This window comes from Solanum verrucosum, unplaced genomic scaffold (genome assembly GCF_900185275.1).
Source record: "Solanum verrucosum unplaced genomic scaffold, falcon-dt-bn FXZP01000235.1, whole genome shotgun sequence".
NCBI lineage: Eukaryota > Viridiplantae > Streptophyta > Magnoliopsida > Solanales > Solanaceae > Solanum > Solanum verrucosum.
Genome location: NW_026019948.1, coordinates 377,753 through 437,849, shown reverse-complemented (window position 1 = coordinate 437,849; position 60,097 = coordinate 377,753). Strand labels below are relative to the sequence as shown.

Below are 60,097 nucleotides of genomic sequence, written 5' to 3'. Positions count from 1 at the left end.
CAAGTAAAGAACCCAACTTGTTGGTCGATCCCACGAGAAAAATGGTTTAGACTTTACTTTAACTAACAATTATATTCAATTAGTCAAATTATTTTCAGAAACAGGTAATAAAAGGGGGGTTGTGTTTGTGAGAATCAAATAGTAAGAACTTAATAAGTAATCAATAATCAACTTTGGTTGTTATCAAGATAAGAGAAATAACTAGGGTATATGTGTTCCCCACAATCTCATAACGCCGTTCTCCTAGTAATAGCAATCATTTTCTAATGTATTACATGCAAAGTGATAAGTTAGGTATCTCTAAATTCTTGGTCTGGCATCTAGAGAATTTCACCCCGCACCTTGGTCCGGCTACGTGTGTATAATTTACTAACCCTTACCTTTACCTCATATTAGACATCATAATCGATGTTTGGCTTAGTTATTACTTCGCACCAATCGACACTAGCCTATTAGATAGTATTACACTAAATCTATGTTGATAATTCTTATCTTGTTAATTACTTCCTTGGTCCGGCAAGTAGTAACAAGGCGAGTTCTAACGTTGGCCACTGTTAAAAAAACTTTTAAACGAAAGAATTATCAATGCATGCAAAATACTAGTCAAGAATTGCTTATTTACTATTCATACTTTGTTAATCGATCATGGTTCCCACAACCCTAGTTGTGGATTTAGTTACTCATGTTGGCAAGAACACAATTCATAATTGTAGATGAAGAAATCATGAACTTACGTAGAGAGAATAATAAACCCAGAAATTTAACTTGAATTGCAAAGCCAAAATCTTCAAAACGAACTTGGGAAATCAATAATTGCTAAAGTTGCAAATTAATCTCCAAAGTTACAAAGCAAAAATAGAATAATAGTGTCTAACCCCCAAAAACGAGATTTACATGTCCTATTTATAGAAAACAAATTCTAAATAAAAAGGGAAACAAATTAAGGAAAGTTTTGTTCAGGTACGCGTCTTCAATTCACGAGACCGACTTACGGACCGTCGATGGATCTACGGTTCGTAAGTCCCTTCCGTCACTCGAGACTTAGAAAATATTTAAGCATCTAAAAATTAGCTTCTCTGAAGCAAACGACGGACCAGCAGTACGAACTGTAGATCGACCTACGATCCGCCAATCCCCTTCGTAGCTCCATACTTAGAATCTTCAAAACTCAGGTACTTGAACCCTCGAAGTATCACTTTACGGATCAACAGTACGGTCCGTAGATCAGTCTACGGACCGTCAATGGGCATCGTGGTTCCACACTTGGTTAGATTTCCCTGATTTGTCCTCAATACCATGCCTGCTGATCTACGGTCATAACCTACGGACCGTGAATAGACCTACGGTTCGTAGATCACCTCCGTGGATGCCCTTTTTCTGCAATTCCTTCAGCTGTCTCTAAACTTCCGCGCCTGAACACCTTTCCTGCAAAACATGATAAAAACACATAAAAACCAATAGAAAAAATCCCTAGACACACACAACTTGTATGTGAAATGTATTAGAAATACCGTAAAATCACGATATATCAACACCCTCAACTTAAATTCGTTGTTTGTCCTCAAGCGACGCACTACAACTCTAAACGACACTTGTATAGAAGCAAGCATTTCTAAACTCAAGCAATCACATGGCTCTCTACCTCCTCATTGTTCGGGTGCACATTCGTTCTCTTAGACTCGACCAGCCAACTCATGTGGATCACATCATGACACAGACCAACCAACTGACACACAACAGACACCTTCTCACTGTCACCCAGGTACCAACTTTCCGACGATGTAACTAGTGCCCTTACTTCAAACGAAATCCTCTTTTCGCAAAAATTTAATTTCATTCATGGTACAAGGATTTATTCAACACTTACGCTCAGAAGTAATTTCAAATACAGTTAGTGTTTACTGCCATAAGCTTGCCCTTATTTTCACTGCTTAGACTCTCCAAACTAGACTCTAGGATCACTATAGGACTTTATTGGCTTGTAACGTAGGCTCAGGGTCAGGTGTGGTACATTTGGGTACTGCTTAGTGACTTTCTGCCCTCCTTGTCATTACACTAGGCTTTTAACCTCTTTTTGCCCTATTTTTGTCATATTATTGCTTTACCTTCTTTCCCTTGATTTTCTTCAACCACGGATGTGACTTTAGACTTTGTAGCTCATTTTCCTTTTATTTTATTGTTCCTTTCGCTTTTAACAGGTCACATCCTTTCCTCACGTTTCCCCTTCTTCTTTCTTTTATTTATTTATTTTTATTATTATTTTTCCACTCTTTTCATATCCATTTTTCTTTCAGTTTCCTGTTTCATAGCCACCCTCAACTTATGGATTTTCCGTTAGTTGAGGTGCACAATACCCGATGTCGGGTCAGGGCCAAGATTGAAGTTACTTTTTACATTAGCCACCCTCAACTTAGGCTTTTGGCCTAAGTCAAAGTGCACATGTCCAAGGCGGGACCGGGGCCAATATAATAGATTATGGGAAAGTGAGTTCGGGGTTTTAGAAAGAAATGGTTTATTTTTTTAGGCTCAAAGTTGAATCAAAGGAAACAGTTATTTCATTTGGTTGAATCCTTCTAGGCAATTTGTGGATTTTTCAGAACAACGGCCTATGATCACTTCCTATCCTCTAGATTGAATTGTCTAAGGAGGACTAACCGGGCAAGTTCTAGTTTTGCACAAAAACCGTTTGAACAGTTAATGATTCTCATAGTAAATAGGGTGAAGAATTTTCTCGCGCCTTTGACCCAATACTACACCAAGCGCCACTTCACTCGCGTCGCACATTACCTCAAACGGTTGTCCCCAATCCGGTGAAATAATGATAGGTGCTGTAACCAACTTTTCCTTCAACTCTCCAAATGCTCTAAGACAAACATCATCAAAATAGAACTTATTCTCCTTCTCGAGCAGTTTGCACAAGGGATGTGCAACTTTTGAGAAATCTTTGATGAATCTCTTATAAAAACCTGGATGCCCAAGAAAACTTCTAACATCTTTTACAGAGATGGGTGATGGAAGCTTTTCTATTACCTCAACTTTAGCTTTATCAACCTCAATACCTTTCTCTGAAATTCAATGACCCAACACTATACCTTCTTTTACCATGAAATGACATTTCTCCCAGTTCAGCACCAAGTTGCAGTGTTCACATCTTTTGAGCACCTCGGCCAGATGTTCTAAACAATGATCAAACGAATCACCTACCACTGAAAAATCATCCATAAACACTTCAATAGTGTCCTCCACCATATCAGAAAATATCGACATCATACATCTCTAGAAGGTCGCTGGAGCATTGCACAATCTGAATGACATCCGTTTGAAAGCAAAAGTACCATATGGGCAAGTGAAGGTGGTCTTCTCTTGGTCTTCTGGAGCTATATAAATTTGATTGTAGCCCGAATACCCATCAAGAAAACAATACCAACCCTTGCCTGCAAGTCTATCCAACATCTGGTTTATGAATGACATAGGAAAGTGGTTTTTTTCTGTCCACGCATTCAACTTCCGGTAATCCATGCAAACTCTCCATCCAGTGACAGGCCTCATTGGAACAATCTCATTTCTTTCATTTGGAACCACAGTCATACCACCCTTTTTAGTTACACACTGCACATGACATACCCAATTACTATCTGAGATGGGATAAATAACTCCCGCATCCAGCCACTTGATGATTTCCTTTTTGACTACCTCTTGCATAAGTGGATTTAATCTTCTCTGGTGCTCTACACTAGGCTTATGATCTGGCATGAGTTGGATTTTGTGAGAACAGATACCGGGAGGGATCCTAATAATATCTGCAATAGTCCACCCAATCGCTCGCTTGAACCTCTTTAATACAGCCACCAAACACTCTATTTGCCTTGCATTCAAATCTGCTGCAATGATGACCGGCAAAGTATTCTCTTCGCCTAAATACACATACCTCAAGTGCGGTGGTAGAGCTTTAACCTCCAATTTCGGTGCCTCCACAATAGATGGTCTTGTAGGTGGTGACTCGCGATTCTTCATGTCTAGCTCATACTTCTTTGGTTTGGACCGGTATTTACGGTTATCAAGTGCGGTTATCAACTCATCATACTCTTCAATACCATCACTACCAAAATTCATCATGACTGCTGGTAGTGCCTCAACACCTAATCGCTCTTCAATTTGCACTTCTGACCCACTCTCCACTCTGTAAGTTATCGCAGATACTGTTTGAAGCTCACCATTCTGCTTCATGGATCTACAGATATTGAAAGTTGTTTCTTCATTGTTCAGTCTGAACTTTATCTGTCCCTTTTCCATATCAACCAACGCACGCCTTGTGGCATGAAATGGTCTCCCAAGGATGATGGGAACCTCAAAATCAACCTCACAGTCAAGAATCACAAAATCCGCCGGAAAGATGAAAGATTCTACTTTCACTAGCACATCATGGAGCACACCTATGGGCCTCTTTACAGTCCGATCAGCCATTAGTAATCGCATTGCAGTGGGCTTTGGGTCTCCCAGACCCAACTTTTTGTAAATAGACAAAGACATGAGATTGATGCTAGCACCAAGATCACACAATGCCTTAGCAAAGTGTAACAACCCTATAGTACATGGGATCGTGAACGCACCAGGGTCTTCCTTCTTCTGCACCAGAGATCTTATAGCAATAGCACTACAATGCTGCAATATATCATCATCTTCGAAACTCACAGACCTTTTCTTTGTCACCATATCTTTCATGAATTTTGCATATCCAGGCATTTTCTCCAAGGCTTCTATCAAAGGGACATTGATGGAAAGCTACTTCAACATAGTGATAAACCTGCGATATTTACCATCTTCAGTCTTCTTCACTAACCTCTGTGGGAAAGGTGGTGGAGGTCTAGGTATGGGAACCACTTTCTGAGATATCTCCACTTCTTGTTCTGTCACAATCTCCGACTCCTCTCTAACTTCCACCACATCATCTTCTTTTCTAATCTCGGTATCCACCACAGACGGCATAGGTGGATCTATGGTTCGCTTACCCCCTCGAGTAGTAATTGCCATACAATGACCATCATTTTTTGGATTCTGAATGGTGTTGCTAGGAAGAATGCCAGGTTGACGCGGGTTCACTGTAGTAGACAACTGCGTCATCTGCTGCTCTAGATGCTTTATTGACACTGCGTGGGCATCAACCTTTTGACCAATACCAGATAAGTCGTTTCTCATCTCCTTCACATTCTCATCAATCGCATCAAACCTTCTCATCATCTTCTGCAGCATATCTTCGATACACGTCATATTACCTCCAGCTTCCCTAGCACCAAATTCCCGATTTTGAGGGGGAACATAGGGTCCAACCCGATCGTTTCTGTTGCCATAGTTGTTCCTGTTGTAGTTTTTGTCGCGATTGAAGTTCCCATCTCGGACATAGTGACCCTCGCGGTTGTAGTTTCCATAGTTCCGACCTTGGTTCCCTTGACCTTGGCGCCAATTCTCCGTGTTGGATCCTTGGGCATTTGGTCGGAAACCCCCCGTCTGATCGTTCACCGCATAAGTGTCCTCTTCATAGTAACACTCTTCAACTGGTGGTGGAGGTCGAGTTAAGTAGTTTACAACATTTACCTTTTCTGCTCCTCCACTCACATGCTTCAATACCAATCCCAACTTTGTCCTCATCTGAGCCATCTCCTCACGAATATCATCTGCAGAGTTAACAGTTGCATTATGAACAACAAATGTCTTTCTCCCAGTATCTGACTTCCTAGTTTTCCACGCTTTATTATTCCGAGAGATCCTCTCCAATTTTTCAGTAATCTATGCATATGTACAATCACCATATGAACCTCCAGCAATAGTGTCAAGTACTGCTTTATTGTTATCATCCTGTCCTCGATAGAAATATTCCTTCAGTGACTCATCGTCAATACGGTGGTTTGGGACACTTCTTACGAAAGCAGTGAATCTGTCCCACGAGCTACTCACAGACTCTCCAGGTAATGCCACAAAATTGTTGATCCTATCTTTGTGATTGAGCTTCTTAGACACTGGATAGTACTTTGCCTTAAACACCTCTGCTAGTTGGTCCCATGTGAAAATTGAGTTATAAGGAAGCTTAGTGAACCATACTGCAGCATCACCTGTAAGTGACAGAGGGAACACTCGTAATCCAATGACATTCATATCCAAGTCTGGTCTACCTACACAACTTTTGCAAACCACCCTTAGCTTGGCCAAGTGAGCATGTGGATCCTCCGATGGCAATCCTGAAAATAAGCCTCTTGCTGTAAGCATCTGCATCTGTGATGATCCGGAAGGTCATTTTTGGAAATTTTGAACTATTCGTTTAACTTAAGTTAATTAATCGATAGTTAGTGGGTTAAAGTGATCATTTATTAAAGACTCTATACCACTTTACCATGGGTTAAAATAAATTAATTTATTAGGGTTGAAAACTTTCAGATCATAATTTAAGAAAAGAAAAAAAAAAGAGTTGGGACTTACCTGCGCAAGCGGCGGCCGGAGTAGAAACGACTACCTCACGTTCAGGTAATAATTAACAATGACTCAATGTTCCTTGTCTCTTCCTACTCTAGTACAAAATAATGTTAATCTCCATAATAGATGTGTTGAATAGATCACTGTTGTCTATAATATATAAATATATATATGCTTGTATGCCTTACCTTTACATATTATATTCAAAGGCAATAGATTCTGTTAATTACTTAAATCAAGATATGGAAGTATAGTGTGCAGGTATATTAATTAACCGACAAAGAAAGTAAGCATATTGTTTACTGTTTTCAAATGGTATGGCAAAATAATTGTTAAGTAAATAAATTGAGGTTATGGTCAGTGGCCAGTAAGTGAGAATAGAGGTTATGGGTTTAGTTGGGTTTCACGATTTTCTTATAGATTATCAGGTTATAATTCAAGTTTTAACATATTGAGATAGGTAATTAAATATTAAATATATGGTATTATATGAATATCATTAGATTTATGATATTGGAGAAATTGAAACTTAATCATAGGTTTGAAACTTGGAAAATATGAAAGTTGGCATGTTAATTGACAGTTGACATCAAGTTTAAGAACTTGATTATAAATTCGGATGAGTTTTTGGGTCTAGGCTAAATCTATAGTGACATGAGTGTTGTTAGTTTCGGAATCTTATTGTGACTATGTACTTGAATAGATTGCATTGATTTGGAAGCTCAACGAAAGGGGAAGGCTCAAGTTCCGAAGTGAATTCTTGATTGATTAAGGCAAGTGGATTTCTAAACCCTTGTTAAGCGTATGGAATTCATGTACCTACTTGTGGTGTATGTTTGGGAGTAATGTGATCAATTGTGTTGTTGTGAATTGTGCAATGTTATGAAAATGGTCATCTCCTAATTATTTGTGTGAACATGTCATTTGCATTGTTCTGAGACATGGTTGTGACAAGTGTTATGTGCATTGAGAAAGAATAAGAAATTAAAGAGGATGTACCATTTCGAGGGACGTATCGCGCGCCGCGATGGATGCATGGACAGATATGTCCCCCATGGGTCCCGGACTGAGAGACAGCGGGTGTGTATCATTAGGTCAGACATGCATCACTATACTTGACATTGCATCTCATTGCATTGCATTATTTTTATTATTAATGAACTTGATCTTGTGTGTTGCTGATCTTGTGAGTGCCTTTTTGTGAAACTTGTTATCGATGAATATTGAGTTGTTATTGAGAATATATAATCTGTTAGAGTGCTGTTGTTGAGCTGTATGATTTGTAAACTGTGAATTGTTAGGTTGGGCTGGTTTTATGTAGGTTGTAGCTATGGAGGTTAGGATGGGGTGTAAGGAGTACCCGTATTCTGTACCCTTAGCTTGTGTTTAGAGGTTTGCTTGTTGAGTACCGTGTGGTTTGGTACTCACCCCTTGCTTCTACAATCTTTTGTAGGTTACGAGCCCGGATCTTCGTGATACCTTCCATTCTCTTCGTTTCCGAGGCTTTCTGTGGAGATCTGAGAGGTAGTTGTTTGTCATCTCAGCGACCCTTCTTACTCCTGTTTATGATTTTGTTTTTACTTAAAAGACAACATCATTGAGACTTGCGTATTTTATTTCAATTCTAGTATTTACATTAGAGGCTTGTGCACGTGATAACCAGGTTTTGGGTATTGAATAATCAAACTCAACTTTGGTTGTTATCAAGATAAGAGAAATAACTAGGGTATATGTGTTCCCCATAATCTCATAACGCCGTACTCCTAGTAATAGCAATCATTTTCTAGTGTATTACATGCAAAGTGATAAGTTAAGTATCTCTAAATCCTTAGTCCGGTATCTAGAGAATTTCACCCCGCACCTTGGTCCGGCTACGTGTGTATAATTTACTAACCCTTACCTTTACCTCATATTAGACATCATAATCGATGTTTGGCTTAGTTATTGCTTCGCACCAATCGACACTAGCCTATTAGATAGTATCACACTAAATCTATGTTGATAATTCTTTTCTTGTTAATTACCTCCTTGGTCCGACAAGTAGTAACAAGGCGAGTTCTAACGTTGGCCACCGTTAAAAAGACTTTTAAATGAAAGAATTATCAATGCATGCAAAATACTAGTCAAGAATTGCTTATTTACTATTCATACTTTGTTAATCGATCATGGTTCCCACAACCCTAATTGTGGATTTAGTTACTCATGTTGGCAAGAACACAATTCATAATTGTAGATGAAGAAATCATGAACTTACGTAAAGAGAATAATAAACCCAGAAATTTAACTTGAATTGCAAAGCCAAAATCTTCAAAACGAACTTGGGAAATCAATAATTGCTAAAGTTGCAAATTAATCTCCAAAGTTACAAAGCAAAAATAGAATAATAGTGTCTAACCCCCAAAAACGAGGTTTACATGTCCTATTTATAGAAAACAAATCCTAAATAAAAAGGGAAACAAATTAAGGAAAGTTTTGTTCAGGTACGCGTCTTCAATTCACGAGACCGACTTACGGACCGTCGATGGATCTACGGTTCGTAAGTCCCTTCCGTCACTCGGGACTTAGAAAATATTTAAGCATCCAAAAATCAGCTTCTCTGAAGCAAACGACGGACCAGCAGTACGAACCGTAGATCGACCTACGGTCCGTCAATCCCCTTCGTAGCTCCATACTTAGAATCTTCAAAAATCAGGTATTGGAACCCTCGCAGTATCAGTCTACGGATCAACAGTACGGTCCGTAGATCAGTCTACGGACCGTCAATGGGCACCGTGGTTCCACACTTGGTCAGATTTCCCTGATTTGTCCTCAATACCATGCCTGCTGATCTACGGTCATAACCTATGGACCGTGAATGGACCTACGGTTCGTAGATCACCTCCGTGGATGCCCTTTTTCTGCAATTCCTTCAGCTGTCTCTAAACTTCCGCGCCGGAACACCTTTCCTGCAAAACATGATAAAAACACATAAAAACCAATATAAAAAGGCCCTAGACACACACAACTTGTAAGTGAAATGTATTAGAAATACCGTAAACTCACGGTATATCAATATTCATCATCATCGTCAGAAGAAGAAGAGCCAAAGTGAAGAAATTTGTTCTTATTTGTTACAAATCCTCAACTGTTTTTATTTTATTTTATAGGCTAAATAATTATAAATAGTTATGAAAAATGAATAGTTTTTATCTTTTCATCTTCCATTTCCATTTACTTAAATCTATATTAGTGTAATGGATGTTATAAAGGGCATAATTAATTAGGTATGACATAAATACTTTTAGTTTTTTTTTTACAATACAAATAAAAAATACAAAATAAAGATAAAATGTCAAAAAAAGAAGAAAAAAATGAATAGAAATATTGGCCATAGAGAGGTGCCACATCATATTGTCTATATATATATATATATATATATATATATATAGGTTCATGCCCTTAGATGTTATTTTATTACTTTAGATGGCATCGACATTTTTGTAAATCTGATATCTACTTTGGAACATTTTATAATGTGGCATAGGCTGACAATTGAGATCATAAATTTAAAAATAATAAAATTTAATTTATTATAATACTAATATCAATATCATATATATATATATATAAAATGTATTATAAATTGTAATAATTAACCGCTTTATTTTTTTTAAATCATATAACTAATTTGATTTACACTCCAAAATTCATAGGTGTCACATAATTTAGACATTAATTCTTTATTACTTAATATATGTAATTATATCAATGACACATAAATTGAAATTAAAAAAATATATATTTTATTTGAAAATGACGTAATAGTACTATAAGGTATAATAATTAACAACTTAACATATTTTAAAATTTTAGTTGACTCTCTAAATTCCATATGTGTCATGTAATTGAGACAGGGAGAAACATATATTGGTTTAAAATAAATAAAATATTATAAATTATAATAATTAACAACTTAAAATTTATAAAAAAAATCCTTTAAAAATTTTTAGTTGGCTCTCCAAATTCAATCGGTATCACAATAATTAAAACATAGAAATTAACATAGATTGGACTCGTGCTGACATTTATTTTTTCATTTTTACAATTTTTTATTTTATACTTTATATAAATAAATTTTTTATGTAAAAAGTATTATAAATCATAATATAATATAGCTTAAAATATTTGAAAACATATAAAAAGTTTTTGTTAACTTTTAAATTTTCATCTATACCACATAAACTGGGAGAAATATAGATATATAGATATTTTAAGTTGCTAATTATTGTGAGTTATAGTACATTTTATATAATTTTCATATATATTACTCGCTTTGTCTTGATTTATGTGATACAAATGAAATTTCAAAAGTCAATGAATTTTTTATAAGTTTCTTTTTATATTAACTTGTTAATTATTATGATTTATAATATATTTACGTAAAACATACTCTAAATAAAAATAATTAGCAACTTAAAATATATAAAAACATACTGAAAAATTGATTAACTTCAAATTTCATATGTACCACATAAATTGAAACAGAAACAGTAACATATATTGGGCCCCGTGCTAGCACGGGGTCCCATATCTAGTTACTACAAATAAGAAAGTGGAGTTGGTTAGGATTTAGGAAATTTGTCGATATATAATTTGTCGCCAAATAGTCTATAACTAACTTTAAAAAAATGTAATTAAATGATTTTTTTTAATTATTTATCAATAGAAGTTGTTAACGGTGATAATTAATTAACATTGTTGGTGTAAAACCGTGTAAACACTATTTGATTATCAAAATTGTTGTAGCATAAATATGATAAATTATGGTATATATATATTACCTTAAAAGCATGAACTCCTAACTTGAATGTTAAATTACTATAATATCCCTAACTTAGGTTGTGACTTCTTCGATGAGTTGTGGCTTTTTTCAAAGGGTTGTGATTTTTCGATGAGTTGTGACTTTTCCAAAGAGTTGTGACTTTTCCAAATAGTTGTGACTTTTTTAATTAGTTGTGACTTTTTCAAAGGGTTGTGACTTCTTGGAAAGGTCATGACTTTTCACATAAGACACAAAAAACATTTGCTCATACTACCCTTTGTTGACTATAAATAGAGGGGTTTCCTCTCATTTTTCAACCACAATTTTTTTTAATCTTCTACTCTTCTTCTTCTTCTTGCATTTTAAAAAAAATTGTGTGATTTATTGTTATTGAGTGAGTTCAAAGTTTAGCGGAATATGAGGTACCACTATTCTGATAGAGTAAATTGTTCTATCGTAAGAGGGTATATTCCTTAATCGGGTACTTGAGGAAAATAATTTTGATGATATAATATTTATTTTTTTCTTAGTATATACAATAGTATGTAATGTTCCAATATATGAAGTTAACATGATGTAGTCTAAATTCATTTGTTTTTGTTAACAATTTCTCTTGTGATGTAGATTTATGCTTCTGAATATCTTTTTTAAAAATTATTAAACTTCTCAAGATTTAGAGAATTGTCATGATTTGTTTTTTGATGTTCAAGACAAAAGAATAACTTTATTTGTCAATGTTACTTATGTGATTTAGATTGTAAGGTTGTTTGCTTCAAAATAATTATTACTATATAAGCATTGTCCTTTTTATTTTATTGATTTATTATTTCTTAATATTTAAGTATTTTCGACGAAGAAAAGTTTATATGACTTGTAGTAACGTCAGTTGAAGTTTGTATTAGTTTAATTTTTATTGTAGTCTAAATTCATTTGCTTTTGTTAACAATTTCTCTTGTGATGTAGATTTATATACTTCTGAATATCTTTTTCCAAAATTATTCAACTTCTCAAGAGTTAGAGAATTGTCACGATTTATTTTTCTGATGCCCAAGACAAGAGAATGACATTATTTATCAATGTTACTTATGTGATTTAGATTGTTAGGAAGTTTGCTTCAAAATAGCTATTACTATATAAACATTGCTTTTTTGTTTTACTGATTTACTAGTTCTTAATATTTCAGTGTTTTCAATGAATAGAAGTTCATATGACTTATAATAATGCCAGTTGAAGTTTTTATTTGTTTAATTTTTATTGTAGTATAAATTCATATATCCCTGACTTAGGTTGTGACTTTTTTGATGAGTTGTGACTTTTCTGATAAGTTGTGACTTTTTCAAAGGGTTATGATTTTTCGACGAGTTGTGACTTTTCCAAAGAGTTGTGACTTTTCCAAATAGTTGTGACTTTTATATTAAGTTGTGACTTTTCCAAAGGATTGTGACTTCTTGGAAAGGTTATGACGTTTCAGATAAGACACAAAAAACGCTTGCTCATTCTATCCTTTGTTGACTATAAATAGAGGGGTTTCCTCTCATTTTTCAACCACAATATTTTTTAATCTTCTACTCCTTCTTCTTCATCTTGCATTTTAAAAAAATTTCGTGTGATTTATTGTCGTTGAGTGAGTTCGAAGTTTAGCAGAATATGAGGTACCAAATTGTGAATAAGAGATATATATGATGATCCTCATTGAACATTCACAAAAGAATCTGCAATATTATTTTGTGCAAAGCTTATTATTCAAATCTTCCCTTAAAATTTCTAAATTGATAATCACGTGCAACGCGCGTGTCGAAAAACTAGTATATATATATATATATATATATATATATATATTGTATGGTTAAATATAGCAAAATTATCTTCATTATTACTTTTTTCAATTTTTGGAAAAACATTCAGAATTTTTTTTCAACAATCGTAATTAGTTTTTATTATAAAATTGTTCCTCGTATTAAAACCATTGTCTTCCATAAATCAAACCAAAATGTTTTCGAATCTTAGCTAAAAACAAAGTACCAAATATTTGTTGTCTTCACAAAGTTGAACCTACAATTTAATCCAAAAGTACTGTTTTCTCTCTAAAGGTAGACTTTTTAAAAAAAAATTATTTTATGGAAGCGGATTTGCAATAATCATAAATTATACATCTTATTATTATCGGGAATTTCTCATAAAATTGATGGATTTTTATTGTCCACAACCTAAATATTTTCTAGAATATTCAAAGCATTTTCTTTGTAAACACTTAACCATCAGATTTTTTTTTATTTTTTATTTACACTTATAATGATTTATTTATACGTTATGAATAGAGATTTAACAAACTAATGAGCTAACGAGATAACTATCACAAACAATAATATTTCATAACAAATCATTGCCTTGAAAGCAATTGTGATCCGACTAAGATTTCACAATCACTTGCGAATACGTACATACGCTCATGACTATGATTTGAAGATTGGAAAAAAATATTTCCCAAAAAATAAGAAGAGAAGAACATTTTCAAAGATGAAGATGATACATTAGTGTGTTTGACAAGAGATATTTAAACTTTGTGAGTTCATTTCTCATATGTGCAAGGTTAGTCTCTTTTACTAGCTCTTTACCAAATGAACAATTTAATATAAGAAGGAAAAAAATCTTCTTCCTAATAATAATACTTTTGTCTTTAATATAAGACAAGGAAATAAGATAGAAAAAGGACCTACAAAAATAAAGGGAGAAAAAGATGGACCCACAAGAATTTCTTTCTTTCTTCGCATTAACTAGCTCAAAATACTATTGATATTATCTGCTTTAAACTAAGTTCACGTGATTTGCTTTAAAAAGTCTTACATCACATACCTTATATATATAATTTTTTAATCTTTTCAACTATTAATATGAGACTTTATTCACACACTCAATAAAAGATACATACGATTCCTTAGCTATTTCCAACAATATCCATATTAGTAATTTAACTTTTTATAGTAAATTTTTTTTACATGTTGGTTGCAAATACTTACGTGCGTAATATATTGTAAGCTCGAACATATCGAAATTACTTTGAATTGTTGAACAAATAGAGACAAAAGTCAAATAGAAAACACTGGTTGTTTCTTAATTTGTTGGTCGGTGACATCAACATTACTCAACAATTGGACAAATGAAATTGCTTCTTTCAAAGGGCTCCTAGAAGGTCCAAAATTTATATATTTTATTATAATATATAGTAGTAACTAACTCGTAATCTTAGATTTGGTACGACAAGATTTATTTATCATGCACGTGTAATATTTTTGATAGGCTAAAAATCTAGCTTGATGTGGACTTTTGTTAATTAAGAAGGAAGAAATTAACTATATGATATTTGCGTATGGTCAGCTTCAAAATTTAAAGCGTAAAAATTTGAAATATTTCATAATTTTTAAAGATAAATATATGATTCGATCGAACCTGTAACCAAGTCCTGTGCATTGGCCGGCTTATTTATTTTTCATGATCTTTTGGGTGTGACAAGAACTTTTTTTCCATATTTAATTTCTTGAATAAGTCAAGTTCCTAACAGTATTTCTACTTTCTAGCAAACTCAAGAAACTCTTCAAGGCAACTATTTTTATCTTAGGTCAATTCCATCTATAGAATTTTGTCCTAGAATTAATTAATGATTATCTATGTTTTTTAATATATTATTTATATATATGTTGTCAAATTTTTAGTGTTCTAGTTAATTAACTTATTATGAAGTGCCAAAAGGAGTAATGCCTTTTTTTCCCTTAGGAAGCACTTGCCATATGTATATTATTCGTTACATTGCTTAGATCAATGTTTGATAGTATGGATTATCACATAAATGTATAAGAAGTTGAGCATTCTGACTTCCTTTATGATAGTTTCACGGATTTTTTATCCATTCTCATTAAATAATCCGGAGAAGGAACTAAATTAGAAGGATCAAATCAAAATTTATAGTGTAATTATAATGATTATTCAAAAAACTAGCTACATTCATAGTAAAGTAAGTATTATATTAATATGTTTGGTTGCATCGAGAGTAGGGAAATGGGGAGGACATTATAAGGTGAGAGAGTCAAGCCCTTACTGACAAGGCCAAAATTTAGATAATCAACCAATGAGATATCGAAAATACCCACTTATAATCACTTAGAACTCATTCCAATTATAATGGATAATAATTAATAATGTATTCCATTATATTCTATTGATCATAATTAGAAATGCGCCCATTTTAACTAGTGAAATGAATTATATTGACACTTATTAATCAATTTTAAATTCATTTCTCATTGAATAAGAATTAGTTATATATGTCATTTTGCACTAAATAAAAATGTGTAAAAAATAGCGATAAAAAAGCCACATAAACCGCGCAATATTATTCTGTCTCCTCTTAAAGTCACACCCTAAGGCCACATTCCATCCATCCACCATCGATAACTATTTATTCACCCTCAATATTTATACTTACTTATTTTCTAGCCAATCCCCTGCTCTCACTATGTCCAAATCCCAAAATAAAAGAAACAAAATCAAGAGCTCTTCTTTTGGATTATATTCCAATGACCAATTAGCTAAAGTTATTTTTAATTTACCTTTATTAGTGAGGATAAGTATGTACATGTTTATAACCACCTACATTTTATTTCATTTGGATAAGAATGTACATGTTTGTAACTACTTATTACATATTGTAACCACTTATTTTTATTTATTATTATTATTATTTCATTTGGATAAGTACCAAGTAAAATCTAAATTAAGTGTAATATGCTTATAACCACTTATTTTTAATTTCATTTAAATTATATATGAATGAAAATATATATTTTTTATTAATATTTAATCACACTTGGTGTCTATATCCATTTCCTCATTCCAAATATCCAATCTCATTATGTCCAAATTCAAAAAAATAAAAAAATAAAAAATTTAAAAAACATACAGCAAACCTCTTTCTTCCTAGATTTTACTACAATGAAAATATAGCCAAGTTATTTATCAATGTACCTTAATTGGCGAGGACAAAATAAAAAATATAACTTGGATTTTATCTTATATAATTTCTTTTATAATATTTCTATTAATATTTATTCACACCTGGTGTCTATATCCTTTTTCTCATTCCAGTCAACTCTCATTAAATCCAAATTCCAAAAAAAAAAATCAGAAAAACTCTTTCTCCTAGATTTTATTCCAATGAAAAAATAGCTAAGTTTATTTATTAGTTATCTTTATTGACAAAGACAAAATAAGAAATATATTGATTTTTTTCTAATATAGTTTCTTATTTAATATTTTTATTAATATTTATTCACACCTGGTGTCTATATCCATTTTCTCATTCTAGTCGACTATCATTACTTCCAAATTCCAAAATTAAAACAAGAAAACAAATCAGGAAAACTCTTTCTTCCTAGATTTTTCTCCAATGAAAAAATAGCTAAGTTATTTATTAATTTATCTCTATTTGGGAGGAAGAAATATATTGGATTTTATCTAATATAATTTCTTATTTTATATTTTTATTAATATTTATTCACACCTGGTGTCTCTATATACCCATTTCCTCATTCTAGTCAACTCTCATTATATCCAAATTCCAAAATTAAAACAAGAAAACAAATCAGGAAAACTCTTTCTTCCTAGATTTTACTCCAATGAAAAAAATTGCTAAGTTATTTATAATTTAATTATCTTTATTGGCGAGGAAAAAATAAGAAATATATTGGATTTTATCTAATATAATTTCTGATTTTATATTTTTATTAATATTTATTCACACATGGTGTCTATATTCATTTTCTCATTCCAGTCAACTCTCATTGTGTCCAAATCCAAAAATTCAGGAAACAAAATCAGGATCACTTCTTCCTAAATTTTGTTCCAATGAAAAATTAGCTAAATTATTTATTAATTTACCTTTATTGGCGAGGATAAATTATGAAATATATTGACTTTATTTAATATAATTTTTTTAAAATATTTATTCGCACCTGATATTTATATCCACCTCCTCATTCCAATCCACTCTAATTTGTCCAAGGAAACAAAATCAGGATCTATTTTTCCTGAATTTTATTCCAATGAAAAATTAGCTAAATTATTTATTAATTTACCTTTATTAGCGAGGCTAAATAAAGAAATAAAATGAATTTTAACTAATATAGTACATCTTATTTAATGTTTCACCAATAAAAATATACACTTAATTTTATTTTTTTTAAATTCTAGTACTAGTATATTCTCCTATTCACACATCCCTTTCATGCCTATATAAAGAAGGCTACCACCATCTCCATTCTTCAACAACAACAATAAAAAAAATCACCTCATTCACTAAACAAAATTCATTTGTCCATTCTATATAACAAAAAAATAGCAACATGGTTAATTATTTTGAAATATTTTTCTATATCTCTATATTTCTTCTTGGTATCTTGTCCTATTATTTTTGTTTTAGCAAAAATTACAATTCATCATCCAAGAAAAATGCTTATAAACTTCCTCCTGGATCAATGGGATGGCCTTATATTGGTGAAACTCTTCAACTCTACTCTCAAGACCCTAATGCCTTCTTCATTAACAGGCAAAGAAGGTACCATTTCAAAAAAAATTTATTTTTCACTACGTACGTACGTCCCTGCCCTTTGTACAACCAACCAGAGTTAACCCTGATAAGCGTTTTACTTTTCAATGTGAGACTTTCTGGTACGAACAACATTAATGGTTGCATTTTTTTTTCCAGGTTTGGTGAAATTTTTAAGACAAAAATACTAGGTTGTCCATGTGTGATGTTGGCAAGTCCAGAAGCTGCTAGATTTGTACTAGTAAACCAAGCAAATTTGTTTAAGCCAACTTATCCTAAAAGTAAAGAGAATTTAATTGGTCAATCTGCACTTTTTTTTCATCAAGGAGATTACCATAATCACCTTAGAAAACTTGTTCAAGCTTCTTTAAATCCAGAATCCATTCGTAATCAAATCCCTTATATCGAAGAATTATCGATTTCTGCATTGAATTCTTGGGTTGGAGGACATGTTGTCAACACTTATCATGAGATGAAAAAGGTTGGTGATCTTAATTTAAAAGATATATAGTTTCTTTGACCAAATTTTCAAAAAATCTGCTTATTTTGAAAAGTACTTTTTGTTCGTAATCCTTTCCCAAAAAGTATTTTTAAAGAATAGTTGTTTGTGTTTGGTTGGTTAATCGTTCTATTTGATCAAGGTTTTAAAAATACTATTTTAGCTTTTGAGAAATTTTTTTCAGCTATTACTCAAAAACACTTATTTTTATCCTAAAAGATTTGACCAAATTTTCAATTTTCTATATAAACACTTTTAGAATTTTGGTCAAACGAACTTTTAATTACTTCTTGTTGTTGATAATGTTAAAAAAAATAATCTTGACCTTTTTTTTGTTTGCGTGTTAGTTTTCTTTTGAAGTAGGTATACTTGCTATATTTGGACATTTGGATGGTCATGTGAAGGAAGAATTGAAGAAGAATTATAGCATAGTTGATAAAGGTTATAATTCATTTCCAATAAATTTGCCAGGGAGTCTTTACAGAAAATCCCTTCAAGTAAGTGTCATTTGTAGTCATATCACTTATTTAATATCATCACTTATTTAATATCGAGGTGTACAGAAACTGATCCAATCGCGTTTTGATTATTATTGTGTGTGTAGGCAAGAAAGAGACTTGGGAAGATTTTAAGTGAAATAATAAGAGAAAGGAAGGAGAAGAAGGTACTAGAAAAAGGGTTGTTGAGTTGTTTCTTGAATGCTAAAGAAGAAAAAGGATTATTGGTATTAAATGAAGATCAAATTGCTGATAATATAATTGGAGTTTTATTTGCTGCACAAGATACAACAGCAAGTGTTTTGACTTGGATTTTAAAGTATCTTCATGATAATCCAAAGCTTCTTGAGTGTGTCAAGGTAAATAAACATCTAGAACATTCTATTTTTTAATTACACTTTTTATTAGTTTATGTGCTAGTCTTAATTATATATTTATAATAAAACATAAAAAGACTATTGATTTGAAGACATTTTGGTCTTGGCATTTAATAATTGGCAATAATTATATATGCAGGCTGAACAGAAAATGATTTGGCAGTCAAATGAACAAGAAAATCATGGGTTGACATGGACACAAACAAGAAAGATGCCTATCACTAACAAGGTAAGAGAGTAGATTCAGAAGCAGAGTTAGAATTTTGAGTTTATAGATTTTAAATTTTAAAAATAACACAACTTATCGTTTTGGGGTAAGTTTTCATGTATATTAGTGAATTATACAGGATCTGAACTAAAGTTATTGAATTTATTAGCAGAATTGTAACTCCGTCTTTGTTACTAATTGGGAGAAAATGATTTACTAAGACTTTCTTAACAAAAGTTGTAGGACTATGATAGTTTAATATTAATTAATTAACCTCTTGACTATGTTTGTTGTTTAGGTTGTTTTGGAGACACTGAGAATGGCTAGCATTATATCTTTTGCATTTAGAGAGGCAGTAGCTGATGTGGAATACAAAGGTAAGCCAATTGAAAAAGTACTTTTTAAGTTATATATATTGATTGTGTAAATACTTTTTAATATAGTTTAGCTTGTTATAGCATCTTGCTTATAATTATAGAGATTTATGTTGCTCGGATCATCCAGAAATATAGTCATACACGTGTCAAATTCTCCTGAAATAAATAACTTTTGGAAGATCTGACACATGTAAGACAACACTTTTGAAAGATCTAAGCAACGTGTATATATATATATATTAGTTATATGATTTTGTATATTATTGGTACATAGAATTTAAACTCGTTTAAAATGTGGGGTGTAGGATACCTAATTCCAAAAGGATGGAAGGTAATGCCTTTGTTCAGAAATATTCATCACAACCCAGAGTTCTTTCCTGATCCACAAAAATTTGATCCTTCAAGATTTGAGGTACAACAATACCCTTATGATTTTATTTTACCTACCTCTATAATATACTTTACTAGTTAAAAAAAAAATGGCAAATAAAAATTGTACATTAATTATATTTATACATATTTTATATTTTACAGAATGCGCCAAAACCCAATACATTTATGCCATTTGGCAGTGGAGTACATGCTTGTCCAGGGAATGAACTTGCCAAGCTGGAAATTCTAATTATGACACATCATCTAGTCACTAAATTCAGGTACTTTAATTGTTTTTTTCATTTTAATTTAATAATGTCCTTCCAATAATCATATGATCATATGTTAAATCATGTTTGTTTAATGAGTAATTATTAGTGTTTCCTCAAAAGTAACTACTGTCATTAATTATTTGTAACAAACTTCATTAAACAGATTAAAGTAAGATAAAACGTGTGTATGATTTTTAGACTAATAGTAATAACTATGACTCAACACCAGATAGGTTGAGACTGACTAAATCGATGATAAGTCGTTATATTCTTGTGTGACCCCTCTTATTCAAGACACACATGCAATATGTGAAATACACATCGAAGTTGTGGATCTAGACGTCTACTTTAGATTATTTATCATGTTTATAATCATCTTATAGTTGTTGTGTGATTAACGATGTTATTTATACAAGATAAAATCGATTTGACTCTTAAAAAGAAATTATGACCTAGTCAATTAATCGATCTTTTTGGTTATTTACAGGTGGGAAGTGGTAGGATCTGGTAGTGGGATTCAATATGGACCATTCCCAGTCCCATTGGGTGGACTAGCAGCAAGATTTTGGAAGGAATCAACCTAATGGCTCTTCTGATTTGCATATCTCAAATGATTTCATCAATCTTATCCAAGATTGTTACTCATCATCCCCCCCACCCCACCCCACCCCACCCCCCAAAAAAACATATAGGGGATGAAAGAAATCTCCAAATTAGTACTTAAATATATTAAGAATTTACTTAATTTTAAGTATCTTTACAGCTAGCAACATTTTGTACCATTTCAATTTTTTTCAAGAATTGGAATACACAAAGTGTAAAATTTGATGACTCAAATCTTTTGGTTTCTTTAATTTAGCTTTTGTTTGACATAAAAAGCAAATATACTTTGCCCATGTGTTGGGGATTGGCAAAAAATGGGATGTTTTTATTTAAGTATCTTGTGTATTTGCCACGTGTCTTGTTGAGTACAAGTCCTTGTTGTAAGGTCCTTATAAAAGTGGCTATTGAGGAGCCAAGTGTTGGATTTTATATTGGGTGAGGTCAAAAGTAGTGGGTGATGTCTAAGCTGGAGAGCACAATATCAAAAAGAAAAAAAGGGGGTGGGGGGTTGGGTGGGGGGGGGGGGACTTTTGATTGACCTTGTACAATGTGCTAAAATGTGGCTACTAGAGTTTGTGGCTTTTGAAGAATTTTACCCGTCTGGTTCACTGCATGTACTCTTTTCTATATATGTAGTCGTGTTTATTAAGGAGCGTTTTTGTTTGTAATGAGAATTTCTTAATTCAATTTCGAATTAAATTAAACTACAATTCATCAATCAAGATATCTATTGTTTATTGTTCTTCTCAAAATATAGACTGAATTTTAACTGAGGAAGATGGGGTAAAGAACTAATAATAAAGGGAGATATGAAATAGGCCTCAATTACTTTGGTATTCCTTTCTTGTTTGGTCTATTTTAAAAAGATTGATACATTTCTATGTTTAGAAAGTACTTCTATTTAATTTCTATATGATCATTTTACCGTTTCTTACATGTTCTTATAGAAAATGACATAACTTGTAATAAGAAAATGGACTTTGCATCTAAGTCAACTCTAAAAGTTAGCCTATAAAATGTTAGATTGCTCAAAAATCATATAAAGTGATTAATGAACATAACTCATCACTCACCAACCTGGTAACTCAACACCCTTCCTCTTGGACACGTCCATGAGTATGAGTTGAACTGTGGAGTGTGAACAATATAATATAAGATCGAATATCGGGTAAATTGCGACTTGGGATCGAACTTAACTCTGATACCATGAAAAAAAATGGACATTGAACCTAACTCACCTCTCAAAATTCCCCACTTAATGAAAATATAAGAGATAAATCATGGTAAAAACTCGAATTCGAGGTTCTATAAAGAAGTTTTCATCTAATGCTTTTCAGCAGCTGCTTGAATTCATTTTGCTAGTCATTCTAAATTTTCCTACAGTTCACTACTCCAGAATTTTGGCCATTTTAACCGTGGGAGAAGGATTGGCTCTGGCCTCTAAGGATGTGCTCGGAGTCCTAGGAACCCAAAAACTTTGATTTCTCATAAGGTGCCAGAGTCCTAAAAGCAACATCTGCCGATGACAACATAGTCCAACTAGGTATACTGCTATGAAGCACAGGAGTGGCATTCGATACAAAAAGGACTATCCATATACAAGAGTATCCAGTATAGATGCTTATTTAAGTAGAACAACAAGTAGAAAGATATTATAATACAGATGTGGTAACGAAGAAATTGTTTCAATGTGTGCTGAGCACCAAGAATGATTATACAGAAGCACTAACATTATGTAGAAGCAAGTGCAAACTAGACCAATTCAAGCATCCGCGGAAGCTGGAGCCGAGTATTTAAGAATAGCTGCAAGTATCCTTTCTTTGTCTCTGGTGGGAAAAGCTTCCAATAGGACTCCATTTTTATAAAAGTGAAAAAGAGGTACTGTCTGCATAAAGTCAATCAAATTTGAGATAAGCAATTTTTTGTAGCCTAAGCAATTCGAGACGTAAAAGTTCTAGCTGCATTGAAGACTTCTAAATTGATTTTAAGCCATTAAAATGTTTCACCTTGATTCGCAGTCGTTCAGCAACCTCAGATTGTTCATCATACTCATCGATCACCTGGAGAGACGGGAATGATTATTCACACTATCTTTCATTCCATTGTAGGAAAAAAGTGAAAGGGAAATGCATTTGCTACTAACAAGTCTAGACTAATACAGAAATGCTCCATGCTTCGACCAAAAAATGCAATGAATAGGTTAATGTCAGTTTAAATGCATCCAAAACCTTCAAGGAGAAATGTAGATAACCATCTGTTTGCCAAACGTCCTCGTGATGTTTGATATTTACGTGGAAGAGATGAAGTGAAGTGATCGGGGCTTTTCCTTTCTAATGCTAAGTCTAATGTAGTACTTACATTGTGTTTTAAGAAGATAACTGGTGCTTGTTCATCACCAGCTCCCCTGCATAATTTTTGAAACCCCTGCTCTATGTACTTGCAGCTTCCACAGGCGGTGCGAAAGAAGTCTACCACAACCAAAGAACCAGCCTTTTTCGCCTTTTCCAATATCATGGAGAATTCCTCATCAGTCTTAAATTCTCTTACACATTCAACAGGACATAACTCGTCCTCTTCATCAAGTAGTTCATCAATGTTGTCATGAACCGTGCTCTGAATTTCTGAGCATTGGCGCACTAGACTTTGAAGTGTGACATTCGGATCTGCATGTCTAAGTTTTGGACAAAATCTTGTCTTCGGATTATATGATTCACTGCCTCTTCTACAGGAAAATGAGTGAAGCAATGTATGGGCTGATTCACCATCTAGTAGATTTGTGTTTCGAAAACTCAAGTTACACTGCCAATCAAGAATGCTTAGTCTTTGCATGAGTCTGTATTAAGAACTATATTTCCTCCAGATGGAAAGCTCTTAGAGATTTTCGACAAGCAAAAGCTAACATCCACACATAATAAAGCAACAATTCCTTGTGGTTTTTCAGATCAAATTCTCATTTATGAGATTACACTGTAGAGTCTGCTGAAATCAGACGGCAAACTTTCAGGAATCGAAACGGAAAAAGAAATTTTGTTGTTTACAATAAAGAGGCTACCACATGTACTTCATAAATTTGTAAAACTAGGAAGGACAAAAACAGATAAAAGAAAAAAGATCAGCTTGATTCTCACTCACTGATTAAAACAAACAAACAAACAAACAATCAAGCAGAAGCATGTTTGTGAGGTCAAGAAGAAACCATCTTGCTACATCTACAACTACAAAACTAGAGAACACAAACACGTAATTGTATCCATTTCAGCATGATCCTGCACTCCAACAGAAATAAAATACGCTCTACAAGTCTCTTTACATGCAGATTGAATATGCCACATTAGGAAACGAAGAGTTAAAAATTCTTGCTCCAACCAAAAGTGGAGTCTATAACAAACTATGAGCTTTGAAGGATTCAGTATACTATAATGGTTCTAAGTCTAGCTATATCTTTCTTCGTCTCTTCACCTTGGTTATTCCTACTAAGGCCTCATTTGTTTTCACTAAGATTAAGATATCTGAATCTGAATGTACATTTGAATGATTAAGATTTTGTATGTAGATCATACCACTGAATGATTAACATTGTTTGTTTTTAAACATCTGGATATAATCTACCCCATTTGAGAACCCTTAATTAGATACTCCTTCCAGACTCCATCCAATTCAAGTGTCTTACTTTCCTTTTTGGTATTTGCCGAAAAGAGTCCCTTTTCGTATAATTAGTAAGTGTTTCAATTCCAACATTGTTCACCACAAGTTTAAGAGTACAAGATTTAAAGAACTATACACACTTATAATTTAATAGCACAAAATTCAAATATCCCCCTTAATTTCTTAACTCCGTGCTCAGTCAAACTAAAACACTTTTTCACGGAAGCCGAATAAGTCTTCAACCAATAAGATAAATCACCCACAAAGAAAGAATTTGTTAAACAAAAGCTAGATGAGATCAACAAAAATCAAGAAAAGGTAACAGTTTTAAAATGGTAAACTAAAAAAACAGAGCAAAATTTTGAATCAATAAGAGGAAGAAACAAAAGGTATATGATCAAATAGAGTATTTTTTAGAAGGGATCTGTAAATTACCAGTTAGCAGCAATGGCGCGACTCTGCAACGCAGCAATAAAGAAGCAATTTTTATTTGGATGAGAAAAAGGACACGTTTGGCTACTATCATTTTATCCACTTCACATTTTGGGCCCTTTACAGGTTTTAAACCAATCAATTTGCTGATTTTCTATTTTCCATCCGTCAAATGCTGAGAAAATTGCATTATCCATTTATAGCGGATACAAAATTTAAATTTGATAAATTCAAATTTTAAGGGATCATTTAATAGGATGTATTAGAAAAAAATAATGTATCAAGAAATGACACATTGAATGTGAATACAACAAGGGAAAATTACGTAAACACACTACTAGTTTAATAACAAGACAAATGACTAGTTTTAATCATCAACATAATTGGGTTGTTTTTAAGATTGAAATGAACTAAGCGTGACAAATGCAGATACGCCTTTAGATGGTGATAAATTATTGAATAAACTTACCGCATCACTGTGATTTGAATGATGAGATAAATAATCCAAGAAATTACCTAATACCTCCAATCAAACTCTCGGAATTACTTTACCTTATATCTTAGCAATTTCTTCCCTATTCATCACCCAAGCTCATTGAACTAAGTTTTGGATTTAGCCCATGAACCTAGCTAGTAGGTATATGGATCTGAGTAAAGCCCAAAGTATCAACATAATGGGCCTCATAACAAAGCCCATTCAATCTAGTACAATGACAATTGGCAGCAAATGAGTAGCTTCTATTTTGTTTAGTTTGCTTGCATGAGTTAAGCCACTGACCAACTATTTGTTGGCTTCCCTTCTTTCTTTTTCCTTATTACGATTTGTGGGTTTGCTTTTTCCGTCTCAAAATAAGTCTTCATTTCACTTCACGGAAAAACAATAAATATCAAGTACTTATAATTTATCAAAATTTTCTTATTTATTAAATACTCTTTCTAATTCATATTAAGTAAATTATTGGATTTTGACACATAAATTATAAGCTATTTTCACTATTATCTTTTTGATTATTTTCAAATTATTCAACTAGAAAATGTAAAATAGTTAATAGTTTCATAATTCAGTTAATATGAACTAGAGGGAGTATCTTTTGATAATTGAACACTATTAAAATGAAATAGTTCTTTATTACCTCCGTTTTTATATTTATGTCACCATTTTAGGTGTCGCGTTTCCTAAAAAACTAAGTAAGTTTATCATTATACCCTTATTTAGTGCTCTCTTGAAGTCAAGTTTTCAATAAATGAACATATATTAATTTATTTTGATTAATAAAATTGATTAATGAACATGAATTAATCCTTTAGTTTTCTTAAGTTGTTAAATTTATACTTTCAAGACTGATACCTCTCTAAGTAAAATATGAAGATTAGTGTTATTTATACAATGATTTTGTGCAACGACAAGTACTAAGAAATGAATATTATTATTTATTAAGTAAGAACGATATATAAATAAAAATGGAAGATGATATATTAAGAAATAACTAATCTTCTACATTGAATTGCGTGTCCATCTCTTGTCACCTACTTTATCTTACTTGCAGTTATTACTCGTCTTCTTCGTTGCTAACCAAAACTGCAAAAACAAATTTAATCTTTCTTCCACCAAATTTCCATCTCCCATTAATACTGCTACTGCTACTGCTACTGCTACTCTATATATATAATAGGAATTACCTCATAATTCTCTATTCCTCTTTTACTTTTCGCATCAAAATCAGCCATGGCGGAAACGTCTACTCAGCTCAAATCAGATGCTATATTCGATCAATTGAAACTTCATCTTTCTACTGATGCTGGAAAGGAACTCATTAAGAAAATTGGTCTCGTTTACCAAATCAACATCGCACCTAAGGTTTAATTTTCCCCTAATTTTTATATTCATGTATATATGTAGTTTTTTTTTTTGCTGTATTAATTTGATTTTTTTAATATATTTTTTTGATCGGCAGAAAATTGGATTCAATGAGAAGGTGTATGTTGTTGATCTGAAAAAAGGAGAAACAAAGGAAGGTTAGGCTGTTTTTCAATTTTTTGACTTTTTTAAAAATCATTATTGGAATAATATAGTAACATATGTAGAGAATTTGTGTTGAAAGGATCCAGATTTATCAGTTTCTAGGTCAGGTTTCCAATTGAATATTTTGGATCCGAATTGAATTTGGGTATTTTGTTATTTGGGAATTTAGGGCCATATGAAGGTGGGAAGCCTGATGCAACTTTTTCATTTACTGATGGTGATTTTGTGAAGATTGCCACTGGGAAAATGAACCCTCAAATTGCTTTTATGAGGTACTATTATTGTTTAATACTATGTTGCTCGGACTCTTCAAAAATGCCCTATGGTGCATACCGGATCTTCGAAAAGTAGTAGAGTAGTATATTTTTGGAGGATCTGACACGAGTGTGGTCACATTTTTGCTGAGTTTTAGCAACATAAGTTCTCTTTGCCTTTTTCAATTGTTGGGATTCTTTGTACTTTTTGCCACACTAAAAGTTTCGAGCTTTTTTGGTAATATGTTATTTTCGATTGGATCTTGATGCAGGGGTGCGATGAAGATTAAGGGCAGCATAAGTGCAGCTCAGAAATTCACACCTGATATTTTCCCAAAGCCCTCAAAGATGTGAACAAATTCGCTAAATGTCAGTAGAAAGACTGTTCATTTAGGTTTTTTTCTCTCGAGTCACGAAATCAGATAATACGATAAGAAATTATGGAGGATTTATAATGTATCTGTCTGTTCTTAGGTATAATTATGTGTTCCTTTGTGATGTAGTAATGGAATTCTGGGCTTATATTAAAGGAACTGAATATAAATGTTCTCATTTTACTGTGGCAGAGTCGCTGTTAGAGCCTTATAATTATGTCTTATCATTTTATACTGAGATCATATTACAGAAGATGAAAGCTGACATTGCATTACTTATTCTGTTTTATACAAGTCTTGTAACTGCTGCTTGTGAGTTGTGACTGTAAGATAAATTGATTCAGCCTTCTGTGGCGTTAGCGGAGATCTGATTATACTCTCATCATCTTAGCTAAGTTGCTCATGCAACTTTGTCCTTAATAGTTGGCTAATACTACAACTGAAATTAAGTGTAGTTATTCAAAACTCTGTTGGAAGTGCTAATGCTTAAGTGCTGGTTATTGTAAACCCCATCCGAGTTATTATACAGCATCTGGCTGATGAAATGCTGCTCATTTGCAATGGTGACGTAACCAAATGCTAGTAAAACATACTAGCTGGTTGAATATTAGATGATTGTTCAAGGTTACATCTCACAGAAAGCTTATTGTGGATTGACATGTTAGTTGATCCGAAAGATCCTTCTTGAGGAGTTTTTTTACCTTCTTTTGTGAAATGATTATATAGTCGAAGATTAAGCAACTTTACATTGAGACATGTGTGATTGTTTGAAATTTATGTATATATCTGTAGCATTAGAAACTATAAGAGTTGTTAGCTTCACTTGTCTTACTGTTGTGCTCAAAGCAACTTCATCATGCAGTATGGTTTTTATATGCTCTTCCATTATCACCGAGCCTTATGATTATGTGTACGAGCTTATAATATTACTGATGGTGATTCAGTATTATGATTATGTCCTCCATTAATTATTCTGTTTCATACAAGTCGTGTAATGTGCTGTTTGTGATTGTACGATAAATTGATTCAACCTGCTGCGGTGTTGGTTGAAGTTCAAGTAAATTAGCTTTATTTATCATAGTAGCATTTGATTATTGATGCTCTGTAGCTAATGATATGCCATTGAAGGGAAGCAGAAATGGTAAAGCTCTCTAAAATGAATCTACGAATGGATGATAAAGTTCATGAATATTGTTGATACTTCTGCAATCAGATTATGAGTTACTGAGTCTACTGTTTTTTAAGCCTGTTTCAGATGATCGATCATCAACAACAACATATTCAATGTAGTAGGCATGATCGATCACTTTCTAATTTTCGATTATGCACCCTCTTTTCTCCAATTTGGTCGTCTTCTTTTTTTCATGATGTCACTGAATTATTCTCTGGTCGTCCCCACCATTCAGGAAGTCACTTCGAGCATAATGTGAAAATATCCCCATTTTTCAAATCCACCAGAATTTTCATCAAACGGATTCAACATTTACTATATATATACACTCTGAATCCAATAATTCTAGATGGTGCACCTGTGCCCCCACATTTGTAGAAGCTTATTCTCTATTTTTTTTTCCACAACTTGAATACAGACCACACAACTCCCGTGTCTTGTACGGTCAGCATCAGAGTGGAGAACTCAATTAAGTGACTTTAACGTCGAGTTCTATAGTAAACAACCTCTTTTATCTTTTTTCAAGGCATGTTAAGACTGCGAACACACTATTTTTTTCTATTGTTGTACTTGAGAGACGTTTGAGAAATTTCCAGGTCGTTAATCTTGTACCCAGTGCGTGAACTTTTAAAAAAAAAGTCAGTTTTTTAGTCTCTAAAACACATTTAAATAGTGTTTCTTTGCCCATCTTTTGTTGCTCATCCTAGACTTGGAGTCAACACAACACAACAACAATGAAATCCATTTTTCCTCTTTGCTTAATTCTCTCTTTTATTCTTCCTATGTTTGCTTCTTCAACGGTGTTGTTTCAGGTATCCATCCTGAAGAACCTTAATTTCTTCAAACTTTTCCCATGTATATGTATATCTATGTTTATGTACTTGCTCAAGTATATCCAAAAAAATGTTAGTTTTTCTATAATTTTTGAATTCATTTGTTAGGGGTTCAATTGGGAATCGAGTAATAAGCAAGGTGGATGGTACAACTCTCTCATCAACTTAGTTCCAGACTTGGCTAAAGCTGGAGTTACTCATGTTTGGTTACCACCATCATCTCACTCTGTTTCTCCTCAAGGTAATTTTCGGTGTGATTGTGACCTAGTGATCACTGAAGTTAAATTTCAATGAAAATATAATCCATGCAACCCGCTCAAGCCTCAGTGAGACTATGACTGATAAAATTAGCTCATGAAAATATGATTAGTCTAACCCTTTCAAGTTTAGACAAGTTAACGACCAACTTATTTATTAGTTCAATCCATAAAATTTTGTTGATATTGTAGCTCAAATTGACCAATAGAGATTTTATCAAAATATTTTTCCAAAAAATAAGTTTTTTCATTTGATATGTTATATAGTCTTAATAAATGATTTTTTTTTTTTAGTTTTATTAGGTTTTTTAAAAAAATAAGAAAAACACAATAAGAATTGGATGAGTTGGTTTATGATTCATTTTTAGTATATTTCAGCTCAAGTAACTTTTAGATATCTGTCTAATCATTAATTCAGCTCATTTTGACGTAGTGCAACTGCCCCATTTGATACCCACTAGTCGAGACACATGTAAGTTATCCTGAACACCACAACAGATGAAAAAAGAAAAGAGTGGTATTCATATCGTTAGAAATGATATTTGTTCTTCCTATATTAGGAAGTGGATGGAATCCACAAGTTATAAAGATTGGAGTTTGAGCTAATTGTCCTATTAATGGCATGCATTTTACATGTTTGATAGATTGCCAAAATTAAAATTGATGTAGTAGTTACAAAATGGAATTGCTTGAAGGCTTTTGCCATCTTTCATGCCAGGTTATATGCCAGGAAGGTTGTATGACTTAGATGCTTCCAAGTTTGGGAATCAGCAACAACTGAAAACTCTTATTAAGGCTTTACATGACCACGGGATCAAATCGGTTGCTGATATAGTGATAAATCATAGAACTGCTGATAACAAAGATAGCAGGGGAATATACAGCATCTTTGAAGGAGGAACGTCTGATGACCGGCTTGATTGGGGTCCATCTTTCATTTGCAAGAACGACACACAATATTCTGATGGCACAGGGAATCCAGACACGGGTTTGGACTTTGAACCTGCCCCTGATATCGATCATCTTAATACAAGAGTGCAGAAAGAGTTATCAGACTGGATGAATTGGCTGAAATCTGAAATTGGATTTGATGGTTGGCGTTTCGATTTTGTTAGGGGATATGCACCTTGCATTACCAAGATTTATATGAGAAACACATCCCCGGATTTTGCAGTTGGTGAATTTTGGAACTCTCTTGCTTATGGCCAGGATGGGAAACCGGAATATAACCAGGACAATCATAGGAATGAGCTAGTTGGTTGGGTTAAAAATGCAGGGCGGGCTGTAACAGCCTTTGATTTTACAACTAAGGGAATTCTTCAAGCAGCAGTTCAAGGAGAGTTATGGAGATTAAAGGATTCCAATGGAAAACCTCCTGGGATGATAGGTGTTTTGCCTCGAAAAGCTGTGACTTTTATCGATAATCATGATACTGGATCGACACAAAATATGTGGCCTTTCCCTTCAGACAAAGTTATGCAAGGATATGCATACATTCTAACTCATCCAGGAATCCCATCAGTGGTAAAAAAAGAAATCCTTTCTCTCTAAATTCTTACTATGCATTTCTCATTGTGTCTATTTTACAAGAAATTCATATTCTTTTTCAGGGAATTTGAGAAACTCTGCCTGTGTGAGTTTGCTCACATTGCCGGTCTCAGTAGTAGGCTACTAAAACATAAAATTAGTTAACTAATGATCGATTCTCATAATACAGAATAGGCATAATACATAAACAAACACTCCAACTTTGAGTATGCACTTCTAGACACCTCAACTCATCTACACCCTGTCAATTGGACACTCCAACTTACAAAATGATCATCTAGACTCCTCCAAAATTTATGTGTCACATTAGCAGCATGTGTCCACGAAGAGACAGCGGGGACGAGTTGGAGTAGTTAGTTTCTAGATAAAACCAAGTTGAGGTGTCTAGATGTGCACTCTCAAAGTTGGAGTGTTTACTTGCCAGTTGAGGCCATGTTTGAGTGTCTGTTTATGTATTAGGCTTACAGAATATGACTCATTTGTTTTCAAGTAGCTGAGGAGTTCTAAATTCTTGTTTTTGGTTGCAGTTTTATGACCATTTCTTTGATTGGGGCTTCAAGGATGGAATTTCAGCACTAATCTCTATTAGGAAGAGGAATAGGATTTGTGCAACAAGCAATGTGCAAATAATGGCTTCTGATTCAGATCTTTATATAGCAATGATTCATCACAAAATTATTGTCAAGATTGGGCCAAAACTTGATCTTGGAAATCTTATTCCACCTAATTATGAGGTGGCAACTTCTGGACAAGACTATGCTGTATGGGAGCAAAAGGCATAATCATATTGTAGTACCATTTATTTACCACACTAAAAGTGACCATGGACAAAATGGTTCTTAGTGTTAATGTTATATGATTGAAAATATAATTTATATCGGCATAATGAAGGCCAAAAATTCAAGAAATTATATTCAATTCGATAGACCTTGCTCAATTCACAATTACATTATGACTTCTCTATTGCAAACTAAATCTTGTACCTAGTTTTGGTCCACATTATTTTACAATTTTACAATATTTCTTGAAAAAGACTTGTAAGCTTAATTAGTTACAGACTTGCAGTGAACATTTGTTGAAATTACTCTATCTCTTACATTTGATTTAATAAATATTTCACCTATTCTCTAAGGGGTTATTTGGTAGCTAGTTAGAGTAATTAGTAATGCAGAGATTAGTTAGGAGAGAATTTAAGTATTATTTTATGCAGATGTTAGTTAATATCGATTTTAACTATTTATGTATTGGTTATTTCACCTTCTATAATGCATAAAATAATACATAGATCCTCTTATAACTTATACATGTGCTCGCTATGCGCATATCTAAATAGCAAATGGAACACTTTATTAATTTTATATATGTATAGCTAACCTCCTAGCCAACTACCAAATATGATATTACTTAGGCAGAAACCTCCAAGTCTTATAGGCTTATAACCAAAAAAAAAAGACTGAAACTTGTCAAATTTTCTTCTTTGGATACTGTAGACAAGAACTTTAATGCATAAGTTGATTGGAAGAAAACAACCATAATCCAAAAGACTCTTAATTGAAGGCAAAAACATTATAATGCATAGTTGACTGGATTTGGTTAAAATCATAATTGAAGGCAAAAAAGTTTTTAACATTTTTGTGCTTCTTGCCATTCTTATCTCATCATCCTAGAATTCACAACACACAACACAAATAACAATGAATATCCTTCTTCCTCTTTGTTTAGTTCTCTCTCTTTTTCCGCTATTTGCAGCTCCAACGCTGTTGTTTCAGGTGCCCCTTGTCCCCCTCAATGTATCGATTTGTATATCGTCTAAGTTTTTCATATTTATATAACTTACTTCTTCTTGTTTAACGATTCGTTAGGGGTTCGATTGGGAATCGAGTAATAAGCAAGGTGGATGGTACAACTCTCTCATCAACTTAGTTCCAAACTTGGCTAGTGCTGGAATTACTCATGTTTGGTTACCTCCCCATCTAATTCTGTTTCGCCTCAAGGTAACATTCCAGAACATTTTGGCTTTAGGTCACCCATTCTATTTCATGTATATGTTATAACAGACAATTATTTCGTGGCAGGATATATGCCACAGAGATTGTATGAGTTGGATTCGTCCGAGTTTGGGAATGGACAACAACTGAAAGATCTTATAAAGGCGTTACATGGGTAGGGGATAAAAGCTGTAGCTGATGTAGTAATAGACCACAGATGTGCTGATAAAAAAGACAGCAGGGGAATATACTGCATTTTTGAAGGCGGAACGTCTGATTGGGGCCCGAATATTATTTGCAAAGGTGACACACAATATTCTGATGGCACTGGAAATGATGATACTGGTGAGGACTTTGGAGGTGCCCCTGATATCGATCATCTTAACGAAAGAGTTCAAAAAGAGTTATCAGATTGGATGAATTGGCTTAAATCTGAAACAAGTAATTTGCAGATTCTGATCTTTATGTAGCTATGATTGATGAGAAGGTTATTGTTAAGATTGGGCCAAAAACTGATCTTGGAAGTCTTATTCCACCAAATTATCAAGTGTCAGCTTCTGGACAAGACTATGCTGTATGGGAGAAAAAGGCATAAAAAAAACTTTTGCATTTGATCTTATAAGAAATTTTTACTATAATGTGCACAAAAATTGAGCTAATGTATTTATAGATTTCAATATATGCCACAAAAATTTCCTTTGAGATTTGTGATGATTGCTTATGTTTCTTTCCAATTCTTCTTCTTAGTTCCTTCTTAAATTCTATGTTGCTAGGGCTTGTCAAAAATATCTTTGGATGTGTGTTAGATATATCAAATTAAGTACGTTTTTGGAGAACTCAATACGGGTGAGGAGGGGAGAGTATTACACTAACATAAACTTCAATATCTTTTTCAACATAAATGACAGATAATTTGACAAAATTACAAAAGATAATGAGAATAAAATAGTAAAAACACCTCATCGTCCACTTTTACTTATTCACTATATAAAAGTAAATGTCTTTTTATTTGTTCAATTTCAAAATCAAAAGATAATTTACCATTCATTTCTCAAAATATATTATTAGAAATGATATAGTAAAATTGTCATTTTATGTATTGTTGCATAAGGCTGCTATTCATACAGTAATTTGATTTTCAGCAATTTATGTATTTGTCGTGAATGGAAACTTAAAGTTTATTTTATATATATTCAAAATAATCTTCAAATTTAATATAAAAATTTTTGAGTCAACATCTATAGCCAAACGGCTCCAAAGTTGTATTATGTATTAATGCAAAAAAAAAAATACTGTATTAATTTCATTTATTTATTTATTGTATTTTATTTAAAATTGGCATCTTCCTCTTTCCACTTGTACCAGTTGAAACCCTAATAAGCCAATCAAACCGTCAAAATTCAAATTTTGAAAATTGCGCTCCTCACATTTCTCCCTTTTCACTAAGGTTCTCTTCATTTTTGCTTTCACATTTTCCTCTGAATCAACAAAATTTCCTTTGTTCAAATGGGTGCTAATCACAGCCGTGAAGATCTGGAGCTTTCTGATTCCGAGTCTGAATCCGAATACGGGTCGGAGTCTCGAACAAGGGAGGAAGAGGAAGACGAAGATAACTACTCAGATGCTAAAACGACGCCATCTTCCATTGACCGGAAACAGAGCAAAACCCCATCTTCATTGGACGATGTTGAAGCTAAGCTGAAAGCTTTAAAGCTCAAGTATGGTACTCCACATGCTAAAACCCCCACAGCGAAAAACGCTGTTAAACTTTACCTTCATGTTGGTGGGAACACTGCGAATTCCAAATGGGTCGTTTCTGATAAAGTGGCGGCTTATTCGTTTGTTAAATCGGGTAGTGGGGATGGGTCGGATGATGATGAAAATGAAGAAACTGAGGAGAATACTTGGTGGGTTTTGAAAATTGGGTCGAAGGTTCGGGCTAAGATTGATGAGAATTTGCAGCTGAAGGCGTTTAAGGAGCAGAAACGGGTGGATTTTGTGGCGAATGGGGTTTGGGCTGTGAGATTCTTTGGGGAGGAAGAGTATAAGGCGTTCATTGACTTATATCAGAGCTGTTTGTTTGAGAATACTTATGGGTTTGAGGCAAATGATGAGAATAGAGTTAAGGTGTATGGTAAGGACTTTATGGGGTGGGCGAATCCAGAAGCTGCGGATGATTCGATGTGGGAGGATGCTGGGGATAGCTTTGCGAAGAGCCCTGCGTCTGAGAAGAAGACACCTTTGAGGGTTAACCATGATTTGAGGGAGGAGTTTGAAGAGGCAGCTAAAGGAGGAGCTATTCAGAGCTTGGCATTAGGTGCATTGGATAATAGTTTTCTTATAAGTGATTCTGGAATTCAGGTTGTGAGGAACTATACTCATGGGATAAGTGGAAAAGGTGTTTGTGTCAATTTTGATAAGGAAAGGTCTGCTGTACCTAATTCCACTCCAAGGAAAGCTCTACTTTTAAGAGCTGAGACTAATATGCTTCTTATGAGTCCAGTGACTGATAGGAAGCCTCACTCTCGGGGATTACATCAGTTTGATATAGAGACTGGGAAGGTTGTTAGTGAGTGGAAGTTTGAGAAAGATGGAACTGATATCACGATGAGGGATATCACTAATGATAGCAAAGGAGCTCAGATGGATCCCTCGGGGTCTACTTTCTTAGGGCTAGATGATAACAGATTGTGTAGGTGGGATATGCGTGATCGGCATGGGATGGTTCAGAATCTAGTCGATGAAAGTACTCCTGTGCTGAATTGGACTCAAGGACATCAATTTTCGAGGGGAACTAACTTTCAGTGTTTTGCTACTACTGGTGATGGATCAATTGTTGTTGGTTCACTAGATGGCAAGATTAGATTGTACTCAAGCAGTTCCATGAGACAGGCTAAAACTGCTTTTCCAGGCCTTGGTTCTCCTATCACTCATGTGGATGTTACCTATGATGGGAAGTGGATATTGGGGACAACTGATAGTTACTTGATATTGATATGCACCTTGTTTATCGACAAGAATGGAACTGCTAAGACTGGTTTTGCTGGTCGCATGGGGAATAAGATTTCCGCTCCAAGATTGTTAAAGCTAAACCCTCTCGATTCACATATGGCTGGAGCTAACAAGTTCCGTAGTGCTCAATTTTCATGGGTATGAGTCCTCTCCTCTTCTACCCTTACTTTTAGCTTGTAGCTGTTGTATATGTAGCATACACTTTGACTAGCATGCTTACTTTTCGTCCTTCATGCAAACATAATAGTTTTCGCTTAGTTAATTCCTTATGGTGTGTGTTTAAAAGCAAAGGAAACGACATTGATGTGTTTCTGAAATCTATATCTATATTGTCTATGTCTTTGTATATACTCCGATATCATATGTGATGGATTGTATATTCAGTCATAAATTCTAGGAGGTTTGAGAATGTTTCTAGCTCTCTAGAGTCGGGACTTCTTTGATTATTTGCATCTTTCGCGCTAATATAAGTTGTAATTTGAGATCCACTATTTGGCTTGGTATGACTTTCTTTACCTTTCTAATTGAAGAGGAAATTTATACTTTTGTGCACCATATCACTACGAAGTATGCTCTTTTGCAATGCATGCTATGAGATGGACTGGCTTTTGGAATTCCTATTAAATAATTTAGAGAGTTTTGTTGTAATGAGATTTCGCACTGATCGTTCTTTATTCAGGACAACTATTCTTGATGATCTTTAGCTGATAATTTTTGTTTAAGCATCGAGTCTTAGTGTCTTACTTATATGGTTCATAAGTCATGCTGGACTGGATTTAAATAATTTGTATTTTAGACTATGAAGTTCTTCCCTAACTAATTCATGTATACTGATGTTAAAAACTTGAAATATGGAGAAGAAAAAGGGATAAATCAAAACTACTTCATCCTACTAGGAGTCATGCTCTTACATCTCATTCTAGCATCCCTTGGTTGGGGAGAGGTATCATACTCGATTTACTATCTTAGATCCATATACTAAATTTAAAGGAGTAAGCCTAAACTGCAGCTTGAAATAAGGTATATATGTCTTATCATCGAGAAGCTTAAATGCACTATGGATGAAGATTTTATTAGCTTGTATATATAGCTTCTTTTATCTTACCCTACTATACTCCTTTCCAAGTAAATCCTGCAAATTTGAACTGCTAGTATTTGTTGATATAAATTGCAGATTCTATTGTTAATTCTGTAGCCCACTGATACTCACTTTCTTACTGTGAACTTTTCTTAGGTCACTGAGAACGGGAAGCAGGAGCGCCACCTTGTTGCTACTGTTGGGAAGTTTAGTGTGATATGGAATTTTCAACAGGTGAAGGATGGTTCTCATGAGTGTTACCAGAATCAGGTGGGGTTGAAGAGCTGCTATTGTTACAAGATAGTTCTAAGAGACGACTCTATTGTAGAAAGTCGTTTCATGCATGACAAGTATGCTGTTTCTGACTCACCTGAAGCACCACTGGTGGTAGCAACCCCCATGAAAGTCAGCTCATTCAGCATCTCTAGCAGGCGCTTACAAATTTGAACAATCATTATGTTCATATATATGCAACTTATTAGGTTTATCTGTAGCAGAATTAGTGTCTCTCACACTAAGTAGCTTGAAAAACTGCACATCTGCGAACCATTTTAGTTCAATGTATTACTACTTTAGTTTAAAGACCTTTAAGGCAGTCTTCCAAATTCTAGGTATCCTCACCTGACATTATTGTTGTTGTAATAACTAATTACTGCTTGCTTTAGATAACCGTTCAATGATTCCAGGTGATATGCATTTTCCAATATTTCTGTTTTTCTTGGACACATCCCTATTGATATGAAGTAGTTGACCTATTTTCAGTAGTCTCACTTCACCATTTTACTAATTATTTCTTCGGGATGTGTTACGTCAAGCATGGACAAGTAAAATGGAGGGAGGAAGCAACATTTGGATATCATTTGCATTATGAACCTTGCTTATTGCCTCATGACCAGTTGGTCTCAGTTTACAGGATGTATTCATTTTCATAACCTCTTAGGACGATGAAAGAAAGTATAACACATTCAAGACTAGATGGCATAAACTAGGGAGAATGGATACAAGCAGGCAATACTATGCTGATTGAATTAAAGAAAAAACTTCTAATGATGGTATATTATATATTGAATGCCTACCAAATAATGAAGCACTCACCCAGTCTCATTATTCTTTACAAAACCAGGCAAAAATGAAATAGGAGCCCAGAAATGACGATTAAGCCGAACTCAACAACTCCTGTTGGCAAAACTAGAAGGAATGGACATTTGAAGCACCAGAAATGACATTTGAAACTAGCAGCCAAACCTACAGCAAGCTTATACCCCGCCTATAATGCTATCTATGAGTGACTGAGAATTAATTTAATATTGTACATGTAAAAGAATGCTCTGTATGTACATATCGGGAAAGATTACTTTTCTGCTTTAACAACCGAGACAAACAGCCAAAAATTTGGAGAAACAATTGTTTAACAATGACAAGATGTTGTGCATGCAGCAATCATTGAGCAGACTTGGCCTGTGCTGCTTTCCTTCTGCCTAGAAACATGAAGATCCTTGGGAAGAAGGACCTCTTCTTTTTCCTTGGAACCTTCACATCTGGGGATGAATCAGCTTCAGTGCTGCTTGCTTGCAGTTGGGCTTTCGGACTTGTGCTGTCATAAGATGCAGTAGCCTCCGGTGCACTTTCAGAGGTCTTTGACTCATTGTTCTCCTCATCGCTCTTTCTAGGACTCCCTGCTGTAGGTGGAATGGATACACCAGCTTTCCGTCTCTGCTCCTGCTCCTCTCTCCATTTCCTCAGCTCTTGCTCTACAGACAACTTCCCTTCCTTGGCTTTCTCAGCCTTTTGCAATGCAACTCCTAGAGCTTCCTTTCTTTCAGTTATCTCACGATTAACCTCGTCCAGCCTGTTTAGGCTTTTCAGCTCTGACTCCTTGGCTACATCTATTTGGGTATGAGCATCAACCACCTTCTTGTTAGCTTGCTCCTCTGCCTCATGCGCCTGCTTGCTGAGCTCATAATACTCCTCCAAAGATAGAGTTACTCCAGGTGGGGTTTCCTCATCTTTGGTTTTTTGAGCCGATTCACTCTCCTCAAGAGCAGCTATAGCTGCTAGCGCCAACTTCTCCGCAGCTTTCGCAGCCTCTATCTCCTTCTTAACTGCAAGTAGTCTACTTTCCACAGTACTTGCTCCAAGCTTTGCTTCCTCAGCTTCTTCCTTTGCCTTATTCAGATCATCCCTCGCCATTTGAGCAAGTGATTTTGCACGATCAGCCTCTTGGGATACCTCTTGGAGTTGCTTGGGAAGCTCTACCATCTTTTCCCTTGCTTCTTTTTCCTTCTTCTGTGCAAGAACAATCTCTGACTGCGTCCTGCTCAACTCAGCTTCAAGAGATGCAGCAGCAACCGATGCCATTCCTTCTCTCTGTTGGATCGCAGCTAGTTCTGACTTTTCTTTTTCCAATTCTGCTTTCAATGAAGTTGCTGCCACCTTCAAGAAATTTACTTCAGTTGTAGCCTTCTCGATGTTGAGTTTCACTTCTTCTAGTTCCCTCTTAGCTGTGGCCACTACTGATTGTATCTCATCGTGAGTTCTTTTCTCTGGCTCTGACTGTTCGCCATTGAGGTTTCCTTCATCAGTTTCCTGCTTCAACTTTGATTCCATGTAAGCAGCCAACTCAGTTTTGAGATCCAGCAGTAAGGCTGAAGCGGTATCTAGTTTTCCTCTCAGATCCTTGGCAGACAAAATTTGATGGTTTAGTCTGACAAGCTCCTCTTCAGCTTGCTTCAGTTCTTTCTCCCAGTTTAAAGCATCTTGCTCTCCTGCCATAGCTGCTCCAATTCTGTGTTCCTCGGCCTCCAAATGTGCAGCATGAGCAACCTCCAAAGATTCCTTTGCAGTGATTAGCTCTATAGTTAAAGTCTCCAACGTCTTCTCAACTTCTTTTGATGCAGAGACTGCTTCCTCTGCTCTTTTCACCGCACCATCTTTATCAGACACCAATAAAGCATAATCTTTTCGAAGATCTTCTAACTCAGATTTTACAGTTTTTAGCTCAGAAACTGCAGCTGCATGCCTGGCCCTAGCAACTTCAAGCTGTGCTTTTGCTGCAATACTAAGATCATTGCCAATCCCCTGCTCCATCTCCTCCACCCGAAGCTTGGCAAGTTCTGAATCCTGTTTTGCTTGTTGCTCTTCTTTTTGTGCTCTCTCCAGGTTCAGCTTCAATTCTTCTATAAGTCTCTTAGTGCCATCTAATTCCTTCAAGACTAACACTTTTGCATCTTCAGCAGCCTGAGACTGTTTTTTATAAAATGGTATCTCCTCCTGCACTTTTGATAGTTCTTGTTCAACAAGTTGCCGCCTCTGCATTAGCCAGGAGAAAGTGATTTTTAATAGTCAGAGACTAGAACATTAAATTGTGGGATTAATGTGGGATGTAGACCCACTCAAACGTAAAAGAAACAGTGTACATGTCCATAGATTTTTTCCCTTTTCATTTTGATATGGTGAACAACACCCCCAAACTCCCCTACCCAGGACAATAGAGCCTATTGGCTGTTACCACCTTTGGTCTCTTGGAAAAGGTGACTTGAAGCCACAACTTCATAGTTGGAGGTGGAGGATCCTTTACACTAGGCTATCCTTAAGTAGAGTCATAGATGCAAGTGCACATTTTAAAATTGAAACAGCTACTGGTTATTCAACTGAACTAATGTTCTTTGCAGATATAACTATAAAATGATTAAAATAATGAAGTGGTATCAAATCTCTGACAGGAAATTGGCTATCAGAAAAACAAAAGATCAAAAAGTGTATATTACCTCCACAGTCTGTACACGATGAGCCTTCCAGTCAACTATCCCTCCAAACTTGGAAACTGCCTGCTTCACAGATTCAATTGGCGCTGCTGTATCGATATGGCCTTTATTTATGTCAGATTTTTCAGGATGCTTCGGGCTAGCAGCGCGTATTGAGGCCCTTGCTGAGAATGTGGAAGACTTAGCAAGCGGGCGAACAATGTTATCTGGTGTCAGTAAATGATGGTTATTTTCTGGTTTCCTCATCACTTGAGTGGATAAAGGAGAAGAGTCATCCGCATAGATATGGGTACTACTACTAGAATTATCTGGCTGATGAAACAGTGAGGCATTATTTGGTTCTACCTCTGAATGATTAGATTGAACATGTTCAGAAGATTCCTTTGCTACTTCTGAATGGTTAGACTGAACATGTTCAAATGATTCCATTACTACTTCTGAATGGTTAGATTGAACATGTTCAGAAGATGCCTTTGCTACTTCTGAATGATTAGATTGAACATATTCAGAAGATTCCTTTCTATTTTCCTCTTTTAAGGTCGATCCGGTTAATGCTGATGAAGCATCTTTCTCGGCTGTTGGTCCTTCAGAGGAATCATTTGGCTGGTTCTGAACCTTAACATTAGCACCCATGTCCAATGCTGGCTCCAAGATTTCACTTGGTTTTGCATCCAATGTGGATGATGAATTGGATTCTGAGAGAGCTGTTGCAATACTATGTGCAGAAGGATCTGTTTTCAGATCATGTGCTAATTGAGGTGAGGCTTCCGGCTCAACCATAGGTGTACCAGAAGCCATTTGAGAAATTCCTGTTTCACAAATGGTACTCATTCCATCAGATTTAATGGGAGCGGCCGAAATTAAATTTCCTCCTGCAGGAGTCTGACTTTCCTGCAGTAAACTATGAGAAGCCTCTTTTAAATGTTCTGAAGCATCTACAGCTGTCTCCTGAATTTTGGAGATCTCTATTTCACTGGTATGTTGGCTGGTTTGAGCTGCACTATGTGATTGATCGTCATTTGGAGAGGAAACCTTAGGTTCATGGGACGGTTCTGGAGGAGCATTTTCCTTCATATCTTTAGCATCTCCCATTTCTTAATTAAGAACTAAATTGAACAAAGTCGGGACCTAGAAATCAAACAATCACAGAATAAGTTAGGAGATGTAGACCTGCCATAATTTAACAGACAAGAGGAATATATACACAAGAGGTGAATGTAGTTGAGAAAATGTCGAATGGTTTATTTAGGACCAACTATAGGAATGCAAACTGAAGACTTGAAACCACTTCATGGACAATACTAGATCACCCCTGTTCTATAACATCCGCCGTAAATGTGACTTTTCTCAATAGAATACAGTAAAAAGAAAAGGCTTTTGAAAAGATTTATGGCAATATGCCTCACCAAAAGATTAAGATCTACTCCACCTTCGCAGATTGGATGACAAAGAATAACTCTAACCCGCATATGGACTCCTTTTAGATAGTGAATACAACAGTTCTAACTCAATAAGAAATTATAAGTCAAATATTCTTATACGGAAGTGTGTCAAGTCAAAGGACATATTCACTTTCAAGCAGAGGGATTATTATGGACTGACAATTGGATTGTAGGCGTAAGGTCTGACTAGCAAGTGCATTCTTTACCTAAGCTAAAATCACATGAAACTTGGCGTCCAGCACATGCTTGCTCATGCAAGTTTATAAACTACAAAGTTTCTTTGTCCTCTTTTTTTCCTTTCAGAGGGTGGGGGTGGGGTGGCGGGTTTGGTTTGACTTCAGTTAAAATTTATTGAAGATCTAACATTTTCTATAATTAACTGCATGTGCAAGCATTTAAAAGAAATCTCAACCCTACTATTACCTCCAGTCCCACTCCCCAATCAGACTCCCAACCAAAATAAACAAACAAATAAATAAGGTCCTATTACTATTATTATTATTACTTTTAGAAGGTAAGAACTAGTAAGGCCCTATTATTTTCCTCCTCCTCTTTTTCATTTCATATTTAAAGCATTGACACTTCTTGTTCGATCATTTCGCATCTAATAGTCTAAAGCGCATCACTTCACCCATGATACAAGAATCGTTCTATTCACATAGCTTTGTTGCTTTAAGAGACAAAGCAATCACAATTTAATGACACTGATAGCAAGAAGACAAGTCTAACTAATAAAAAATATGAAAGCAGCTTGAACATTTCCATCTCTATGTGAAGAAATCCTAAGGAAGCTTTATCCTCCAACTAGCTTCGGCAAGTGCAAACCAGAAGAGTTTAGAAAATGCATGAAATTGTGTCACGTTTGAAATTGAAACAAAGATGTACTGCAGCCAACAGATGACTAATCGTTAAAATAAAAGAAGCTATTGGCTAATCAAATGCACTTATAATGCGTATTAATGTGTCTATCAATCTTGGAACAAATGCTAGCCTCTGAATAACATCTTCAGCTCTACAAACAATGCAGAACAACAACAACAACAAACCCAATGTAATCCCATGAGTGTGTCTGGAGAGGGTGAAATGTACACAGAGCTTACCCCTACCTTTCTGGAGTAGAGAGGTTGTTCCCGATTGGATCAAAAGAGATGTTTTTCAAAGTAGGGTTGCAAGGAAATATGGAAACAAATAGCAACATATCCAGAAAATGGAGTAACAAATAGCAACACACATCGAAGAATCAGAAACTACGCAACAATAAAATAAAACAACAACAATGCAGAATTTAACAATTTTTGTTAGTGAGACTGACATCAATTTGGCACATGGATCCAGAAGTGGCAAAATAGGCTTTGAGAAGGAAACAAGTTGCCACCATGCCGATTAGGTAATACAACAGTTCAACAATTTGGATGTAGAAATGATATTGAACTATATTAGAATGGACATTCCAACGAGTAATAGTTGAACCCTGAACCAAAATCTTATTGATCCCTTCTGTAGATTCTACGACATGTTATCAGTTGATAGTCAGATATCTTCTTCTTTTTTGACAAAATGTGATAGTTAGATATCAGGTTCATGAAAACAATTGTTTATAACATATGTGTTGTGTTAGGATAAGAACTATGCAATAAGATTTAGACTTGTCAATTAATCATAGAATCTGTAATATCTTGATTAAACCATCGGGTTGGGCCATGATTAACCAAGACAAATAAACTTCCATCGTCAAAACAATAGTATGGGTAGAACTACACATTTCACCTAAAGCTTAAATACAACAGACATCAATAAATGAAACAACAATAAATAACCAAAAAATAAAACACATATTCATGTTTGGGTATAACCGAACTGATCAAGCATCCTATTGACATGTTGCTATATGACAGACTCAACCAACGCCCGTCAAATACACCAAAACCAGCAAACCCTTGAAATTAAATCGATCGATCAAATCAATCAGCTATTCCTCAACCTCAACTAGTTAGAGTCAGCTATATGACCCGTGCGTGTCTAGGTGGCCATATCCTTCTGCCACTGAACTATGTCTTGGGCTATGTTGCTCAGACTCTCCAAAATTATTTCCACACCCATGTCAAATTCTTTAAAACGCACCACTTTTCGAGTATCCTACACGCACCCTTAGTGCGCGATCCAGATTTAGTTGGAGCTCCAAGGTGGACTGCGGACACCGGGTGAGAAACCAGAAAAAATAAGAAGAGAAATCACTAAAAAGAGATTATTCTATTAACTATCTCAACCTTGCTCCAATACCCAAACTTCCAACCAGCTATATTTTCAAATTAAATCCATCAATGCTTAAACTAAAAAAATTACCCAAACTTAAAATAGCTTCAAATTCAATTAACCTTTATAGGAAAATCCAACTTTTATTTGGACAAAATGACAACTTGCAAGCTCCATACCTTCAAAAAGCAAAAATAAAGAATCCCCAAACAGAAATATCAAGCTGTCAATACATCAATATATGCCCATGAACATAAATCTCCCAAATCCATTAAACCAAACAAAAAAAAAACACTCAAATTTAGAACTAACCAAAATTCTTGATTAAAAACCAAACTAGAGAATCTCAAATTAGGCTTCATTTACATCTAATCCTTTCTGGGGTATCCAAAGATTGCTCCTTTATCCCAAATAACAAATACATGATTAAAATACCAAACATAAACATATCTTAATGACAAATTAAAAGATTAAACTCATGAAAATTAGCAAATTAAACAACATTTCATAACAAGAAAAAAAAAGAGTAGAAGGAGAGGAACATTACCAAATATCACCAGAATTAATGAGGATAACTTTTTTTTTTTCTCTTTTCTTGAATGTATCTTCCTGTGGGTATTCTCTCCAAAAAAAAAAAAAAGAGAAATAAACAAAAAGATACACAAAAAAATATAGGGTCACAAAATTCACTGAAAAACAAAAAGAAAAAAAGAAATGAACTGTTCCTTATAAAAGGAAAAAGAAAAAAATAGAAAAAAATGAGAAGAGGAGGTTACTGTAACACGTGGGTGGAGCCAATCCCTCTTGTTTTTTTTTTTCTCCTAAAAGGGAAATGAAATATTTTCTCTAAAATTAGAATTTTGAGAATTTCCCCCCTCAAAATTATTTCATCTAGTTTTGGTATTTTCACCATTTTAAGTAATAAGATAAAAAAAAACTTGTTTGAATGGTTGTAATCCGTTCTATTAAATTGTATTGTTAATTTAAATATAATAGTAGTATACATTTATTTTGATTTCGGGATGACCTAATAAATGATATTAATGAACTTTACAAGATTAATGTCATTTTTTCTCGAATTAAAGAGTTGAGAAATAAGAATTCAAGATTTTCTTCAAAAAAAATTGTGTATTAATTCATATTTTTTTATTATGATTGACCGACTTTGTTTAACCCTAAATTATGTGGGTTCATCTATGACGATCTAGTTAACAACACTAATAGCCTCTAATCTCTATAAGATTGGTGTCACTTGTTTAAACTCATCGTTAGGTATTAACTAGAAGTTTCATTTTATACAATGATTGATTTGGTGTGATCGCGTCATTATTTTAATTTTTTTATATCTTTTTTTTATTATTTAATAAATTATATTTTATTATTATTCTACCTTTTTATAGCAATTCTTTCTCATACATTATTTTTTTGTAGGTTTATCATTCAAAACGATGAGTGATATAATATATTTAAATATTATATTCATTAAAACAATGTAATATAATATGGTACATTACTAAACAATAAATAATAATTATCCAACTAAGTAAATGAGAAAGAGGACGGTGTATGAAACATTGCACCGACCTAATGATGTAATGTGAAATTACTACTAAATTAGATATTTTATTATTGATAATAAAATAAGCTAACAAAAAACTATTTTAAGAAAAAGAGAAATTATTAGTATATGGTTTAGAAAGGATGAACCATAAATTGGTGAAAGTGAAAGTTCACTTACGACCACTTAATCATATGGTATTGCTAGTAACTTTATGTGTAAAAAAAAAAAAAAAGTAAACAAATTGCTTATTCGATTTTGTTAAATAAAAAGTAAACAAATGGATCATGTGAATATTTTTAGTTGTACAAAAGAAGTTCACATAAACTTTTTTGTGAATAACTTTCATATGTATTACTAAGTATTTAGGTTAACTTTTTTGTGAATAATTTTCATATGTATTATTAAGTAGTTAAATCACGTGAATATGTTTTTTTAAAAATTACCTTTTTAAGTATTTAATAATTACCTTTTTCGTTACAAAATACTTGTTTCCCTTACAAAAATGTTTTAAAATCATTTCCATTTTAAAAAAAAATAAAATTCTCATTTTACTCTCCGTTTACAATATTTAATAGGTAGTACATTATTGATGAAGTTAACATAAATATTAAATACTAATAAATATTTATTGAAGAAAGATTACATAATAAAATATGTTATGAGGATAATAAAAATAATAAAAAAATGTATAAATGAAAAATACGAAAACTGTTTTAAAACGGAGGAAATAATATAATTTTATGTAAGAGAAATTGTGGTTTAAGTGTTTATTGAACCATTATTGGAAATATGTGAAGTAGAAGAATCTCTCAACTAACATTCTAAGCTTAGCTTCCATTCTTCTCTCATATTAATTAAGTATTAAGTAAATTTAAAATGTTTGTCCCCAAAATTTAATAATTTAGAAACTTAATATAAAATTATTTATTTACTACTTTTCTTAAAATAAAGACTCAAAATATTTATTTATCATTTTAATAAACCAAAAAGACATTTATTTTCTCAAAATATTACTCCTCCCTTATTACTCCAACTTGAATAGTCATTAATTACTCATTTATGAAAGGTTGGGTAGGATTTTGAAGATCTTCCAATTTTTAAAATATAGCCTCACTAAAAAAATAATTAGTGACTGATAAATCTTGTAGCTAAATAATTAAATTTATAACTAACCTTATTTAAACATAAATTAATACTGATTTATCAAAAAAAATTAACTACGAGCAATTTGACGATATAATACATGACCAATTTTTATTTTATTCTTTTTGTTGGTACCTAGTACCTACACATGCTTGCAGATTTTTCACTCCAACAGATTTACTTGTGTTATCAATTTTCAAAAATTAATTACTTTACTCAAAGGTGGAAAATTTGCTTCACTTACATTTAATGCCTCTTTTTTTAATTGACGCAAAGTAGGTCTAGATAATATTTTGCATTTAGTGCTTTTATATCTCGATACCAATAAAAAAACTACCTGATAATATTTACCGTTATAATTTATTCGATAAAATAAAATTTACTTGATAAAAGTTTATAAGCTAAATAATTCAGAAATATCTTTTATAGGGGAAAAAATTATCAAAATTCATAAATTTTGATGACTATAAAATTTGATGATGTTTTTAAGCGACAAGTATTAATTTATTTATTTTACTACAAAAATGTAAATTGAATAACCATTTGAAAAATTAAGTCGAACAAATATGAATTGAAAAATTATGTCAATAAGGTCACGCCCATAATTTTCTCTGTGCAAAATTACTAGTATATATTATGGGTGACAATGTTTGAAGGAAATAAAAAACATATAAAAAATAAAATGGGAATTACAATATTATAGTTAAAGAACCTAATAAAAAAGTTAAGCTAATCTTCTAGGATCAGTAACATTAATCCTCCAATGTTCATCTTTTAATCCCATTTCTTCTGCCTCCTTTCTACTAAAATATAATTCAATTTTCCTCTGCTTTGACAATCCACAAAATTTTTGCAAATTCTCATCCATAGTATCATGAATTTTCCACCATGTCCTATGTGCGATATCGCTAGCATAAATGCGTAAATAACCAACGTCCCAATTACAATCATAGTCTCTGTAACACACCCAAGGCTTTAATCCGAGATAATGTACTGCATAGAGTTGCGGAGGATCTGCTTCAAATAGTTGGTTCTTAGCACTGTTCAAATTTTCGAAATTCTTAAAAAAATTAACTCTTCTTGGTAACCTATGCCACCATACAAATATTTCATTAAGGAAACCTTGGTCACCTCCATTATATGAAATAATGTCTTTTGTATGTTGCATTAACATGTTGAATGTGCAATTTGATGGCTCAATTACCATTACTCCAGAATTAAATATTGATCCATCATTACCTGTAAATAATATTAGAGCATACAAATATTAAAATTAGTATATATGCAAATTTAGTAACACCCCTTATAAGAGCATACAAATATTAAGTCAAATTAAGACGCATAAAATATATCGCTAGTAAATTAAATTACCTGTGGCTGACAATTGAGGAAATTGGAAAAGAATGTCGATGTTACGTAGAACAATGATGTCTGCATCAATAAAAACAACTTTTTCATAGTCAGTAAGTTGCCATAACCTGAATTTGCTGTAATTGTACTTATTGTACGAGTTTTTATCAGCTCTAGCATTTCTTATCCTCTCTATCAATCGAAGTTTCCACCCTGCTTTTACGAGCGCGTCGCGTTTGGGTTCGGGGATAGTGTCATCCAAAAGAAGAACAAGGTCCCGTCTGGTTCCAGTTCGAAGAAGACTCTGAGCTAGTGTTATTGCACCACAAACGTATTTTCCTGAGGAATGAAGAACCGTGGCGTAGGCTTCTCTGTTTTGAACATTAGAGATGTCATACACCTTTTTCATTCCTGAAATGATAATAAATGTTACTCCATTGATTGTCAAGCATTTTGGTGTGTTTTCAATTTTTTCGATTTTTTTTTCCCTAGTTTGATGTGAAGCATCTTACAACAAAATCGAATCAAACAAGCAAAATAAGAAGATAGAAGACATGAAAGTGTAAGGTTCCTATTTAGTTGCCAGTATTTTAGGTTTTAAGAAATATTAGGTAAGTTTACCATTGTATCCTTATTTAGTATTATGTTAAAGTCAATTTTCAATAAATGAATATGAATTAATTTACTTTGATTTACTAATTTGATCTTAATTAATTTTTATATATTGGTCAAATGTATATTTTCAAGACTAATAACTTTGGGCGATGATTCTTTTTATGAGGATGAGGAAGAAAATATGTTGGACATATGCTTTGATAAAGTGGCTAGGGATGGGGATATCTCACCTCGGCATCAAAGAAGTGGAAGCAACAAAAACAAAAAGAAGACATATGGAAGGCAGCATAATTGGGATGGTAAAGTGACAAGAGAGTTTGTTCCAAGGCACCTACCGATGCGACTGGCAAAGCAGAACCATATGACAGTGTCAATAGCTTCAACAAGATCCAATACATCCAAGAAGAAGTGATGAACTATCAAGTTTTGTTGGACATATTTGAAGAAGAAGACAAGATGAAAATACTCCAGGTTACTCTAGATGGGCTATCTATCATTTTTAATTCACGCATTTGTAAAAGTAAGTTTGAGGTTGATAACTCAACTTTCTTCTTGAATTTTATATTTGTGCATTTTTCAAGTTTTCTCATTTGTAATATCATCATAGAGTGTATTACAAATTTTGGAATGATCATAGAATACCTAATTCTCTCTAGCTCTTATTTTTTTCATGCTTGTTAATTAGTAGAGGTTCGTTGCCTCATTAGGATTGACAAATGACAAGGTAAGGCCTTAGCTCCCCTTGCTTGTACTTATTTCTATTGAGGATTTTTATTTTAATAAAAAAAAAAGGAAAAAAAAAACTTTCAAAGGGTAAATAGGAAGAAAAGTGCCATTTATACATTGATTTTCTGAAATAACAAATATTAAGAAACATTTATTTTTAATAAGAACGACAAGTAAAGAGGAGCAGAGGAAGTAACATATATAACTTGAAAGTAGGATACATAACATACCTTTTTCCCTTAGAGTCAAAGCCAACTTGCAAGAACCAATTGGAAGTGAAATTTTTTGTGCCAACTTAGCCATATTTGGCTCATAATACCACCAATCTCCTTCCCTTTTCTTTAATTCTTTACATCTGAATATCTCCATCATTGGCATACATTTACTCAAGAAAATCAATTTCATCTTCCCATTCTTACCCTTTTTTCTATTGACAGCCAAATTTGCAGCCACAAGATGTACTTGTAGCCTAAAAACATCCCTTTTCCATCCTTCTTGTGGATAATTGCATGGTAATTTCACTACTATTATGTTCATGTTATTATAACCATAGAAATGTGGCATTGGTATTTCTGGACATGTTTGTCTTCTATCCATCTCTTCTAATTCTTCATCTATCTGTCCTGGAAATAAAAACGGTAAAATCAATTCATCTTTTAGTAACTCGTTTAACCTGTTCAAGTTTGAAAGAGTGAGGTTGAGACTTATTTGTTAACTTGACTTGACTTGACTCAATAGGTTGAAATCGAAATGGACTGTTAGATTATTGGACCAAAACGGGTCAAATAGTGTAATTCAACAGGTCAAAATGTAACGTCGTTCAAAAACAAAATTAAAGATCAAGAATTATGTATTTTTGAAAAAAATTTAATTAAGCTAATAATTTAAGAAAGTAAATTAGTTTTCACTTTCTTCTTTTTAACCAAAAAACAAAAGAGAAGAGGAAGAGAGGTTAGGTCACATTGGGTAGGTTGAAGTATGACCCGTTATCGGATGCTTGTTTATTGATTTGACCTGTTTAAATTTGACTCGATCTGTTCATTTGTCACGTACTTTACCTGGAAACAAATCATCCCATTCCAACAACTCTGAGACCTTCTGGAATTGTACTTTAATTATTTGGCCATGGACTCTCCATTCACTAACATCTTCATCTTCCATATTCACCATTCCTATCTTCATTCCTCTCCCCATTATTTCTTTCATAAAACTTGGCTTCTTATGTCTCATCATTTTCTTCAATATTGCATTTGTTCCATTCACCAATATTGGTTCTTCTTCCACCTACTCAATACAAGAAAAAAATAATTTAGAGCTAGATTTTTTCTCTTTTCAAATAGACATGACTACTTGTTTTACTATCTAAATAGATGGTCATTCAACTGATTAAATTAATAATAATCAGCATATCTACAATATAGATATAATTCATGTATAACATGCATATATGATATAACTGCGTATAATCAGTATATAATTTACAAGAAAAAATAAACAGTAAATCCGATCGGACTTACCTTGTGATGACATTCACAAGATGTGCATCTAATAGTAGATTTTGAATATTCATGATAAAGAGAAGATAATTGCCAGTGAAGAAGGGCAGCATAAGCAATTAAGAAACAAACCAAGAAAACTAAGTTGATTTTAATTATCAAAGCCTTTGAGGGAAAAGACTTCATAATCAGCTTTTATTTTCCACAAACCAAAATGCTAGCTACTGAAATTAAGAATTCATTTGATAGTGTAAAGAATGTAATTATATTTAAATAATTATTGTGAGTGGAGACATGAATAATTAATGTAGGTGATTAATTTATGTTTAATAGGGATTTGCTGGCAGCAAATTAGGGTAGGGAGTTTTAATTATTGTTTGCCGTAAACGTTGAGTGGTTTTATTAGTTGTATTTTATGTTGAAAACATAAAATAAAAAAAATAAAAAAAGTTGTACAATAGTATTTTTTTTAATTATAAATGTCACGTGCTGTTTTTTTTTTCTTTTTTTTTTTTAATGTCACGTGCTGAGCTCGTAAGCCTATGACAGATCCGACATTGAAGCTGCGATCCATGCTGTACAGCACGCATCAACATTATTTTAAAAAAATAAAATATATATCATCTTAGGTAAATTTATCGAGACACTCAAATAATAATCTATTCTGATTGAGTATTTGTATACATCATAAAATATATAATAAGAAATATTTTGCTATATATTTTAATAGACTATAGTTCAAATATCTAAATAATATTTACTGAATATTGATATTCAACCTTGTTATGTTCTTGTGTCGAATAAAATCCGTCATATAAAATGAAATTAATGAAACCAAAATCCAAAATCAAAATCCATGATTACTCATACTCTGTTTGGTCTCTCTTCGGCCCATTTAATTATAGGGCTCCATTAGTACGTAGGGTCTAGTGGGTTCTTTAGGCCCATTGCACTTGTTAAAGTTCTGATTTTGGAATTGGCCCATTGGCTCATATTTGGTCAAACTATCAAAAATAATTCTTTTTAAAAAAAGTTGATTTTTTTTAATAATTCTTTTTTTTTAAAAAGGAGGCAATTTATTATTTTATCAGATCATTTAAAAACATATGTTTTTGAATCATTTTCGAATAAAATCAATCTCCGGAGATCGCTTTTTGCTATCATTTCTTTTTAAAAATACTAATAGTATCTAAAGTTGTTTTTGGTAAAAAGATCTGATATATTTCTCAATTTTGTCATTTAGAGATGATATATCCCTCGTTATGAAAGTGATTCATATATACCCTTTTCCTCTAATGAAAGTGAAAAAATTAATTTTAATTTAAAAATCGACCTTTGAAGTTGGATTTTTATGATTATTTTTTAAGGACAAATTACAGAAATACACACCTTTTGTTTCATTTATTTCCATTAGCCCCTATTACTTTTTAAAATCTCCAAAATCTCTTATTTCTTTAATGTATCCGAGCTGCATATTAATGTATTCGAGACAGTATTTAATGTATCCGAGCTAGTTTTTAATGTATTTGAGCTACATATTAATGTATCCGAGCCAGTATTCAATATATCCGAGCTACATATTATGTATCCGAGACAATATTTAATGTATCCGAGCTTCAATTATTGTATCTGATTTTTTTAATTTTTAAGAAATTAATATAATTAAAAACTTATTAGAAATATATTATAATTTCATATTAAAACTATGGTATTTATGTAATTTATCCTTTTTTTAATGGAGGTCGGTTATATGAGCCTCATATAACACGGCCTGTACTATTAAGTGGGTAAAAGTAGTGACAAATAAAAATTTCAAAATTGTTTATAATGTTTATGGATTCAACATTAAAAAATTATACCAAAAATATTGAACATGCAAAAGGTTCTCTTTTTATGAATTTATTAAATATATAGCCGACAATACATCTCAGATTTGCACTCTTGGAAGCTTCTTATAAAGTTTTTGTTAATATTTGCTCATACAAAATATAAATATATTGTGTTACCTCAATTATAATGTATTCAAACAATTTTTTCAGCTGTTAGGTGCACCTAAAAATTAATTAGTTTGCTCAACTAATACTCTTTTTGTTTTTTTCAACTGATCTATCATTATCACATATGCTAATTCTTGGCCTTCACCACAATTAATCATTTAGCTATTTTACCTTTTCTTCTACTCAACAATTCTTCCAACATTAAAAATTAATATACAGTCAAATCTTTTTATAACAATATTGTTATATTTTCTTAAAATATTATCACGAAGTATATTATAAAAAGTATAATATTATTATAAAAAAGACTGTCGTATAAAAGGCTATCTGCGTATAAAAGAAGACTATAGATTTGTTTGTTGAACTTTGAAGTATATCAATCACTGCGTTGGTTATACTAGTAATCATTAAATTAATACAACAATCCATGCTCTACCAAATTCATGTTCTCTTTTAAGAAAAAAAAAAACTTATCTATCTTACATATTTTAAATAAAATATTTGATTTGTTTATTGAAATCGTTAAGTACTATAGTTGACTAATTAAGCTTAATTTAATTTGTAGTCTACCTTATACAACATTTTAATAGTCCTATCCTAATTAAAACGGAACTTAATTATTCTAAATACGACTGGTCTCATTTTATATGTTGGACATTTAATTGAACAAAAAATTTAATAGGGAAAAACAATACATCAAATAGACAAATTGAAGAGTTAAATGAAATTAAAATATTCTTAAAATTTTGAAAATCATATATTATAATTACTAAAAATGGACTGATGTATAAGTTAGAAAAAATTTATTTTGATAACTTGATCGAGTCCTTAAAGGCTACTGTTATATATTAGGCATAAAAACATGACATCCTCTTAAATTTGTTCGTAAGTATTATTTGGATACTCGAAATATGACTTGTTTCACTATATACTGAATAAATAAACATACGAAAAAATGTTCTTTATAACGGCAATAATAATTTAAAAAAAAGGAGGAGGTAGAATAGCTAAACATTTTCCATGTTCCAAAAATTAAGAACAAGCATCCTCTATATACACATGAATAAATAGTGCATGAAGGCCATGTTCATAACTCATAAGTACTCTGTGCATAAGTACTACTATATATAGTAGCATATATATTAAATGAAAAAAAAAGAAAACATTGATAATAAAAAAAAATTAAAAAAATTCAAGAAAGTTTTCTAGGATCAGTAACATTAATCCTCCAATGTTCATCTTCAAATCCAATTTTTCCAGCCAATTTTCTATCCCATTCTAATTCAATTTTCCTTTGCTCTGTCAATCCACAAAATTTTTGTAAACTCTCATCCATTGAGTCATGTAATTTCCACCATGTCTCATGCGCGATATCGCTAGCATAAACCCGTTGATCACCTATGTCCCAGTTACAATCGTAGTCCCTGTAGCATACCCATGGCTTTAACCCGAGATAATGTATAGAGTATACTTTTGGAGGATCTGCCCCGAATAATTGATTCTTAACGCTGACCTCATTCGAATTATTTGACCAAAAGTTCTTTAAGAAATTAACCCTTCTAGGCAACCTATGCCACCATACAAATACTTCATTAAGGAAACCTTGGTCACCTCCATTATATGAAATGATCTCTTTTGTACGTTTCATGAACATTTTGAAGGTGCAATTTGATGGCTCGATCACCATTATTCCAGAATTGAAGATTGATGCATCGTTACCTGCAGATGACAGATTCAAAATTTAAATATTTAAATTTTGTTTTTCACTCTTAGTGTCTTAATTCGATTATACACATGAATTTTAAGAATGCAAAGAAAATCTTTCGATCATATATATGGTCTTGAAACTTTGTGATTTTATACTATGCCATAACATTTATATACAAAAGTGTCATTAAACGTGTGTATTTTGTATTTATATGGAGAAAATATTTTTCAAAAAGTGTTTGATTTTTCAATATTAGTAAGTCAAATTTTGATTTTTTTTTTAAAGAAAATGGCTTTACTGTGGAAATAGAGATAACAAGTTCTATAAGTAACGTGCCCCGCCCCCAACCCCCTCCTCCCCATCTCCGGGCCCAACCATGCATCCATGCACACACCCGCTTTCTTTTCAAAAAAGGCTAGTAAAACAAAGAAAGTAAGACGTATAAATTGAAACAACTGGTATTACCTGTAGCGGTCATCTGAGGAAAATGGAAAAGGAGGTCAATGTTACGAAGAACGATAATATCAGCATCAATGAAAATGATTTTATCATAATCCGTAAGCTGCCATAACCTGAACTTGCTGTAATTATACTCATTATACGTATTTTTCTCAGCTCTAGGGTTTCTTATCCTCTTTATGAACCGTAGTTTCCACCCTGCTTTTATAAGCGCGTCGCGTTTAGATTCAGAAATACTGTTATCCAGAAGAAGAATTAGGTCCCGTTTAGTTCCAGTTCGAAGAAGACTCTGAGCTAGTGTTATTGCACCACAAACATATGTTTCTGATGAATGAAGAACCGTGGCATAAGCTTCTCTTGTTGGTACTTTTGTGCTGCTTTCTATTTTCGAAATATCATACACTTCGTTGATTTCTGTAATCAAAATATGTTTATAATGTGAGTTCGACAGAATTCAGTAAATTTGATCTAAATTCTATAGTTTTGTTATTGGTAACAATGAACATAAAATTGGAGGTTATATTAGTGAAGTAATTAATAGAAGGGTCTTAGCATGTGCACTAATAAATATTTGAGTTTCCACCTTATGTTCAATTAATTTGTATTATTATAAGCTTCTTGATTAGTTGAACATTGACTTCCTATGAAGAAAAAATAATAATGTTTGTATCATTTTTGTGTATTATAATTTTCATGACACGCCTTAGCCTATATTTTGTATATGCAAGTAGACATTTAATTTCTCAAAATCTACCAAACATTTTACTGACTATTTGGATAATGCTTTTTCAACCTCCTTTTGGCACCAACCACTTAAAATCAAACTTCTCACCAATAAACGTTATACACACCGTTCGTTATTGTAAAAGAATATTTTACGCTATCATATCACTCAAAAAATATTTATAGATTAAAATTTTTTTAAATATGTAATTTTTAATCATGAAAATAGAATAAGTTATCACTGCAACAAAGAAAAAAAATGATTCGATTGTATAAAAAATTGTAACACTAATAGGTATATAACTCAAAAGTCTCAAATACTTATTATTACAAGTAGAGGTAACCAAAACGTTTGAGAAAATCATTATAATTAGTTGTAGAGAAATTATTCAAAAAGATTTATTTTTTTACTATTTTAAGAGACTAGTTAGATAATATTTGTTACTATTTTATCCCATAGAAGCGCCTGTAGCTCAGTGGATAGAGCGTCTGTTTCCTAAGCAGAAAGTCGTAGGTTCGACCCCTACCTGGCGCGTCTCATTTTTTTTGAATTATTTCGATACATCTCACACACTAACCATGTCATTTTTTATGATCAAGGTAATTGAACATGTTAGATATTAACACATTCCATTCCGATACTACTTAAGGCAATGATCAAGGTAATTTAACATGTTAAGAATTAACACGTTCCATTCCGATACTACTTAAGGCAAACCTAACATGACAGTTTTTATGATCAATGTATAAATTTAACATGTTAGGAATTAACACATTCTATTCTGATACAACTTAAGGATGATCGTTTTGATCTTCATTTTTTTGGAATTAACACATTCCGATATGTCTCACACACTAACCTACTATGACCTTTTTTTTACGATTAATGTAATTCAACATGCTAGGAATTAACACATTCCGATACTTCTTAAGGATGATCATTGTGAACAATGTTCGGAATCAACACATTCCAATACTTCTTAAGAATGATCATTGACATTTTTTATGTTTATTACTGTAATTTAACATGTTATAGCAGTTCCATTATTTTGTCAACTTTTAAATATAAAAAAAAGAAGATAGCAACAAGTACAAGTTTGAAAGTGTAACATACCTTTTCCCCATAGAGGCAAAGCCAACATACAAGAACCAATTGGCAATGAAACTTTTTGAGCCAATTTATCCATATTTGACTCATAATACCACCAATCACCTTCTTTTTTCTTCAACTCCTCACATCTAAACATTTCCACCATAGGTCTACACTTACTCAAAAAAATCAATTTCATTTTCTTTCCAATTCCTCTTTTCACAGCCAAATTTGCAGCCACAAGATTCACTTGTAACCTATAAACATCTCTTCCCCATCCTTCTTGTGGATATTTACATGGCAATTTAACAACTAACATGTCCATATTATCTCTATAGTTGTTAAAAATTGGCATTGGTATTTCAGGACACATTGGTCCATCCATTTCTTCTTCTTCATCTATCCATTCTGGAAATATGTCTTTCCATTCGAATAAATTCGAGACTTTCTCAAATTTAATGTTTGTTATTTGGCCATAGATTTTCCATTCACTAACATCTTCACCTTCCATATTTACCATTCCTATCTTCATTCCTCTCCCCATTTTATTTAAAAAACTCGGCTTTTCGCGCTTTAGTACTAGCTTTTCCTCTGTTTTTGCTTCATTCATAACCATTTTTTCTTCTAATACTGCTTTCATCTTTATCCCTCCTTCTCCCTATTCAAAACAAGAAGAAAAAAAAATAGTTCATGTTTTTTTTTTATTCGAACTGATGAATATATCTTGAGTTATAACTTTCTTGAATTTGAATAAAAAGAATGAACAATGGTCTGCATTGTATTATATTGTACGAAGTATCTTAATTTTACCCTTCATTATACTTTAAGGTTATTCGTAGCCTTGTTGTTAGCAAATTGTCTCGTACTTGCTCTTGACTTTTGAGAATGATCTAGTATGGACTTGTCTGTTAAAATCAAGAGCAAATACAATACGATTTGCTAATGGCAAATGCATGAATAGCCCTAAAGTAATACGAAAGGTAAAATTAAGATATTTCGAATATTAAAAAGTAAATTGAAACTTTTTACTATTAAAAAAAAACTCACCTTATTCTTCGAAAATATCCTAATTTCACCCTCTGCTATGCTTTGAGTTCATTCATACCTTTAACATCAACAAATCGTTTCATATTTGCTCGTCTTTACCAGAAGTCCAACCGTACTTTATCCATTAAAAAAGTTGAGCAAATATAAGACGATTTGCTAATACCAAGAATATGAATAGCTCCAAAGTATAACGAAGCGTAAAATTATTAGACATTTCCACCCCTACAAATTAAGAAACAAAAAATTAAAGCTCACCTTACCTTATGATGACATTCTCTCAATGAACATCTAACAAGAGATGTTGCATATTCATGATAAACATAAGTTGATGGCTTTAGAAGAATAGCAGCATAACCAATCAAGAAACAAGCCAAAAAAACCAAGTTGATTTTGATGATCAATGCTTTAGAAGGAAGGGACTTCATAATCATTTTTCTTTTTTTGGTATGTTGTGTATAGAAAGGAGAGTGCTACTTCTTTGTGCTATATAAAATGTGAACTTTCACTCTCTCCAACCTTAATATAATATTTGTAGTGAGCAAGTAAGATAGTGGATTAATTTAAAATTGAGTGATTAACATGTATTTAAAACGGATTTGGCAATAGTTGTTAGAGAGACAGAGAGGAGGCCTAATTATGAAAAGATTAAGGAATAAGTAATTAGAACTACTAAGAAAGCTCCAAGTGTTGTTTACTTGTCTTTTTAATATTTCATTTTCTTAACTTGGAGATCAATATATATAAGAGAAGGAGATTTAAATTGTTTGCCATATGTTTTATATGTGTTGTTAGTATTATTTATTTTTGAAAAAAAAGATATTATATTGTTTTATTTTGCTAAAATACCCATCCTTTATTGTCAAGATACAAAGTTGATAATGGCTGTTGAGTCAATTTGTTTTTCTTTAAGGGAAGGGCAAATGGCCTTTTTCTGCCGTCGAGTTTAACTTTTATATACTAATAAAATGCTGATATAATATGTTATTATCAATTAATTACTAATTAAAGTGAGTTTATTAGCATAAAAATAAGATATAAT

General features: G+C 33.0%; 8 protein-coding genes, 1 non-coding gene and 1 pseudogene across 10 annotated transcripts; 6 read left to right on the top strand and 4 right to left on the bottom strand.

Moving 5' to 3' along the window:
• Window positions 1–17,581: 17,581 nt before the first annotated feature.
• On the top strand, window positions 17,582–21,302 carry LOC125811617 (abscisic acid 8'-hydroxylase CYP707A1). The gene is made up of 9 exons (XM_049491140.1): window positions 17,582–17,873; window positions 18,024–18,345; window positions 18,711–18,860; window positions 18,968–19,219; window positions 19,377–19,466; window positions 19,744–19,822; window positions 20,128–20,234; window positions 20,357–20,475; window positions 20,954–21,302. The coding sequence occupies exons 1-9, from the start codon at window positions 17,662–17,664 to the stop codon at window positions 21,048–21,050; spliced, it is 1,428 nt and encodes a 475-aa protein (XP_049347097.1). The 5' UTR covers window positions 17,582–17,661; the 3' UTR covers window positions 21,051–21,302.
• Window positions 21,303–22,651: 1,349 nt separating this feature from the next.
• Window positions 22,652–25,328, bottom strand: LOC125811877 (thioredoxin-like 4, chloroplastic). 2 transcript variants are annotated; one of them, XM_049491430.1, is made up of 4 exons: window positions 25,150–25,328; window positions 23,428–24,045; window positions 23,076–23,129; window positions 22,652–22,954 (listed from the first exon to the last, which is right to left on the bottom strand). In XM_049491430.1, the coding sequence occupies exons 2-4, from the start codon at window positions 23,896–23,898 to the stop codon at window positions 22,832–22,834; spliced, it is 648 nt and encodes a 215-aa protein (XP_049347387.1). In that variant the 5' UTR covers window positions 23,899–24,045; window positions 25,150–25,328; the 3' UTR covers window positions 22,652–22,831. The 2 variants fall into 2 exon arrangements, with proteins under 2 accessions (XP_049347387.1, XP_049347394.1); XM_049491437.1 differs by having other exon boundaries at window positions 23,428–24,048; window positions 25,150–25,327.
• A 1,348-nt stretch (window positions 25,329–26,676) lies between these two features.
• Window positions 26,677–27,975, top strand: LOC125811970 (sterol carrier protein 2). Its single transcript, XM_049491520.1, has 4 exons — window positions 26,677–27,004; window positions 27,102–27,162; window positions 27,339–27,441; window positions 27,696–27,975. The coding sequence occupies exons 1-4, from the start codon at window positions 26,873–26,875 to the stop codon at window positions 27,775–27,777; spliced, it is 378 nt and encodes a 125-aa protein (XP_049347477.1). The 5' UTR covers window positions 26,677–26,872; the 3' UTR covers window positions 27,778–27,975.
• A 1,677-nt stretch (window positions 27,976–29,652) lies between these two features.
• On the top strand, window positions 29,653–32,656 carry LOC125811625 (alpha-amylase-like). Its single transcript, XM_049491152.1, has 4 exons — window positions 29,653–29,780; window positions 29,910–30,042; window positions 30,777–31,582; window positions 32,134–32,656. The coding sequence occupies exons 1-4, from the start codon at window positions 29,703–29,705 to the stop codon at window positions 32,386–32,388; spliced, it is 1,272 nt and encodes a 423-aa protein (XP_049347109.1). The 5' UTR covers window positions 29,653–29,702; the 3' UTR covers window positions 32,389–32,656.
• Window positions 32,657–33,300: 644 nt separating this feature from the next.
• Window positions 33,301–34,064, top strand: LOC125813593 (alpha-amylase-like; annotated as a pseudogene).
• A 937-nt stretch (window positions 34,065–35,001) lies between these two features.
• LOC125811416 (protein CYPRO4) lies at window positions 35,002–38,439 on the top strand. Its single transcript, XM_049490896.1, has 2 exons — window positions 35,002–36,744; window positions 37,841–38,439. The coding sequence occupies exons 1-2, from the start codon at window positions 35,101–35,103 to the stop codon at window positions 38,129–38,131; spliced, it is 1,935 nt and encodes a 644-aa protein (XP_049346853.1). The 5' UTR covers window positions 35,002–35,100; the 3' UTR covers window positions 38,132–38,439.
• Window positions 38,440–38,707: 268 nt separating this feature from the next.
• On the bottom strand, window positions 38,708–45,806 carry LOC125811332 (protein WEAK CHLOROPLAST MOVEMENT UNDER BLUE LIGHT 1-like). The gene is made up of 3 exons (XM_049490838.1): window positions 45,691–45,806; window positions 41,452–42,576; window positions 38,708–40,993 (listed from the first exon to the last, which is right to left on the bottom strand). Exons 2-3 carry the CDS (start codon window positions 42,538–42,540, stop codon window positions 39,125–39,127), a joined length of 2,958 nt encoding a protein of 985 aa, XP_049346795.1. The 5' UTR covers window positions 42,541–42,576; window positions 45,691–45,806; the 3' UTR covers window positions 38,708–39,124.
• A 2,741-nt stretch (window positions 45,807–48,547) lies between these two features.
• Window positions 48,548–52,243, bottom strand: LOC125811456 (UDP-glucuronate:xylan alpha-glucuronosyltransferase 2-like). Its single transcript, XM_049490953.1, has 5 exons — window positions 52,056–52,243; window positions 51,597–51,822; window positions 50,769–51,161; window positions 49,219–49,608; window positions 48,548–49,086 (listed from the first exon to the last, which is right to left on the bottom strand). The coding sequence occupies exons 1-5, from the start codon at window positions 52,218–52,220 to the stop codon at window positions 48,572–48,574; spliced, it is 1,689 nt and encodes a 562-aa protein (XP_049346910.1). The 5' UTR covers window positions 52,221–52,243; the 3' UTR covers window positions 48,548–48,571.
• A 2,944-nt stretch (window positions 52,244–55,187) lies between these two features.
• On the bottom strand, window positions 55,188–59,577 carry LOC125811446 (UDP-glucuronate:xylan alpha-glucuronosyltransferase 2). Its single transcript, XM_049490941.1, has 4 exons — window positions 59,319–59,577; window positions 58,036–58,669; window positions 56,205–56,612; window positions 55,188–55,750 (listed from the first exon to the last, which is right to left on the bottom strand). The coding sequence occupies exons 1-4, from the start codon at window positions 59,487–59,489 to the stop codon at window positions 55,224–55,226; spliced, it is 1,740 nt and encodes a 579-aa protein (XP_049346898.1). The 5' UTR covers window positions 59,490–59,577; the 3' UTR covers window positions 55,188–55,223.
• Window positions 57,384–57,456, top strand: TRNAR-CCU (transfer RNA arginine (anticodon CCU)). Its single transcript has one exon. It is a non-coding gene; the product is annotated as a tRNA-Arg (tRNA).
• Window positions 59,578–60,097: the final 520 nt, after the last annotated feature.

What these genes read in the sequence shown, in the direction of transcription:
- LOC125811617 (XM_049491140.1), top strand. Translation starts at nt 17,662, where the DNA reads ATGGTTAATTATTTTGAAATATTTTTCTATATCTCTATATTTCTTCTT. An exon ending in TTTACAGAAAATCCCTTCAA is followed by an intron (nt 18,861 to 18,967) that starts GTAAGTGTCATT and finishes TTGTGTGTGTAG; the next exon opens with GCAAGAAAGAGACTTGGGAA. An exon ending in CATCTAGTCACTAAATTCAG is followed by an intron (nt 20,476 to 20,953) that starts GTACTTTAATTG and finishes GGTTATTTACAG; the next exon opens with GTGGGAAGTGGTAGGATCTG.
- LOC125811877 (XM_049491430.1), bottom strand. Translation starts at nt 23,898, where the DNA reads ATGCAAAGACTAAGCATTCTTGATTGGCAGTGTAACTTGAGTTTTCGA. An exon ending in TTATCTTCTTAAAACACAAT is followed by an intron (nt 23,130 to 23,427) that starts GTAAGTACTACA and finishes CCGTCTCTCCAG; the next exon opens with GTGATCGATGAGTATGATGA. An exon ending in CTGAACGACTGCGAATCAAG is followed by an intron (nt 22,955 to 23,075) that starts GTGAAACATTTT and finishes GACTTTATGCAG; the next exon opens with ACAGTACCTCTTTTTCACTT.
- LOC125811970 (XM_049491520.1), top strand. Translation starts at nt 26,873, where the DNA reads ATGGCGGAAACGTCTACTCAGCTCAAATCAGATGCTATATTCGATCAA. An exon ending in AAATCAACATCGCACCTAAG is followed by an intron (nt 27,005 to 27,101) that starts GTTTAATTTTCC and finishes TTTGATCGGCAG; the next exon opens with AAAATTGGATTCAATGAGAA. An exon ending in CCTCAAATTGCTTTTATGAG is followed by an intron (nt 27,442 to 27,695) that starts GTACTATTATTG and finishes ATCTTGATGCAG; the next exon opens with GGGTGCGATGAAGATTAAGG.
- LOC125811625 (XM_049491152.1), top strand. Translation starts at nt 29,703, where the DNA reads ATGAAATCCATTTTTCCTCTTTGCTTAATTCTCTCTTTTATTCTTCCT. An exon ending in CTTCAACGGTGTTGTTTCAG is followed by an intron (nt 29,781 to 29,909) that starts GTATCCATCCTG and finishes TTCATTTGTTAG; the next exon opens with GGGTTCAATTGGGAATCGAG. An exon ending in TCACTCTGTTTCTCCTCAAG is followed by an intron (nt 30,043 to 30,776) that starts GTAATTTTCGGT and finishes CTTTCATGCCAG; the next exon opens with GTTATATGCCAGGAAGGTTG.
- LOC125811416 (XM_049490896.1), top strand. Translation starts at nt 35,101, where the DNA reads ATGGGTGCTAATCACAGCCGTGAAGATCTGGAGCTTTCTGATTCCGAG. An exon ending in GTAGTGCTCAATTTTCATGG is followed by an intron (nt 36,745 to 37,840) that starts GTATGAGTCCTC and finishes AACTTTTCTTAG; the next exon opens with GTCACTGAGAACGGGAAGCA.
- LOC125811332 (XM_049490838.1), bottom strand. Translation starts at nt 42,540, where the DNA reads ATGGGAGATGCTAAAGATATGAAGGAAAATGCTCCTCCAGAACCGTCC. An exon ending in ATCGTGTACAGACTGTGGAG is followed by an intron (nt 40,994 to 41,451) that starts GTAATATACACT and finishes TGGCTAATGCAG; the next exon opens with AGGCGGCAACTTGTTGAACA.
- LOC125811456 (XM_049490953.1), bottom strand. Translation starts at nt 52,220, where the DNA reads ATGAAGTCTTTTCCCTCAAAGGCTTTGATAATTAAAATCAACTTAGTT. An exon ending in ATGGGATGATTTGTTTCCAG is followed by an intron (nt 51,162 to 51,596) that starts GTAAAGTACGTG and finishes TTTTATTTCCAG; the next exon opens with GACAGATAGATGAAGAATTA. An exon ending in TTTGACTCTAAGGGAAAAAG is followed by an intron (nt 49,609 to 50,768) that starts GTATGTTATGTA and finishes TTATCATTTCAG; the next exon opens with GAATGAAAAAGGTGTATGAC.
- LOC125811446 (XM_049490941.1), bottom strand. Translation starts at nt 59,489, where the DNA reads ATGATTATGAAGTCCCTTCCTTCTAAAGCATTGATCATCAAAATCAAC. An exon ending in TGAGAGAATGTCATCATAAG is followed by an intron (nt 58,670 to 59,318) that starts GTAAGGTGAGCT and finishes TGTTTTGAATAG; the next exon opens with GGAGAAGGAGGGATAAAGAT. An exon ending in TTTGCCTCTATGGGGAAAAG is followed by an intron (nt 56,613 to 58,035) that starts GTATGTTACACT and finishes TTTTGATTACAG; the next exon opens with AAATCAACGAAGTGTATGAT.